Source organism: Sabethes cyaneus, chromosome 3, assembly GCF_943734655.1.
Source record: "Sabethes cyaneus chromosome 3, idSabCyanKW18_F2, whole genome shotgun sequence".
Taxonomy (NCBI): domain Eukaryota; kingdom Metazoa; phylum Arthropoda; class Insecta; order Diptera; family Culicidae; genus Sabethes; species Sabethes cyaneus.
The window spans coordinates 163,842,655-163,914,743 of NC_071355.1; the positions used below are offsets into that span (position 1 = coordinate 163,842,655).

Genomic DNA, 72,089 nt, shown 5'->3' on the forward strand with positions numbered 1-72,089 from the left:
TAGACAGCAATCATTTCTGACTTAATATAGAGAAAATATTTTTTGTATCTGCTTAAGGACACCCTAATAACCGGAGCATGTAGGATGTAGGGCGCTTTATCTCTACATATTTGCGTTGGTAAGAGGAAATGCTTATCAACTTAGGGACTATTTGCTTTAAGAAATGGTTTATTTGTTTCACTGTTCCTGGTTTTTGCTGTCAGGTATTGTGAGCCAATTAGCAATGTGATGATTATCTACATCTTCATAAAAATTGCCAAAAATTTAAAATTGTTGCGCAATGGACAATGTTATAAATTTAATTTTGCTCTAATCATTCATAAAGTACATTTCGTTAATGGTCCTGAGGCTAGATTCTGATTACTTTTTTTGACAACCAAATTTATCCAAAACCGTGACAATTACGCACATTTAAATTCGAATCCAGCAGGTTTAAATATTAGTTTGAATTGTAATTTACAATAATAATACAGATACGTTATTTGTATGATCTTTGTTACGAAACGATAAATTCCTGGAGCAGTGAAGTTTCTACGAACCATTACATTATTCGTAAACGAATTAGAAGGCGTGATTGATAACCACCACGATATCTTTATCTTAAATTTGCGAGAAAATATCAAATCAAATAAAAAAATTCGTGATAAATCGTCAAACTTATCTACAAGACAATATTTTTCGTCCATACAGTGGATTCGTGCGGGACTAGTTTATAATTTACTTACGGAAATAAATGTCCAAAGCATAAAATTTATATCCTCGAATTGAATTGAAGCTAAAATACGTCGCACGCGCTTTTTAAACGACAAACTGTAATAAAGCTTGTTCGCGACAAAATCTGGACACCTCAATTTTGCAATAAAACAAATTTGCTAGAAGTTTAATCCATGAAACTAATTTATATCATTTATTTGTGTATCGTTAATAATTATCAAACAAATTAACATTACTTATTTGGTTTGCAAGAAAAATTGGCGAGCTTTGTAGTTTACCTTTGCTACGAGGGTCAGTGCAGACTTGTTGGCAACCAATTTAGCTGCGTTTGTCCAAGATTTTCGAAATTTATCTATAGTTGTTGCTTGTTGTTTGTGCTAGGACAGCTCTCTCTTCATCAAAGCCCAATTCCGCTCGATGGGGCATAACTCTGGACAGTTAGGTGGATTCGCTTCCTTCGGTACAATATCGACTCCATTGGCATCATACCATTCCAAAACATCTTTGGCGTAGTGACAGGATGCCAAAACAGCGAGGGTACATCATGGCTGTGTAGGAATGGTAATAATCGTTTCTGCAGGCATTGTTCACGGTATATTTCCTTGTTAACCGTTCCCGTAGTGATGTAATTTTTGCTTGCTCGACCACAGCTGCATATGGCCTGCCACACTAAATATTTTTTGGGGAACTTGGCTTTCTTCTTTGTACTAAAATGCTCTACAACGCCATTACGTTTCATGCCAGTGTAAAAAGACATACCAGGAAGCTGTTTAAAGTCTTCTAGGACATACGTTTCATCGTCCATTATAGCGCATGGAAACTTCGTTAAATATTCGCGATAAAGATTAGGAGCGTGTCTTTTGGTCGTCGTGTTTTGCTTATCGTTACGGTTTGGCACAGTCCTCACATTGAAAGATTTCATGCCTTGTCGTTGCTTAGAAGTGTGCATGAATGTTGGCGACATCTTTAGTTTACGAGCTATGGTATGTACAGAAATATCTGGTCTCCTCCGTAATATTTGTTTTACCTTCGCATCCTAGTGGTGGTTCCTCAGATCCGTTTTTGTTCCACTTCCCTTCTTCCTAGCTGTTGTCAAGCGAGTATCGAACGATTTTAAAACACTGTGAACAGTGCTTGGAGGAAATCCTAGCTTTTTGGCAAGTTTTCTTAACGAGAGATCCGGATTTTCATTGTGACCGTACACAATTGCTTTTCGCACCTGCTCTTCTTTCGACGCCATTTTACGCTGAGCGCTTGTAATATAAACAAGTGTTATATTTTCAGAAAGGACAGACATACGTCTACCACTCTGTAAAATATTTCACTCATTGTTAATGTATTTCCGAAGCTGTGTGTGTTTAGGGCTGTCCAAATTTTGTCGCGAACAAGCCTTAGTGATCGCGGAAAGCTTTTGTAATGGCTGAAATATAATCGCTGCGCGCGCGTTGTTTCATTGGATCATATCATCTACCAAGATGAACCCTGATTTGTATTTTACCCTGTAGTGCTAACAGAAATTTTATCCTGTGATACTTGTGGAGATGCAGTGGTACCCGCGGTCTCTAGCAGCAACAAGTATCGGACTAATATTCCTTCCTTTTCCCATGTGGTATGTAGTCGTGGCCGGCGTCGTTATTGGTCAATTTTCAAAGTATTGAATCAGTAGAAGTGGCACATTGAGAATGTAATACTACTCCCAAGCATTTAATTGGTTCTTTGTGCAATCTTACTGGTTTGACCAACCACGGAGTGCAACTACGGGCAGTCTACCTAAGCAAAGCTAAGCTTAGGGACACTCTAGTTTCCTATGTGTTTTCATCACTTGAAAGTGCTTTTCAAATGAAGAAACTTTTCTGAAGCAACTATTATGCTATGTCTTAAGATATCGATGCTATCACTTATAGGGTCCGGGAGGGTATTTTCAGCATGCTTCTAAATACAGCCTATTTGCCTTTTTTCGCCAATAAAAATATTTTGCCGACATACAATTTTAATATGTTATAATTATTTTCTCAAGACTGTTAGTACCACCTGTTCTTCACTAGATCTAGGCTATATGCCGAACAAATAGATGCAATCGCTTAATGGGCTGAAAATACCCTCCCGTGCCCTATGTCTCACTTGTTTTGAATCTGTCCGGCTGCATACCGTGACGTTACAACGCGAGCTTCAATCAGTTGTTACTTAGGTTCTTCATTCTTTAGGCACCGTTTTAAAGGTATTTTGAGTACAAAGAGAATACGGGTTATTAGATTGTTCGAATTTGTACTTTTCTGCGAAAGCGAAAAAGTACACCTTTTTCGTGACGTAACTACGCAAAAAATGGCCGTATTTCATCCACTTGAAATACAAAATAACTACAAAACTACATCCAAACTATTTTTGGAATGGATTCAGCATATATTCCTTTGTTAGTCGAAAATAAGTGATATTATAAAATGATTTAGCGCACTGTAGTAGCATTTTTTAAATATCACGAAAAATCGTTTATTTCTTGTAAATTTCATTTATTTTCGATACACGTTTTATATACCTTCCGAAAATGCTAGAATACCAGTTATGACAGTTTTGAAAGGTACATTGCCCAATCATGGAAAAATAATCAACAATGCTAAAAGCAACTTTTATAAACTGTCTGGTTGGTATAGACTAATCTCAAGTTTTTAGTCTTGACCTTGAAATGCGGTCATACATATATATTAATATTTTTTGAAACGATGGTTCTACAATTGATGAAGGGACGGTAGGGGAAAGAAATGAAAATTTTTTTGGTGAAGGAGGGGAAGAGCGGAAAGGAAGGGGGGGGGGTATTGGTAGCTATGCTTGACAAGTAGTCATTTTGACTCCTACCTTTTGTCCAATGCTGGAAGGTGCATGAGTCGAACCAAGCTGTAATCTAAGATTATAACCGTAGTGGGTTCGAATCCGGTTATAATCTCAGATTACAGCTTGGTTCGACTCATGCACCTTCCAGCATTGGACAAAAGGTAGGAGTCAAAATGACTACTTGTCAAGCATAGCTACCAATACCCCCCCCCCCCTTCCGTTCCGCTGGTTGGTATACCGGCCCGCGGATTGTGTCAGAAATAGATCAACATGTGAGATGGCTCGTTCAGGTTAAAACCCACTGGCGACGGCAAGCAAATAATGTGAAGAAGACTACTTGAGATAGCACAACGGCACTCTGCTGAACAATAACAACAACATACATTCTACATTCGATTCAATTTTATTATGATATTTAGTTTTTACATTCTAGCTGCATATTTTCTATTTTAATTTACCTTTACTTTTTGCAGTGTCGCCTCAATTTTATAGCAACGAAGTATTAGTTCAGTTCAAATTCGGGCGTTTTTTAAATTTATTGCACAGATGTGGGTTAAAAGTTCCCAGAATTGCATAACATTTCATACACGGGATTACTTTATGGACTTCTCACCGAAAACAATATTTAAGAAGCACAAGTTTGCCTGTTTTCCTTTTCTCGGACGTCGGGTAAAAATTCATTACTCTTGAACCAAGTATCGTAGTACACAATGTAAATGTACCTACTTATAAAAGAGCCATGGGTTTTGCAGAAGAGCTGACCAAAAAAACTGTTTGGCTAGGCTAGGTAAAATGAATTTACCTATTTTTTTTAAATTTTAGTAGGAACAAAATCTTGGCAAGCGCGTTTATTTTGCTGAAAAACGTACATAAGCCAACGAATGAGTCTAGCCATTTTTAAATATGTTGGTATGTTTGAAAATCACCGATAGATCGAGATCAATGGATGCATTTAAAACGTGGATATCAAATTTTAAGCCAGATAAGTTTTACTACTTCTGTCTCAATGAGTTAAATAGATGATAAATAAAAAAAGATTCTCCGAGTTATGCTCAAGTTTCTCATGCCAACAATAATATTAGATTTAGATGAACCATTACAAAGCAGAAGACGAAAACCATGCAACGAACAGAAGCAGACTCAATCGGAAAATAATAACCAAGCAATGTCTTAAATGTTATGCGTTGACCACACACGTTCCATATGCGCAAAGGTAGAACCACTTTGCCTGTTGCACGTTTTAACCGCCCAACAACGCTGAGTTCTTTTGCGAAATTCTTGGTCTGCGCAGTTCGGCAGCGCAAACAACGGCGCAAAAAATAACAATAAACGAAAGAACCCTTTGGTACCTCTCTTCTTCCCGGTGAAATTAATTGCTACCATCGATCGTCCCCTCCTTCCTTAAATGCAACATTACCTCACCAAACGAGTTTTTTTTATATCCAGCATAAACGTGACTCCAGAAGGACTGCGCCGACGAATGGATACGCCATTCAGTCTGAAAAGACACCGCAGCCGGATCTCAGTAGTACACACAGGCCGCAGTATATAGCATGTTCTGCTGTCTACTCCGTACTGTCGGAATACCCACCTTCCTATTGAAGAGCCTTCCATGCCCGCAGCATCGCGTTACTAGCTCACCAGGACCTCTCCGCACTAAATACTTGTATCTTCATGGAGTTTATTACCGCACCAATCATCGGCTGCAGCACTGTGGTATGACTGAAAAAAATAATAATAATAAAAACTCTGTTTTTGGAATTACTCTTTTGCAATAAAAACAATGCCTCGACTTATATTTTATAATTATACTTACTGAGTTGGTATATTGGTTCTAGTAGGTGAAACAGCATAAACATAGACCTATTCGATGTAATGGAAACGGTGTTAATTAAACTCTTAAACTGAACTTCTTGCGAATAATTTTATTTATTTGATTTGTGTTTCGATTTCAATTGAAATTGTCAGAGGTTTTCTTTAACCCTTATTTAATTGAATGAAAATTCGGTGAATTTAGATCAACCCGGGTTACTCGGATCAAAATAATCGGTTTACATAAACGAGCAACAGAACCCTCCATTGATAGAGAGGCTTAAAGGAGTAATATAAAGGCGAATAAAACAAAAATAAGGCAGAATAAGAAAAAAATGAAGCAATAAAAATAAAAGAAAGAAATAGAAATAAGGAAAAAATAAAAAAGTAGTGAAAAGAAAATAAATGGAAAAAAATAAGAATGAAACAAGAAGAAGCAGGAAAAAAGAAAACAGAAAGAAAGAAAGAAAACATTACGAGGAAAGAAGAAAGAAAGAAAGAAGAATGAAAGAAGAAAGAAAGAAGAGAGAATGTAACAAGGAAAAAGTGTGCAATTAAACGAAAGAATGTAATAAGAAGAAAAAGAACAAACGAGAAAAAATAAGGAAAGGAAAAGGAAGAAAATAGGAGAAAGAAGAAAAGAGAGGGGAAAAAGAAGTAGGAAAAAAAAGCAGAAAGTAGAATAAAGAAAGCAACAATGGAGAATGGAGAACGAAGAACGAAGAACAAAACACAAAGATCGAAGAAAGAGCTATAAACTTAGTGCAAAGAATAAAGAATGGAAAAGAAAAAAAGAGAATTATCTAATAGGAGAAATGAAAAGCAAAAAAAAAGGTCAGAGAAAAAAACGAAATGATCTAAAAGATTGTAATTATTACACACAATAAAGAACAAGATGCAGGATCAATAGTGGGAAAAACATTAAAAAATGAAGGAAATTCAAGCAACAAAATAGAAAAAAGCTGCATGCATATTTTCCCAGTGCAGCCCTACTACCACGGAAAATGATGGAGACTTTTGTGTGGAATACCAACAGGCTTATATTGTCGTCGTAATTTGCTCTTCTTCCACGTTGTGATATCGGTGTGTGCAGTTCCCGCGCAGTTAACAACGTAATGATAAAGTAAAATAAAACGGCAAAAACCATCCAAACACGTTAATAAGATGATGTTATATGTACCTGTGTGTTTTGTTTCCGAGCTGGATCTAAACGTGGAACTCCAACTCGTTTGCCGCTGCCCGGTTGGCTGCGATGTTGTGGTGTCGTTGGTTCCGATAGCCCTCCGGACGGGCAGCATCATCATCACGGTTTTGTTGTTTCTTTTAATTTTGTAGCATAAATGTTTCGTGGCCGCTGGTCAAAATAATTCCCGAGAAAATTTTCGGGAGGTCCTACATAATGTCTGCGCATGGCTTTAATAGTCGCCTCTCCTGCTGACTCTGAAGATGATTCCATCCCGTCGTTTCGTCGCTTCTCGCGCCCAGTCCCAGAGCCAATTCACGGCCGCCGGAGGGACAGACCACCGGTTTCGGGTGGAAATTGAACACGAGGACTAAAACGCACGGTGTGTGTCCAAAATTATCCCCAAAGGGAAGCAAAACCTGGTGGCTTTCAGAGTTTCCGACGACCGCCAGCAAATCATCGCAACGAATGAGCGCCGTTTCCTTCTGCTTCTTTTGTCCCATCTTGATTTGAGGGCATTAATATTTAAATTACCTGGAAGGGTCCAACCGTAGATAGGATTGGAAAATTACCGTGTTATTGGTTTTATATGAGCAAATAAATTATGATGCATCAACGGGTACTCAGGATCGTAATATATACGGTCGGAAAAATCGCCCAGCACTCGGGAATAAATTTAACTACATGCCATAAATTAATGGGAACAAGATATGAAATTACCGAGGTTTATATATTCGACTACAACTGCAATAAGATAATTTAGACATTGAACGATTCACCGCAGGAGGTAGTACAACGCATGGCTTAGGGTGCATTCTACGCGAGAGAGAAAATGGATCTGAAGTTGCCAGTAATAGCCTGTAAATGGTGCCTTCGTTTGAGGAGTATCGCGTTAACCCATTTCTGACCGCGCCAAAAAAATCGGTTCGTGTTTCAGTACTTTTCTATGGAAAGATTATACGTGTAATAAAATATGTGCATGATTCTTAAACTCGTTTAGTGATGTGTCTTAATTAATGCTATCAGAGCCTCACATGAATTAAATTTTTCACTTACGAGCAAATCAGGAATTTACATTTGATTATCTAACAAATTTTTGTTTTTATACCGTATTCTGGTTTTTATATACCCCTATGGTAAAAATATACGAAGAAAAGCAATAAGCAGGGCACTAAATTGTGAGTAATAAGTTTCTATCGACCAGCGAATAGAAATTTTTACGTTTTACGCTTGAAATTATGAAAGTTAGCCCTTTGATCCCCCTCTCCTTTCAAATTCGTCGGCATTTTTAACTTCATACAAATCTTTTCGAGTACATTTTAAATCATTATCCTTTGGAAGCAAATGGGTTAATTGATTTTGTAACAATTTGAAATATGACCGCATTTCTTACTTAATATTTATGGATTACGGAAATTTTGATACGAATTGATGTTCGCTATTAAGAATGTTTCTGTGGGTTAGCACCTCATTGCATTGCATTGTAAATGGACATTTAACATTTTGGATATTTACGGCAAAATCAAATGGAAATGTACTGAATTCAACCTCTCATTGAGTTCCGAATACAATTCGTCTCAGTATATGCTCCAACTCTTCTTACATTTTTTATACTGTCCTCAAAATGTTGGCGCCATTGTCTGTGATGATCGCAAAAAATGTTGTCTCCGAAACTGTTGAGTACTTGCAAAATGTTTTTAGGAATACAGCTGTTTGTTTTTTCTTAACTTTAAGCATAGCTCAAAAAATTCATGAAAAATGAGTGTTGACTGCCCACTTACCAGGCGATTTCAGCACAATTCCGTTCCTTAACTCACATCTAACATTTATGATGTGCCTGTGGAAATATGATGCTGAATCAATTTTAATCAAAATAAGCCTGTTCAGCATCTCTTTTGACGTAGGACTATGGTATTCGGCAAGGTTTGGAATAGGGTGTCCAAGAAATCTAAAAATGCGCGCGTCACGAAAAAATGGAAGATTTTGAGTAGGGGAGTGACGTCGTGGTGGGGCCACGTTTTGGAATTCGCTCATAACTTACGTTTCAAAAGTAATTTTGGAAATCTAAATTCATCGTTGCAAAGATCTAAGAATGAGGTATATTTCCAGAAAGTTTCGAACTGAATGCTTGAAAAACAAAAAAGGTATAGGCATTTCCGTGAAGACAAAAAATGTTGTCATAGTCGGGCCATGTTGTACAGGTTGGGCCACCGCAGAAAATCTAAGACATACGTATTGAAATTCTATATAGAGACATGAAAAGAATGAATTCCGTGAACAACGGCTCATATAGGTACAAATACCCTATTTTTAATTGCATTTTTGCGAAATTTTGACAATCTTGTAAAATCAATATTGCTACAATAGCTTTTTCCAAAGTGTAAAACTACAATGAAAAAAACAACAAAAATCTAAGTTTTATCGTATTAATTGTGCTTTATTTCATCACATTTTACGTGACTGACGTTCTCTAGCGATTATTGCGCTTATGCGCCTGAAATTATGGTGGCCCAACCATGACTACTCAAGTGGCCCGACCTTTACAAATAGCGCTTTTCTAGTATTTCACCTTAGGCTTCCCAAACACCTTACTGGAGGGGGTTTTTCTATAATATTCGTGTGCAGCACAACACACTTCATACAAAAAAATAATTTGCAGGATATGAGTATTTTTATAAAATCAATTGTCCGTGGACTCTACAGGCTGAAAAACTCGAAAAATGAGTTTACGAGTTGAGTTAACGCTTCTAGCACGAAACAAAAATGTAAATTCGAACAATGGAATTTCCGAAAATCGTTCAAAAAAGTTTTCTTTCGTTTTTGTCTTTTTTTTGGTATATTTTTGCATGGAAAATAATAACGTATATATTCAAAGCAAGAATAGATTTGGTTTTCAGGTTTAAACTTTAAATAAAAATGCTTAAGGCGGAACCGAAAGTGGCTAACGTTATTGTGTTAGTGCGACAAACACTGTACTGTACATCTCGTGTGTTCGTTAAAAACCTAAACGTTTATTTGAATATTGCATTAGTATTGGTAATATATGTCAAATAGCGGAGCTTGCAAACATAAACAGCTGATCCGCAGCCAACCGCACTGACTACAAACATCCCGAAAAAGGGTTTGTTTTTTTATCAAGGCATTCCGATTCAATCAAAATTAACAGCAGCAACTGAATAATGCGTAGGATCACTAGGATGTTTAATTAATTCGCTTGCATCGGATTGCGTTTTTGATTCCTGCGTTTGCGTTTTGTTTGTTTATTTCACTCTAAGCTCATCGATGCGGCGAAAGTTGAAAGCTCTTTAAAAGCTCATTGATGTGACGAAAGTTTGATACTGTGTTGCTGCTTTTTCGGAAATCGCTAGTTCAACGAAATATGTGCGTAACCAAATATCTATTAACTAATTCCAAATTATACATTGGTCGCTTTTATGAGTACGTAATGATCGATATGTTCAGTTAAATTTATTTTCCATTAGCAATTATGTTTTGCAGAGCGTTTATTGATACACAGCAGATCGATAAATTGAATTACAAGTTTTAGGACATTATAACAGTGCTGGAAGCACTGATTACGTGGCGAAAGCGTGCTCTGCCAATACAGATGCATTTTTAAGGCGCAAAACAATACATGCTTCGAATGGTAGCCATTTATCCAGCCATCTTTGAGCCACTTTCGGTTTCCCCTTAAAACCCATTTTTTGCTCGATTAAAAAATTGATATCTGAAAGTAAGCCGAAAAAAATAACAGTAACACGAAGACAAAAATTATTGTAGCAGTAGGATACAAAATAAAGTAAAAACAATAGAATTTATTGTCAGAAAAGATAACCAAACCATCAAACTTATTGTAGCCCACCATAACTTTCATGGTCTTGAGGGATTTCAGCCATAAAAATGACGGGCTGTTAAGTATCTTAACAATAAAAAAAACTATTTTTTCGCAAACAAAAATTTTCATTTACAGTAAGAAATATCGTCCTTTTATGGTATTTTTTTTAAGCGAAAAAACCAAAACATAATTGGAAAGGCAACAAATTTGTGATGAAATATGGCCATCAATTCCATTGCAGAGGATGAGACACAAAAATATGAATCAAATTTGATTTTGAGGCACTTTTACAATCAATTTACGATAAGTTTCTGTGTCTGTGTCTGATGCCAGAAAAATAACAAAAGTTCCTTATCCAAATGGCAATTTTTTTACGGCGAGACGATTGACGAATTCGACAGAAACTTATGCGCTGACGGTGGTGGTCTTTGGAGCTATCCAAACGGTGTGAAAGTTGACAGTTTGCTTGAAGAATCGGAAAAAGTTAGCTTTTTTAATATTCTCAAGGTAGTAAAGAATGTAGGGGAATGCCGTTGTCGTTGGGCCGCCTTTTGGCATCCGCCCATAGCTTCCGCTTCAAAAGGAATTCCGGAAATATAAATAAATCATTGGGGAGGTTTAAGAATAAGCTATATTTCTGGAAAATCTTGAACTGATTGCTTGAAAAATAATAAAGTTCTAGGCATTTGTGTGAAGACAAAAAATGTTGTCATAATCGGGTCATGTTATACTGGTTGGGCCAACGCTGAAAATCTATGAAATAGGGTACGGGAGAGTATTCCCATCACGCTACTAATTTCGACATACATTACCTGTTTTGGCTACACTTCCCCAAATAAAAACTTTACCGCTATATAACAATACTGAAACGAATGTAGCACTCATAGGCTTTAATGTGTTATAACTATTTTCATAAAAATGTGATTTGCTTAATTTTATTCAATAAACGTCAAAACCACTGTTTTTCCACTAGCACGTAACCAGGCTGAAAAAACCAGCAGCAATAGCTTACGCGTATCCGCTCTTGATGATGGTTTGGAAAACACACAATTATGATCACGTTTACTTATTCTAGAAACTAAACAGCTGTGAATATGCTATCACAGAACAATTCTACTTCTTTTTATCACGGAAGAACACAAAAATTCCCCTTTGATATGAAAATATAAATCAATTTTCATTCGCTAGCCATTAGCAGCATTTTGTTTTTAATTTCAGCATATTGTGCGTTATTTACACTACTACCAATATATGTGCTGACATATCTGGTATTTGAGTGACAACTGGCGCTAATGTATATGAATGATTCAATGATACACTAGCGCCAGCAGCAAGCTGTTGTCACTGCAAAACTAATTATCTTCAATGAGCCCAGAATGTAGGCAATAGCGAGAAGTTATCCATCGGTCTCTCTTTTCTTGTCTCTTTTGATCTGTTTTTGAAGAGCATTTAATCGCTGTGCTGGCTATTTCGGCCTGTCGGATTTAAAAAACACAGTCACCACTATAGAAAATGGGCTCAATTTAGCCGCAGCGATTTCATCATTTCTCGCGAGTATAACTCAAATTCAGTAGCGTTTTATTAAGACCAAAATACAGGCCGATATTCTGTAAATATTATTCTATCAACTGGTATAAAAATCTTGTCTCGAATAAATATAGTTTTAACGTAGTTCCTGAATATTGTTCAGGCTACCGCTTAATGGGCTGGAAATACCCACCCCTCTGAACCACAACTGAATAACTATTTAGTGCAAAATAGTTTGCTGTGCCCTCTCCTGTCAGAATACCGTAAGCACTGCAGCAAAACCACAGCGCTCATCAAAATCGAAAATGATATTCGATGCGCGATGGATCGAAAGTTTGCTTCAGTTATGGTGCTCCTTGATTTTAGCAAAGCTTTTGACTCAATCAACCATGCCTTACTTTGTATAAAGTTAAAGCGTATATTTTCACTACAAGACTGTGCTATTAAAGTCCTTCATTCATATCTGTCCGGCCGATCACAATATGTTGAGCTCAACGGCATAAAATCAGACTTGGCTAGCGTAACAAGCGGAGTCCCGCAAGGATCAATTTTAGGGCCGCTTCTGTTCTCGATGTTTATTAACGATCTCCCTGAGCAATTGCTATACTGTAAATTTTATCTTTATGCTGACGATTTTCAATGAAAAAGTAATGAAATCGACATTCTCGTAAATAAAATTAATATGGACGTAAAGAAAATTATGGATTGGAGTAACTCAAATGGCATTCGATTAAATGCTGGGAAAACTCAAGCAATCATTTTCAGAACGAAGAGAATGGTTTATGATGAAGTTGCTCAAATTATGGTTGAAAACGAGATTATTCCCTATTCAGCGGTTGTCAAAAATTTGGGCATACTCATGGATAGCTATATGAAGTGGGATGTTCAAGTAGCAGCCTTGTGTAAGAAAGTTTATGGTTCTATGCAATCATTAGTTGCACTACGTCATTACACTCCACAACCTATACGTTTACAACTAGCTAGAACTCTTATTGTTCCTTTGTTCGAATATGATAGTGTCCTGTTTGCAAATGTATCTAACGAGAATTTCGAAAAACTCAAGTTGGCTTTTAATTCCGTCACTCGTTACGTCCATAACATACGCCGTTTTGATCATATTTCAAGCTTTCAAAACTCATTGGTTGGGTGTACATTTAAAAATTTTCTCGACTTTCGAAAATTGTTTGATGGGCCAACTTATTTTTCAAACTTTTACTCATTCTCCCAATCAAATAGAACAAACAATCTTTTGCTAACCATTTGTGTAACTGATGTTGGCAGGAAAGCCTTTCGTCATCGTAGTATCTGTCTCTGGAACCGTCTGCCGAGCGTGTGCAAAAGTGCTAGAAGCTACGCCGCCTTCAAAATATCTTGTAAAACATTCCTCTCAGCAGAAAACTGATTATTATTAGAACTGATTGATTATTAGCAGAAATCACTTTGTACGCAAACTTTGAAAACCCCTATAAGGTTATTTGTGTTACGTTGATATGTAGTTAAATAAATGAAAATAAATAATTATAAATTATAAAAATTCACGGGCTTAAGTGGTAAAAAACTTGTTTTTTTTTGTGAAATTAACATTCCATTAATATGCAAAAACCCGATTTAGGATAAATTACCCGATTTAGGATAAATTACCCGATTTTACAATAAATTTACCATAAGTTTCAATGTGCACAATAAAAACTGTAGATGCATTGTTTCTACTACAACATTTAATGTAATTTTTTTTCGGGTTGCTGTTTTCAATTAGTTAAGTCGCCACACCAACTTTTACAGCATTCTTCAAATTTATTCTCTTTTAATTCACTATTTTAAAAGTATTTCTCACAAAACCTGATGAAAATTTAGTAAAGTTTTCAATCGAAAACTATCGAAAAATTTAATTTACTGAAAATTATTTGTGAAATATACCAAATCTGACGTTTGTTTTCGTTTTTATCACCCTCGCAGTAGGAAGCGCCAGGGCGGCAGTTTTTACTCCAATTCAGCAATTAAACCTAGGCGAATTTGATATCTGTGTTGGTGCTACAGCTGTAGTGTTCGGTTATAATATGATTTTGTATGGATACGCAAGTTTGCCGTTTCATTGGAAGTGTAGTGAAAAGATGTAAAAGTAAAGCCACGGGTATAAACGTCATGTTGAGAACTTGACCCTTCTTTATCGACACACTTCGCAGCCGGCAATTAGAGTACAGTACAATTACGGGGTTAGTGAAATGATCCTACTGATTTTATAGCAGCACCTCCCAGCCGAGATTCGAACATACGACGACTGGCTTGTTAGACCAGCATCGTATATCGAAGTCGCGTTTTACCAGAAAGATGTTTTTCACCAGCACCTCCAGCCGCTCCTTCGGGGTGATTGCCTACTGCTCAAACACGGCCGGCCTCGGCTTTCGCTTCCGTAGCAAAATGTCCACTTTGGACAGATCCTTTTTCCGATTGCCGGTTGCTTCGACCTCTCAACCCAAGGCGCATAACGATAAAGCCATCTTGCTCTCAGCCTCTGCTGTATTTTACGGTCACGCTATCCCGTCGGACGGTGGAATCCAGGCTTCTGTTCGACGCTCTCGCTTTTCTTCAGGAGGGAGCGGATGTTGTAAATGCCGAGTCAGTGATATCAGGCGAGCACGAAGTGTTACACGATGTTTATTTAGCCTTTTCGCTCCAAGGCGTAGTTGGCAATACGAACAAAGCATCGAGCGTAGGTAGTCGCTTGACTATTTTCATCATCAAAGCAAAGCCATGGGTATAAACGTCCTTCAGAATTTGACCCTTCTTTACCGACAGACTTCGCAGTCGGTTATTAGAGTACAGGAAAATTACGGGGCTAGTGCAAAGATCCTATTAAGTCTGTAGCGGCACCGCCCAGTCGAGATTCGAACATACGACGACTGGCTTGCTAGGTCAGCATCGTACCCCGGAGCTAACTGGGCGGGCTATTTTCATTTTCATCATGGCTGCAGACAAAGGTCGGGTGATAACGCTGTCAATTTTTTTCTGTATTCAACAGGGTTGCTTCGATTGGATGAGTTTGAGATGAATTGATATTCAAATCAATTCCTCATGAAAGCCAAGTGAATGCCAAATAGAATGACATTGCATAAGAAAAGTCCTTTGATCAAACGTGTAAGACCAGTGAAATATTTATGGAAACTTACACCTGATTGCTACAGGATATGATCTAATGGTAAAACACGTTGATTTGTAGTGCAAAAGCATTGACTACCAGGTTGACTGCAAGTTTACTGGAAAACATGGTTCTTTAACGTGTTTTCCATATGAAATATTTCATTTCACGTTAAATCGAAGGGAAAAACTTTTTATACTCGAATGATTAGCATATGAAGCAGGATTATCAAGATTTGCACATTGAAATTCATATGTCAGTTCTTTTGGTAATGCCGTGTCTATTTTTATCGGTGTATGGGTTACCTAGATTACCATACAGCTAGACCAAATTAGAATGAGGGAATGGCCACGTTAATGCTGTTACAGTTGAAAACCGTAATAATCGACGTGCATTTCAGTTTCTTTGCACACAGGTGAATAAGCCACTATTCAACTAAAATGCTTGTTGCATTGTACCAAATGACTGACTGTACCAAATGTTTGTTGCAGGGGAGAAAAATGACTGACATTATGGTCTCACTGACACCTAGCGCTTTGCATAATAAAAATTATGCTTGCTTGAGAGCAATCTAGTGGACGCTTTCGGCATTCGTCGTTCCAACTTGAATTATTTCGCTATGACGGAGCTGTAGAAATTTTACTGGTTTTTGTATGAGAAAAAGAGGGAGAGAATAGAAATATTTTTGCTTATGTTTTCAGTCACACGTTGATCGTTCGGCATGGGATTTCATGTAAGAGTGACCAGGCCCTAAAATCTTTTTCGGCTCTGTACCACAGAGAACAGATTAACAGGCTCTAAGGAAGTAATCGGTTTTTTGTGTGTAAAATCTGTCGGTAGCGTCCTCCAGAAATAGTTTGTCAAACGCGTCAAAAAATATCCATGTACCTTTATCAAAATTGCTTTGTGCTGGAGTTACATCCCAAGTAACAATTTCACGCGGATCAAACGCTTTTATAGCTGATTTTATTCAACCTGTGGCTGATCTATGGTTTAGGTTTAGAAATGAAAACCTTCTTTCAGCTCTTAAACATCTAAATCTGGTGATTTTATCAAGCTTCAGGCTAATTAATAGCTGCTTTCGAAGCTGCAATGAAGCTTAATAGAAACTTTTTTGCACGTTTTAATAGCCAATTTGCGCAATGCTTTCAATTCTATTTTGAGATGTGCTTTCAATTATATTTTTAGAACGAGAAATAGTTTTGCAATCTGCTTTTCCAGTCGCTTAATCAACGCTTCGTCAACCTTTATGCAGCCAAAAAAAATTATTTTTAAATTTAAAAAATGGAACGCGGCCTTTTTCATTTTGCTGTGAACATGTTTCGAACGCGATATTTTCAATTTCGAATATTACTTTAATTCGAATAATTAGGGGCTAGCTAATTAAAAATGCATGTCTTTTTCCGGGAATTGAACCGCCATCTTTTGATCCATAAGCGCTCATTGTATGATCCGCCCCATTTGCATCTGCAGAAGAGACAGTGAGAATATCTTTACACCTGAAGCCTAGCCCGCATAGCGTGAAGCAGTCGATAATGTCGATAACTGGCAAACTTTTGCTGTCAGCCAAATTGCGAAATTCTATGATCTGACAGTATGTGTGCTGTGAGCCGAAAGAAAACTTCGTAGAAGTTTGTAAAACCACTTTAACACCTTTAAGAAGCCTTAAAGTAGTTTGAAAGCTGTAAGCCTAATGAAAGGTTCCACTCTACACTTTAACACCTTTAAGCAGCCGTAAAACGGTTTGATGTTTATGGCTGTTTATAAGCGGATTTTGTAGTAGAAAACACCGCTATTAAACCTGTTTATCAGCTTTTTGGAGAGAACTCGTTTGAAAAACTTAAAGTAGCTTAAGCATCGCTTATTTAAACACCATTTAAGTGCTTACTTTAAGCAGCTTTGATCGCCTTAAACCAACTCATAAACAACCATTGCTCTTGCAAATCAGCTAACGTTGTTACTTGGGATAGCAGCGATGGCAGCGACATCAAGATTTAGTTTGCCACTTACTGCTCGAGGGGTGCTCCATTGAAGGATTACTCGTAATTACTGTAATTACTGTTTACATAATTATGTTTTATAACAATAGTTGCTCCGATGATGAAGGCATAGTTCTTCGAAACGTCAGCTGAACGTAAAATAAAGTTTTCGAAAGAAGCCCGAGACCGAAAAGCCACATCTTTTAATAAAAATACAACGGACTATTATAATTATCGTACAAAATAAATGCCTAAAGATGATCCGGAACCCAGGCTTCATTTTCAGTTTTTTGCTCAGAGGATGCTCATTTGACTGCGGCCCCTCAACGAAACAGAATTCGAAAGTAGTGTAAAAGGCAATTGTAGAGTTAATTATTATCTACATTATTGTTGAAGAAAGTATAGTTCTATCTTTTGTATTTACGGCGCTATGGTAGCAAAAAGAGCGCTCATTTGGCACTGAACAATAAACCGAGAATAAAGCCTGCCTGAACCTACCTCCCTGGATGAGAACAAGCGAAGTGCATGAGCTAGCTGCCCTGGACACTCTGGAAACTAAGTTTGATGCATAGAAGCTAAAATACGAAGAGAGGTATGACCGCTCAGTACATGAAATAATTCAAGTCTTGAATTCATTAGGTTAAGGCGTTAATTAGTTTTAAGGTTGATAAGTAGATAGGATATATTTTGATAATTCTAACAAACAAAAATAGTAGAATCAATATATATAGAATGCCAGTGTCGCTGTTTTTCTACAGAACTCATTGTGGTAAACATGATGCTAACAATCTGTAGGGTAACCAACGTATTTTGGACCCCATCAGTAGCTGTACAGCAAAATCAAATGGAAGTGTCCAAATTATGTACAGCTGCTGATGGAGTCCAAAATAGATTGGACCCTATCCAATCCCTATCAAGTCTGTGAATCGGGAACTTCATTGTCAAAGTTGCTCATTGTTTTTTATCTGTTCTTTATCTGTGCGCTGGTTGGTGCTGTCATCAGTGCGCTCATCGCTGTGTTTTCATGCCAGTAAAATGTTTTTAAACGTTCTTTTTCTTTCCTACAACTGCGTCCTTTTGCACTGATTTTTCAGAAATTTGAAGCAAGCGAAGTTTCCAATCGCATTACTTGGCAGCCTTATTTGAAATTTTAAACTGGTTGTTAAGGTTTGACAATGAGATTCCTCTTTTGATGTATCTCAGGCACACACACATATGTACATATGGTGTAAATACATTATCTGAACATGTGCGATGTTTACCACGCGCACTGCAGCGACACTGGCATCCTATATATATTGATTATAGGTACTACAAAGATGTTTCGGCATTGAAAAATTTTAGGTCAATTACACAAACTAAGTCAACGTAAAAAGCAAGATGTGTAACAAAAATGAGAAGCAATATTTATAAGTTGAGTATAAGTTCGAATACACTTTGAAAATGTGTTTAAAAAATGAAAATACAAGATATTCCTTTCTGAGTCAATTTTTATTGAAGCAGTGTTTATTGAGAACCTTTACGACATATTTGGTGGAAGCACCCCCTTCCCCTTTCTGCTTTATGACGAGCTTGAGATGCTTCTCAAAAGAATAACATGCGGTACGCACCTGGTCCATGGGCATCTCGTCCCAGATCTTGGAAATGAGCTTCTTACATTGGTTCATAGTGGTCACATAGTGATCACTATGAACCATTCACATAGTGGTCATAGTGTGGGCCGGTGCGCCGTCCTGTTGAAAGACGTAATGATCTTTCCCGTAGAGGTCACGTAGTTCCGGGGACACAACCTTTTCCAGAACTTCGGACTTATAGTACGCAGCGTTGATTTTCACGTTTCTCTCGATAAATACCAGTGGAAGCTTCCCACGCTTCGATAAGGCCCCCCAAACCATCACCGACGCGGCGCTCTGGAACCGCGGGATGTTTATGTGGGAAGGGGGGATACTGGCCAACGTCGGCGCCCACAGCCGATCATTTTGGACATTGTGCGGCTGTTGCAAGATGAAGAGTTTCTCATCAGAGAACACGAACTCCTGACCAGCGTGCCGCGAAAGTATTAGTTTTGCTCTGTCCAGCCTCTTCTTGTTGTAGCCTTCGTTACCCCGTGAACCTTGTGTTTCTTGTACCCAGGTGATCCCGGGTCCTTCGCCATGATGGTGTGGGCAGTCCCGATCGACACATCCAGGTCAACAGCGGTCTTCCGGATCGTGCGGTTTATTTTTCGACGGACCCGCTCCCTCACCACCTTGATGGCCGAACGCGGCCGCCCGGATCTAGCACGGTCCTTGACCGAGCGTATCTCCCGGTACCGGCATGTTGCAAGAATGCCGGACAACTACCCTGCAAAGATGGTGTTCGCCTCAAATCCGGTAGGAACAAGACGACCAGGAGCGCAGCGAGCAAGATGGTTAGACCAGGTGGAGTGAGATCTGGCGGAGAGTACTCGGTGGGATCGAGGAATTGGAGAGCGGTAGCCCTCAACCGAGTTACATGGAGAAACTTTGTTCAACAGGCTTTGTCTCAGGACGGCAAGCCACCTAAACCAAACGACGATAACCGCTGGCGGCGACAAATCAGAAGCAGGAGATGAGTTCGTGTATTTGAGATCGCTGGTAACCGTGAACAACAATACCAGTCAGGATATCCGCATTCAAGTGAGAAATCGGGCTGTAAAACGATGCGATCAAGAAGCATATACCGCCGTACGAAACTAACAATTTACAAAATCCTTATTAGACCAGTAATTCTTTATGGATGTGAAACCGTGACGCTGCTCACGGAAGACATACGTACCCTTGTCGTGTCCGAGCGGAAGGTTCTGCGCACGATATCTGGCAGAGTACAAACTGAAAGTGGTGATTGGCGGAGACGTATGAATCACACTTGAAAAGATTCCCATCAGACATCTGGCGAAAGTCGGTAGGCTACGGTGGACCGGATAGGACGTAAGGATACCCGACGACAGTGCGACGAAAATAGTTCTCTCCAACAACTCCACCGGCACCAGCAACAGAGGGGCTCAACGTGCAAGATGGCTCGACCAGGTCGAAAGTAATTAGCGACTTCTGAGACGACTGGGAGTGAATCAAGATCGAGTTGAACGGAAATAACTGCTTGAAATAGTACGAGCCAGCCCGGCTTTATGTTGTTGCCCAGAGTGGTGTATCTACGTTCTTTAATAATCTAGCTTTGAAGTCTTGTTGCCATGACATCGTTACATGACAAGTCTATAGGATAAGGTAATAAATAGACACGGTTTACGGTACAGATTTTACAAAATTTTATTCCTCTCTCAATTTTTGACCATTTATTTAATAAATACTTTTTCTCAAATACAGGTACTATTATATTACACAAATTTACAGAAATAAAACAGTAATAAACAGTATAGGTTTGGATAGAAAACAGTACACTACTATGGTTGTGTGTTTGCCAAACACTCGTTACACTTCTGCTAAAAGGACTATATGGACTCTCTGACGCACACAACCCGATCCTGTCGATAAAATCTCCGAATGCTGCCCGCCCTATGTCTTACTGTACCAAAGTAAAAAAATAAATAATAAAACAATCTTCCAACAAATATTGTCTGTCTACACTATTAAACAATCGCCTAAATTTTTTTCTTAGAATGAAGCTTTCATTGTAGTAGTGGTATTCATTGTATAAAGTGATCGTTTGCGTTTTTGCGTTTTACGAAGTTTTACGGGGTTTAGTTGAATATATTAGCTAGCCTTTGAATTACGTGTATATTTACAGAACAGGTTTCGCTACGGTTTGCTCGTGTGTGGTTTTAGTGTAATGCAGTTTGTTTTTCCATATTAGGTTATACCAACAGCAGTATACAATATTAGCCATATTCGATCGCAGTTTCTGAAATACCATGGATAAATTTTTTGTACAAGTTTTTTACCAACACTGGGTTTTATTATATAAGTATACCTAAACGTAACAGTAAAATCGGTATCCCAAACTGCGCTCGGGATCCCGTTCTCAATCGCACACTAACACACATCTGTACAAATCACGCAGCCGTTCGATCTCGATCTCGTGTCTCTCTTAAGCGAAAAGTTTCCTAATCTCTTCTTATTTTTCTTCGTCTTCATCAACTACCCCTTCATCTGGCATAGGAATAAATTTACATGACATTCATCGAAAGGTAGAGTGCTACCACAAATATTCGTTCCTTCGTTTCATAGTACATTCTATAACCTACGACCCGGTCGATTTGCCGATATCTTCTTTAAGAGGATACCCGCTCAGCTCAGTATAATACAATTTCACGCAATTTACAAGCGGCTCTGTTTAACGACAACCACATCCGACTGCGGTCATATCCTGATAGTTCTTCAGGACCACTTTGTTCTGCTCGTTCAGATACAGCATCGAGATGGAGGACAGCTGAGTGGGGACGCAGCAGGCCTTCGGTGCCAGGCTGGGACTGATTGAGTTGACCAGCGTTTGAACGATCGCGTGATTCGTCGTGTTCAGATGATCGGCAATCGGGAACTGGCATTCACCTTCGCATACGAAGGCTTCATATCCCGGTGGAGCTACAATCCAGTCACTCCAGCCAACCTCACTGAAGTCTACGTAAAGTGGCCGCCGCTGACAGGCTTCGTTACCGTTCTTCCTTCGCCGATTGCGTCGGTAACGGTCTGCTTCCCGGATCGAACGCTGCTGTTTGTGGCGTCCGTCATCGGTGTACGTGAACAGCAGCGGCTGTTTCTTCGCCCATTTGTCGTGGCTTTCGTCGGTACTCCGCCGCAACCGGACATGCTCGTGCTGCGGTACAGCTTGAGGCTTCCGTTTGCTTTTGCTGATAACCTGAATGAAGAGTCCATGGTTTTGTTTCGGATGTCGCAGCCACCGGTCAACAGCTGGCAGCACATCCACACTGACGGGACCGGTTTCGTTGATTTTGACCGTTTTGCTGTCGATCAGCAAATAGGTGGGGGCCCGCTTGCCCTTGATGCCAGGCCGCACGATGTCGTACACCAGCACCTGATGCTGCACGCTCCGGTATCGCTGATCGTCGATGGCGTCTCGGTTCAGTGTGAGTTCCGCCGCCCGCAGCTTTTCACCCAGCGGGATGTCCGTCACGTTGAACACCAACCGGAAGCGGTGGTGATGCTTGAAACGATCGTCTATATGGCTTTCTGTAAGGAAACGGTAGAAGGAAAGAGAAAGCGATATTGTGATTAGTCGATTTAAGTTTTTTGGTTCACTAAGCAAACTTATAATGTTAAGAATAACTTATCCTCAGCCATAATTCAAAGTAAAACAAAGTATCGACGATTTTTTGTCGTTAGTTATTGGCTTTAAATCGCATTCGAAGCATCATTCGGAAGACGCGATTTATAAAAGCAAAATATGTCAAGTGGATTTGTTAGCGTGCGATTGTCATCAAATTGTCATCAAATTATTACTATTGTTATTTTTATAGACGAAGCGATAATCGGTGATTAAGCATATCGCGAGATTCTAGCCTGGGTATCAGCTCTCTGTGTTGGAGTCTTATTGCAGTTGCATTGTTACATGGATGGAAAGTCAATAAGGTAAGAAAATAAATAGAGACAATTTACGGTACAGATTTTACAAAATTTTATTCTCCTCTCAATATATGATATTTTATGTAATAAATACTTTTTCTCAAATACAGGTACTATTATATTACACAAATTTACAAATATAAAACAGTAATAAACAGTATAGGTGTGAATAGTATAAACAGTATAGATTACTACTATGGTTGTCTGTTTGCTAAAAACTCATTACACTTTCACTATGAACTATTCATACTGTCTGACCCACGCAATCTGATCCTGTTGAATAAATCTCCTAATACTTTTTGCCTTACGATACCGAAGTTAAAAAAAATAATGTTAAAACAACCTTCCAGCAAATATTGTATGTTTATGCTATTAAAGAATCGCCTAGTAATAATGATATTTATTTTGTTACGTGATCGTTTGTGTTTTTGCATTTTACAGAGATTTTTGGGATTTAGTAGAATATATTAGCTAGCCTTTCAATTATGCTTATATTTACAGAACAGGCTTCGCTATGGCTTGCGTTTGAGGTTTTAGTGTAATGTTTCTTAAATATTGAAGATAAAGTTTTTGTACAAGTTTTTGCCAGCACTGGGTTTTATTTTAGCTAAACGAAACAGCAAAACCGAGTTCCTATCATCGATCGCGCACTCACACTTATTTTTACAAATCACACAGCCATTCGAATTCGTACTCGTGTCTCTCACAAACGAAATTTTGTTTTCTTCTTCATATACTAGCCCTTCTTCTAATATAGGAATAAATTTACGTAACATTCATCGAAAGCTAGACCACAAACCTTCATTTTTTCGCTCTACAGTGCACTCTATAACCTACGACCTGGTCGATTCGCCGGTATCTTCTTTAAGAGGACACCCGCTCAGCTTAGTATAATACAATTTCACACAATTTACAAGCGGCTGTATTCAACGACAACCACATCCGACTACGGTCATGTCCTGATAGTTCTTCAGGACCACTTTGTTCTGCTCGTTCAGATAGAGCATCGAGATGGAGGACAGCTGTGTGGGCACGCAGCAGGCCTTCGGTGCCAGGCTGGGATTGATCGAGTTGACCAGCGTTTGAACGATCGCGTGATTCGTCGTGTTCAGATGATCGGCAATCGGGAACTGGCATTCTCCTTCGCAGAAGTAAGCGTCATATCCCGGTGGAGCCACAATCCAGTCACTCCAGCCAACATCACTGAAGTCTACGTAAAATGACCGCCGCTGACAGGCTTCGTTGCCGTTCTTTCTTCGTCGATTTCGTCGATTACGGTTTGCATCCCGTATAGATCGCTGCTGTTTGTGGCGTCCGTCATCGGTGTACGTGAACAGCAGCGGCTGTTTCTTCACCCATTTGTCGTGGCTTTCGTCGGTACTCCGCCGCAACCGGACATGCTCGTGCTGCGGTACAGCTTGAGGCTTCCGTTTGCTTTTGCCGATAACCTGAATGAAGAGTCCATGGTTTTGTTTCGGATGTCGCAGCCACCGGTCAACAGCTGGCAGCACATCCACACTGATCGGACCGGTTTCGTTAATTTTGACCGTTTTGCTGTCGACCAGCAAGTACGTAGGGGCCCGCTTGCCCTTGATACCAAGCCGCACGATGTCGTAAACCAGCACCTGATGTTGCACGGTTCGGTACCGCTGGTCTTCGATGGCGTCTCGGTTCAGTGTGAGTTCCGCTGATCGCAGCTTTTCACCCAGCGGGATGTCCGTCACGTTGAACATCAACCGGAAGCGGTGGTGATGCTTGAAGCGCTCGTCTATATGGCTTTCTGGAAAAAACGGTAGAAGGAAAAAGAAAGCAATATTGACGATTATTTATCGTAAGTTAATAGAAGCACCATTCGGAAGACGCAATTTCCAGATGCAAAATTTTCCAAGTAAATTTGCGTTGCTTCGCTTCCAGCAAATCTCGCGAGTCAGGAAAATTTGTGCAACGAATGGTGGCACGCGGCAAAAACAAATCGTACCCCTCCGCTTCGTCTCCCCATTTGCATACCCCGCGGCACAATGTCTAATAGCGAAAGCATCTTGCTAATCGGTCCCGAAATGTTTACCGATACTTCCCAGACGAAAATCATTCGCGGAATCATTCAACATCAAACAGGAATAAATTACGCTCTTTATTGCACCGCTCACCGGCAGGGGTCGTCTTTTTGCGCGGTCCCACAGTGAGAGCGGTCGAGCATCGTGATCCGGTGCGAACCGATCGGTGATGACGGGGCTGCGGTGGCCGCCGTCTGATCGATATTGATTATTTTTTAGAAAGAAGCACCCGCTAAAGCATGCAGCGCCGGTTTGTAGCGGTAGTGTAACACCCTCTGTTGGGCGGGGGTGGTAGCGCGGCACGGTGGCGGAATGCTATTAGTCGATGTTGATGTTGTGCGCGGCGGAATACAAGCGTAGATCAGTTCACACCTGAATCTCGCGAAACAAATAATCGTGTAAACAAGCGGTGCGCTGGAGGCTGCTGCAGAGCTGCGGGTTCGCTTTCCGTGTGTATGATAAACAAGCGAAATCAGTGCGTGGGGAGGGCAAAAGGGTTGCGAAAGAACGGAAGGGCGGGTGATAAGTCCGTGGATGATATTACGAACGAGTTTTCTGTTTCGAGTGGTCGTTTCCCGGCGGGGAGGAAGCACCGGGTGGACGTACGGGGACTGCGGCGGCCCCAAAGCCAGGAATAAATGATCGAACGAATTCGTGTGTTGGCTGCTAAAAGCAAATCAATTATCGAAGGTTAATAACATTTGTCGATGACATGTTTGCTGTAGGTTTTGCGCGGAACATAACGCTTGAACGGAGAGGAGCTATGCATGGCTATAATAAGCAATTTTAGAAGCTTGATCCGACGTGATGCGGCTAACTGTTTATTATATTGTTAGGCAAAGCGTTGCGTGTGGACCTTTTTTATTTTGAAAATAAAATAAAACTGAACATATACAATAAAGCTAAACACATGTATTAAGAATGATAAATACAAAAAATGAAAAAATGATAAATGATTCGCAAGCAAAACACTAGTTCCGACTATTCAAGAGTACCTATACACTTTTCTATAGACAATATTTTGATCATACTACCCGAAAAAAATAACCTTAACACGAAGATAAAAATTATGGTAACAGTAGGATACAAAATACAGTAAACCCAATAAAATTTATCGTCCGAAACGATAACCAAACTATCAAACTTATTGTTGTCCACCATAACTTTCATGGTTTCCCAGAGATTCTACCATAAAAACGACGGGTCGTTAAGTATTTTAACAATAAAAAAAATCTAGTTTTTCGCTAACAAAAATTTTCATTTACAGTAAAAGTTACCGTCCTTTCATGGTAATTTCTTTTAGGCGAGAAAACAAAATATACACTCAAGTCGCTTTTTACGCGAAGGATACGTCCCGCGTAAATCAAAACCGCGTAAATTCCGAAATTCGCGTAAAATAAACCGCGTAAATTCCGAGATACGCTTAAAAAAACCGCGTAAATTCCAAAATTCGCGTAAAAAACCAAAATTTCGCGTAAAAAAAACTTTGTGGATTTCAACACTACGCATAAAAATAGACGTCCGCGTAAATTCCGAAAATCGCGTAAAAAACCGCGTAAATTCCGAAATTCGCGTAAAAAACCGCGTAAATTCAGAAATTCGAGTAAAAAAACCACGTTAATTGCGAAATTCGCGTAAAAATAGTCGCATAAAAAACAAACCTCGTAGAAAAAACCGCGTAAAAAGCGACTTCAGTGTAATTAAAAAAGGCAGAAAATTTATGATGAAATATGGCCAATTTTATAGCTTAAAATAAGATACAAAAAAATGAATAAAATTTGAATTTGAGGCACTTCTACAATAATTTTAGCACAAGTTTCAATATTCACAATAAAAACTGTTGTAGATGCATTGTTTCTGCTTCAAAATTTAATGTAAATTTTTTTTCGGGTTGTTTCTTATTTTCCGCTACAGTATTGGCCATATATCATCATAAATTTACTGCCTTTTTTAATTATGTTTGTTTTTCTCGCCTAAAAAAATTACCATAAGAGGAAGATAACTATTACTGTAAATGTAAATTTTTGTTCGCGAAAAACTAGATTTTTTTATTGTTAAGATACTTAACAACCCGTCATTTTTATGGTAGAATCTCTGAAAACCATGAAAGTTATGGTCGACAACAATAAGTTTGATAGTTTGGTTATCTCTTCGGATGATAAATTTGATTGTTTTTACTATATTTTGTATCCTACTGTTGCCATAATTTTTATTGTCGTGCTATAGTTATTTTTTCCCGGGAAAAATATCAATAAAATTTGAATTTGAGGCACTTCTACAATTATTTTACCATAAGTTTCAATGTTCACAATAAAAACTACACTGTAGTTTCTTTTGTTAGAATTAAATCTCTAGTATTCTATTTGACTTGATATAAATAAACCGACTGAAAGCTACGCTTTTGTCCTTGCCAGAAATATCAATTTCATTGCAGTGTGAAAACTAGTTTTTATTAAGAATGTAGGGTACCGGAGGGTATTTTCAGCATGCTACTTAATTCAGCCTATATTCTTTCCGTTTCAATTAAAAACTTTGCCGCTATATAACAATACTGAAACGAATGATAGCACTCATAGGCTTTAAAATGTTATAGCTATGTTCATAAAAATGTAAGTGATATGCTAATTTTTATTCAATAAACATCAGAACCACTGTTTCTACACTAGCACGTAATAAAGCCGAAAAAATATAAGCAATCGTGTATGTAGTAGATTCAGGTTATCACGCATAAAGATAAATTTAAATTTACGAAGCGATATCCTTCAGTGTAAATTAATGATAAAACGCTATGTAATGAACGCATCCAAAAAGGCCTTTTCTTGTTAGGAACTCACAAATACCGGTAGATCTGGCACCTATGCGGTTGACAGAGAGCCGGCCATCGTCAGAGAAAGGTATAGAACGGGGGATTTCTTGATTTTCTAGATGGGTTAAGTGGGGTTCCTACATGTAGAGTGAATACATTGTCGAAATTGGAATGGTCACGCGCATAGTTTAGAAAGAGAAGAAAATATATGTTGTCCTAATTCAAGATGACACGTTGTCACTCTGTATACATGCACTCTAGGGCAATGTAAGGGAGCTGTAGAAAGGATCTCTCTCATAGTATCGATGGAGTATCGCGAGTTGCCGGTGTGGATCATTCTGTTGGTTATAGTTAACACGATTGGACGCCGTTTCGGTTGCCGCTTCAATCGCCATCAAAATATCTGGCCACGACAATGGCGCAGTCGGTAGAATACAGTGTATTCTCTCTCGATGCTGGTTTGGAAAACACACAATTATGTTCACGTTAACTTATTCTAGAAATTAAACAGCCGTCAATACAGTATCACAGAACCATTCTTCTTCTTTTTATCAAGGAGGGATATAAAAGTTTCCTAGTTTTTGAGTGACAACCATATGCTTTTGGCGCTAGTGTAAATGGACGATTTAATGTACACTAGCGTCAGAGCAAGCAAGTTGTCACTGCAAAACAAGTTATCAAGTTATCTTCAATGAGCCGGCTTGCAGGCAAAGCTTGAAAGCACCGACACATAAACCATCCCTTTTCCTTCTAGTCTGCTGTTAAAGTACAGCAATGGTGCTGTTTGCTCATTGAAATTTCTCAGGCTTTTTTGAATAGATATAGTTAGTTTTGGGAAGCGATATGTCTTTATAAGGCCCCAACACTATGCCAAAAATCAGCTTTATTGTTAATTGCGCAATTAAGAGTTATAGTCGCGAGAAATGATGCAGTCTCTGCGGCTAAATTGGGCCCATTCTCTATAGTGGTGTCTGTGTTTTTTAAATCCGATCGGCCGAGCTTTGCAGTGATAACAGCTTGCTGCTGGCGCTAGTGTATCATTGAATCGTACATATACATTAGCATCAAAAGCAATTGGTTGTCACTCAAATACTAGCTATGTCAACACGATAGAAGAGTTTCAGGAGCAACTGCATCACATCTTAGTAGTAGTGTAAATAAAGCACCATATGCTGAAATTAAAAGCAGAATGCTGCAGATTGCTAGTGAATGAAAATTGATTTATATTTTCATGTCAGAGGCAAATTTTTGTTTCGTCCGTGATGAAAAGCAGTAGAAGTGGGTTTAAAATATTCGAAAATAGGTTGCAAATGTTGCAAATTGATGCTTAAAGAAGCATAGCATTCAACGCTTACGTTACTCACGCAAGCATAAGACATACACCCGCCATTGTTGCAGGCAGACATTCTGCTACCTACGCACTCGCGAACGCACAGTCACATATCACCATAGGCCACTCGCGAGTCAAAGAAATTCATGAGCAACCAGCTGCCCGTGAGGACTAGTGGCGCACTGGGATACACACTTTGCATTACTTTTTCCTTTCTTCTTCATCTTCACCCTGCATTTCACTCACGGGCGAGAGTGCGAGTTGTCGCGAGTCAACGGTATCAGCAGGTCGGACTGCAATCCCAAGTGAGAGCGACAGCCGTAGTTGTTAGCTAAATACACGCTCGCAAAAACTCGTTGCAGTGCAGGTCGCAGGACCGCCACAACCAACAAAGTGATCGGATATATGCAGCACTTCATTCTGACATTTCTAGGGACAAACTGGTTGTTCAAATGTGCCAGAAATTTTACAAAGTGATCCCGGGTGTAGGGAGGGATCCAAAAATTTGAAGGTTCCATGGCTGATCATTAAACTTGGTGTTAAAATCAACACTAAATGTTACATCGATAATGTTTTGAAGAACGAGTTGCTTCTCATCGTCAAAAAACACTAAAAAAAGTCTTCTACTGCTTCCAACAAGATTCTACACCGTCTCACCAGGCAAAAATTTATACAGGTTTGGCGTGAGGACAATTTTCCGCCTGATTTGAATCCCCTCGACTTCAATGCATAGGGTTACATGCTAGGCACACTAGGGAAGAACAAAGGATTGACTGTGGATACTTTCAAGCAACGTTTGAAGTAGATTTGTGATGAAATGCCTCAGGATATCGTGCGTGCCAGCTGTGATGCTTTACAACCACAATTCAGACTGGTAATTAAAGCAAGGGGAGAAAGATATCAGTTAGACTAATTTAAGACAAATGTTATGGGTATACTTTATACGGAATACACTCGAAATTAAAATTTATGCAAGCGTCTAATTATTATGAGCATTTACTTTACTGACTGTTATTACTACTCACTCCGTACAGATCATGACAAAGTGTGTATCGCTTACAAGTAGTGATATCAATGAAATTGAGTCTATTCGCTCACATACAGACTCACAGACATAACACTCACTGTCCCATTCTTCGCTCGCTGTAACAGTAATTTCAAATTTTGTGTTTATTGGGACTGTTTCCATATTCGTCAGAGCGGCGCTTTTTAACGAAAGGAGAGAAGACTACTTATAAAATACTTGCGCGTCTGCGGGATAATCTTGTAGTAAGTTGCTATTTAGGAATGTCAAGCATAGATGGTGTTAGTATTTAGACAAAATGTGCGCGTTATTGTTTTCTGGAATTTTCTTCAAAGGGTTATGTCTCTTTACGTACGGTTCTCATGTTCTTGATTGCTAGAAACAATTTTTTACATCCCTGGGACAAAGTTTTTTTTCTATTTGGACGTCCATCCCTCCTTTCAGCTCTCAAAAGTAGATGTATCACCATGAAAAACTCTATTATTTATAGCAAATAGCCGTTCTACACGTAACATACACAAATGACTTAGAAGAATACCGTTATGAATAGGCCCAAATCCCGTGGAATACGTTAACGCTGCTATCAAAGGAAGTTTTTATCCTGTTGCCTTTTACAAATTAAGACGGGAAGAACTAGTACCTAATTAATTAATTAGCAAAAATTATTTTTAGGGTATTTTTTAACTTACTCGTAAAAGCGTTTAAACTTTTTTGGTCAGAATCTATTACGACGCAGTAGTTTAAATCTCAACCAACTTTTTCGAAATAATTCTCTTAAATACCAAAAAAAGTGTTAACAACTAACAGTAGGTCATGTCCTTACAAAGCGCAGGAATTTACCTCTTACGCGAAAAATTGGGATTTTCTTGCAATTATGCATTCCATAGAGCAGTCGATCTTGCAAAGCAAGCAAGAACATAAATTACGCTCACCGCAGCACAGTCACTTGATTTGTTTACCCCATCGGTAAAACGCTGCTGTTATTGCTGCTGTTGCTGCCGTTGCAGGTTCAAAAAAGTTGTTTTTGCCGTGGTCCCCCGCATAATGTAAAGTGTCAGAGCCGTCCGAACACCTCTGCCGGACCATTGTACATCGGGTACCGCATACCACGTTCCGTCAGTTGTCCCCACAGCTGGCCAGCAGCAGGCCTTCAACACTAGAGAAGGATAAAAAACAACAACAACAGCGCACAACACGCAGACCGTCACTTGTTCGTAATATTTCTTTTATCGCACATTTGCCTTGGCAAGGTCGTTCAAAACACCACCGTGGAGCCCCGACGTTCGGTACCCCGCTTGCTGCACACGTGTATGTTCGAAATCGAAACGTACACAATTTCATCGACGAGACGAAAGCGGAACGAGCAGGCGGAATGGGTACGCTCGCAAGCTGTTTTCAACTTATCCATGGCCCCCAGAGAGCTCGGCATAACTCGGCCGGATCTCGAGAGATTGTGGAATTTTTATTTTCACATTACGTTCAAGTACGAATTAAGGTCAGTTGAAAGGGACCCCGAGACGGCGATGACGACGGTAGTGACCGAGGCAGGCAGCGGGATAGAGAAAGGGAACAACTCCGGTTGGTACCAGTTCACCGGTCTGCGCTGTCTAGCTGTGCTGGACTCCGAAAGAAAGTGATTGTAAATGACTATTAAACGAGTCTCTTTTCGGGGAAGGTTTTCTCCGGAGGCATCCATCCGTTTGGTGCTGGTTTGGCGCTTTCATTGCTCCGAGATATGCCGCGCGAATACAATCCCTTAGAAACAGCACGCTCTGGTATACATATAAACCCGTCCCAGGAGAAATCCAATTACCAAGTACGAAGCCATTGCGGAAGATTTATAGTGAATTTATTCAAATTGAAGAATACCAGAAGCCGAAGGTTCTGCCCCCGGTACGCCTCGTAATGCCTAGTCGCTAATGAAATATCGATAATTTATAGCCTCGACTAAGTAGTGCATGTAGTGCCGTGACTCTATTTGGCCGGCTTGGGCGCACCTTCTCAATGCACTTAGGACCTAACGGCAGCCAGGATCTCTGCGCTCCGTAACCGGTCCGATCTCTGTAGACTGTTATTCATCGAACTTCATTGTTTATGTAATTAATTCTAGCCGCCTCTCGCAATCGTTCTCTTGCGGCTCGTTTCTAGCTACTCCGTTTGAACTAATCGTCAAAATTTATTCCCAATCTTGTTCTTCTCCAATGGCGAACTGCAATTTCTGTTTGCAACTGTCTTTAAAGTCGAGCCGAGAAATCTTCACCCGTTGCATAGCAATCGTACAACCATCCGATCTCGAGAGCTTTCGAAAAAAAGTGGTTTTGTAACAAACGGGTTCGAGCTTCGTAATGCGCCAGCAGCAGCCATCCTTCTCGATCTCGTATCGAGACAACGCGTTTTAGCTGTCCGTAGGGTGGCTGAAGCTGCCCTCAATGACAGTTAATGCATGACACAGATTGCAAACTAAGGAACATTAGATCATGTGCTAAAAATAAAGACAATCTTTGTCCAACCTGCCAGGTGTCAAAGAATGCAGCGGTGGACGTGATTATTCTTCGTTGGACACCCTATTTGGAATACGACAGCTATCAAAGGAACAACTCTAGACGACGAACGAAAAAAACACCTTGTCCGGCTGCTTAATTGTAACACCTGATACACACCTACGCATTTGCCTTGAACGCCACAGCCACAGCGGATGACGAAGGTATACAAAAGAAGTCAACAGATAAAACCAAAAGAGCACGGCCACCGCTTGCCAACAGCAATGATCTACAACAGCAGCAGCAGCAGCAGCATTATTTGATCAGAAACCAGCTGCTGAGCTGAGCTGAGCTGGTCCGGTCTTACGGAGGTCTTACAATTCGGACAGGCAATTAACTGCGGTGTTCGAAATCCGGCGAGGTTCGGTGTTACTTTTCCCGGCCTGCCGTCGTCGTCGTTTGTGTATTTATGCGGACTGCATTTGCTGCTGCTGCAGTCTTTCCGGGCTGTCAGTCCTTGCTCTGGAAAATATTAGAATATGCGTCGTGCGATGTGTGTCAACTGTAACGTGAATAACATGGGAGGAAAAATTAATTGGTTTGTTTTCACGGAAATATTGTTTACGCGCTACCGTTTTCGAGGACGAAAACTGGCTATTGGCATCATTCTAGAAAGTAAAATTGTAGACCTATAAAGATAAATTGTAAACCTAAGCTCTGAATTAATCCAAAGAATTTTAAACACGGCCGCTTAGTTGGTTTCGACGTACGATACTGGTCTAACAAGTCAGTCGTCATATGTTCGAATGTCGGCTTGGCGGTGCTGCTAGATAGAGTCAGTGGGATTTTTGCACAAGCACCGTAACTGTCTTGTACTCTAAAAGCCGGCTGCGAAGCCTGGCGATAAAAAAGGGTCAAGTCTTAGAAAGGACGTTTAATCCTACGGCTTTGCTTTGCAAATTGAAAAACGATATTGCAGTGTATTGTTTCTATACAATCCTCAATTCGTTTCAGTTTTAGCTCTTTAATTTTCAAATAGATCCAATCAGCAGTAAATTTTTCAAAAATGTATAACCTCCCACATGGCTCCGAGGTACGACGCTGGTCTAATAAGTAAACCAGCCGTCGTATGTTCAGAGAGATTCAAACATACTGGGAGAGGTTGATAAAGTCAATAAGATCGAAGCACTAGCCCAACTAATGTCTTGTAAATGTCTTCAGTGAAAATCCATTTAGCGGAGTAAACTATCCTGCGTAGTTTTATTAGTTTAGAGTTAGAGTAATCTATAAACTAATCCCTATAACAGAATTTGCAACGTGTTGCAAACATTTTATAGATGCTTCAAGGCGAGAAATCATATTTATCCAGGTTTGTTTGTTTTCCTAGGTCTACTGACCTCTAGTATTTCCCATCAGTTTGATTTAACCCTAAGACGAAACATGTCAACTCGTAGCAGATTTTCAGGCCATTTTAGAGCAGCCGGTAATTGGCCAACTGCTTTGCACGCATGAAAAACACTGCTAGGCAACGAGTGAAAAGTATTGAAAGTTTTCTGAAAAGAAGACAAAGAAGTCAGTTGTCACGTCTCGTCTAAGAAGCAACCGAACGATAGCGAGTAAGGATAGATCACACGTTTTATGTGAGTAGATCGAAAGCCATGGGCTTGATTAAATGGTTTACCGCGAAAATATAGTTTCCGAAAAAAGGTACTTTCTGCGTAATAGTTTACCACCAATTCGCGAAAAGGTTTTCCGTGACACAGTGTATTCCGCGTTATGGTCAACCGCGAATTAGATTTCCGCGCAATGTTATACCTATAATCATATTTGAGCGTATCCCATTAGGCATACGGACGATAGGCATATGGATGATAGACATAATGTCGTTAGGCATAATAGACTTTAGGCATAATGGACGATAAACATAATGCTCGATAGGCATAATGGACGATAGGGAATGAACGTGTGGAAGGCATAATATATGTTAGGCATAACGAACGTTAGGCCCCACGTAGCCAGAGGGGGGGGCGACACCTCAAATTACGCCAGAATTTAAAAACTAGACCAACCAATGTCAGATCAACTACCTAACACCACGTTTGTTATATTTGGACATGTTCCTGGGACTACCGGGAACACTCAGACAAGTGGCCAGTTTCGTTCATGAATAAAAACTTAACGTGTGACACCTTAAATAACACTAGGATTCAATAACTAGATCAATAGAAGTTAAATCTGCTACCTAGGGTCTGGTTTGGTCATATCTGGACATATTTGGGGGGACTCCGAAAACCATTAGGAAATGACCAGTTTCGAACATGAACAAAAACTCATCATACGACACCTTAAATCACACTAAAACTAGAACACCAATGGCCAATTCCGGACATGGTTTTACTATCAAACATATACCATATTGTGTTATTGACTTCCCTAAGAGTTCCCGGAGTCCCCCAAACATGTCCAGATATGACCAAACCTAACCCTAGATAGCAGGTTTGGCTTCCATTGATCTACTGAAGTTTCCATTGATCTAGTTTTCGAATTCTAGTGTGATTTAAGGCGTCGCACGATAAGTTTTTGTTCATGGACGAAACATGCCACTTGTCTGGGAATTCTCGGAAGTCCCAGAAACATGTCCAAGGGTAACCAACGTGGTGCTAGGTAGTTGATCTGTCTTCCATTGATCTTAATTTTAGGGTAATTTGAGGTATCGCATGGTAAGTTTTTGTTCATGTTCCATACTGGTAATTTCTCACAGCGTTAATTTAATCCGGAACATTCCCGGTTAGTCCCAATACAACGTAAAACTCCTAAAATGGTCGTCAATAGGCATATGTTGCATAAAAATCAAAGCTGTGATTTACGTTCATTTTGGAAGTGTCATTGAAGATTTTTATTTACTTTATATGAGCAATCTGCCCTTTCAAATTTCAAAAGGGCGTAACTCAAAAATTCGTCGAACGATTTTTTTAAAAATTGGCTCAGAGGTGTAGGATGGCAATATAAACCAACTGGCATTTGCCGTTTGAATGGGCCATTTTATTTTTTAATAACGGTATTCTGAACACCGTGATTTGCATATAGGGTGAGTCAGATTACATACGAATGGCCGAAAGTCAACTAAGTGAAATAACAAATACTGCTGTAGACCTAATGACCGAAACACAAATGGCCGAATGTCATAGAAAATATTTGCGGCCTTCGATCTGCTCAAATGTGGGATATGTACTGTCCTTACTTGCTACTGTTTGTGCTACAAATAATTATCAAAATAAAAAATAAGGTGCAGGGTGTGATAATGTCTTGTTGTTCTGAGTACCACCATTGAAATGATTTTTTACCTTCATTATTTGATATTTTACTAAAACGCATGAAAATATCGTTTAATTATATCTAAATAATAGCGTAACCAGCTTACCATTGACCTTAAAAACATTATTTTTATCAATACTGTTTTCGGCGAGATTCAGCTAAGCAGGAGCTTGACCTTCCGGACCTGACCGTCCGACCAAATAGGGGTTCGGCCTTTCATGATAAGGCAAAATACAATTGGAGTAATTCTCGCTGATACGGGGCTACTACTGACATCTTCAAATATTGAAACTTTTGCGCTTGATTGGTTGGAAATGGTTAAAAAATAAGAATTACATTTTTAATACCTCGAAATAGTGGACCCCTCGTTCGCCAAGGGCCCTAACAGTTTAAAAAAAAAAGTTGAATTTTGAGCAAACCTTGAGATCTATTTCATGTGATATTTCATAAATTTGCCGTGAAACAACTAACAAATGACTCGGTTCTGTAAAGAAGAAGAATAGGGCTTTCCAAGGGAGTGAAAAATTTTTTGGCGGCCATCTTGGATCTGGTCGCTATATTAGATTTTATCAAAAAGTCACCGTTTTCACCATGAGGTCCTCAACCGATCTTAATTTTAAGACCACCATTGGAAAGCTGAGAGAAAATGCTATAAGAAACATTTATAAAATTAGGAGTGCAATGGAATTAACTGAATAAAACAACCAGTTATTTGTAGCAAGGTTCACAATTTTCATACAATTATTATGATATTACCAAAATTTGCTATGAAACAAACTACAAACAACACGGTTTCGTAAAGAGGCAAGATAGGGCTTATAAACGAAGTGAAAAAAATTAGCGGCCATCTTGGATTTGGCCGCCATGTTGGATTTTATCAAAAAATCGCCGTTTTCGCCATGATCCCCCCAGTCGATCTTAATTTCAAGACCACCAAATCCAAGATGACCGCCAATTTTTTTTTCGCTTCGTTTATAAGCCCTATCTTTCCTTCTTTTTACAAAACCGTGTCGTTTGTAGTTTGTTTCATAGCAAATTTTGGTAATATCATAATAATTGTATGAAAATTGTGAACCTTGCTAGAAATAACTGGTTGATTTATTCAGTTAATGCCATTGCACATCTAATAAAATGAAAGTTTCTTTTTTTAACCATTTTCAACCAATTAAGCGCAAAAGTTCCAATATGTGAAGCCCTCGTGTCAGTAGTGGCCCCGTTTCAGCGAGAATTACTCATTGCGACCTTCAGTGATAGTTGTTGAAATTTGGCCATTTGGGTCTCAGTGTTTTGTTATTCGACCATTCGCTACCAATTCGGCAAGTCGATGTGAGGGTTAGGGAAAAATAATAAAAGTCGGTAGATCTACACGCAAAATAATCCACACGTCCTTTTCACGTGAAAAATCACATAAGTTTCTCTACTGGGAGTTACGTGACTTTCAGTTGAACATTATTGGAAAATACAATAACATCTAACTTGATCTCACGCAAATAGTACGAGAAAAGTTGGATGGAAAATATTCACATAACTTTTTCCGTGATTTGGACGTGAAAATTATTTTGAGTGTAGGAAAGCGTATCTAAACCTAGATAGACGTGATTTGCGGAAGGGCTGCCCCGCAGTGGCCGGTGCTTTCGACGGTGGGGGGCACTAAATCGGGATTACCAACAAATGGCCGAATCACAAATGACCAAAACACGAAATACTTACGACCTTCATTTTGCACAAATATTGGTACAGTGGACCCCCGTTCGTTTGAACGATTCCTCATGCAAACTAGCGGGGTTAATTTTTAATTTGAACAACTGGTAACCCTAAATATGCTGAAACGTGTATGTACTGGCCGCCCTGCTCTTTGTTATTGTTTTGGTGGGTTGATTCAGTTGGCAGTTGCAAGCAGCAAATGTTTCATTCTCCAATCGGATTTCTATCATAATCTTTGGGAAGACGGAATATGAAACAGATTTACCACGCTAGATCAGTACAAATAAATTGTGTTTATGTGCATTGTCTGCATAAACAAATGATGTCATGTTGAGTATGACGTTTAAACCATTTTTAATTTGCACGTCGTGCAAACCAGCGGAGTTCAAATTGAAAAGTGTTCAGATTAAAAACGGTCAAACGAACGGGGGTCCACGGTATATGCTCATTACATGTCATTACCGCTCGTTCGGACTGAACTAAAGGATAATCCCAGTAAAGTCAGTAAACGTAGGAAAATGCATGCACCTTAATAGAAGGGGTTTCCGTGGGGGGCTAAAGACTTCTTTAAGGGGACATGAACGACTAAAACTTTTGAAAATGCCATTGTTTTTTTTATTTCGGATTTTGTTTCTGCAGTCTTTTTCGCTTATTTTGATACCAATTTTGTAATGATCCGACCACAGGAAGTGGCCGAAAAACGATCATACGCATAAGCATTCCAGTGCGGCGTCGGAAAACCTCGACGGAATAAAACGCTGCTCCAGCATTGGACAAAAGGTAGGAGTCAAAATGACTACTTGTCAAGCATAGCTACCAATACCCCCCCCCCTTTCCTTTCCGCTCTTCCCCCTCCTCCTTCACCAAAAAATTTTCCATTTCTTTCCCCTACCGTCCCTTCATCAATTGTAGAACCATCGTTTCAAAAAAAAATAATAATATATGTATGACCTCATTCCAAGGTCAAGACTAAAAACTTGAGATTAGTCTAAAATTTTGTGCTAATGTGCATGCTGATAGTAGGGTGATTTATGTATTTTGGACAGGCGTTACGCGCGCGCTATTTTGGACATTTCTATTTGGCTTTGCCGAAAATGACCAAAATAGAGTACCTACGCGTAACGCCTGTCCAAAATACATAAATCACCTCACGGGGTAAATCACTTCCTGCATAAATATTCAATATGTGATAAATATATTTACTATTTAAATGTGTACACCTCATCATAACAACTCTTGCCATATACTGTTATGGAACATGACAGCTCATGATCGTATTGAAAAAGGTTGAAACTTTCGTAAAATATACATCAATAGAGTGGACCCCCGTTTGTTTGAACGATTCCGCATGCAAACTAACTTAATTTGAACAACTGGTAACCCTAAATATGCTGGAACTTGTGTGAACTGGCTGCCCAGCTCATTGTTATTGTTTTGGTGGTTTGATTCAGTTGGCAGTTGCAAGCAGCGAATATTTCATTCTCCGATCGGATTTCTACCATAATCGTTGGGAAAACGCAATGTGAAACAGATTAAATAAGCTAGATCAGCACAAACAAATCGTGTTCATGTGCATTGTCTGCATAAACAAATGATGTCATATTGAGAATCACGTTTGAACCATTTTTAATTTGCACGTCGTGCAAACCAACGGGGTTAAAAAGTGTTCAGATTAAAAACGGTTAAACGAACGGGGGTCCACGGTACGGGTAAATATATTTAGCACCCGGGTAAAAGTATGTAAATATGCATAAATATATTAAATATATTTAATAAATTTGAAGTGATTCGCCCCGTGAATCACCCTATCTTTGGTGTATACTTGTGTTATGGTGCGTCACAAAATAGCGAAATTGTTAGTTAACCTCATATCATTTCATTCTTTCATTAATAGCACGATACTGACGAAACAAAATGCAGTCACTCACACGAAACCCCGAGACCGGGCTTTAATAAAATGCATAGTAGGGTAAATTGACAATTTTTGCACAGTTAAGCACTTGTCTACAGCAATTTGGTTTTGAACAAATGAAAGCAAATTTTATTTGGCAAAACCGCTTAGTATGCCGGTAAACTAATATAAAATAGGTTCCCATAGCCATCTGTATTGAATTTCTCACAAAAATCGTGAAAAACGAGTTTTTTGTGTAGCAACTCTACACCCAATTATTGCACATCAAAATAACCTTCAAATAGTATTATTGTACATCTTACGCTTAATTGTTGCACAGCTTTTGTTTTGATTTATTTGTGGACAAAGTTACTAGACAAAGACATATACATACTTTAGGATGACCTTAGCATCCATTAAGACCTAGAAACTTCGCAATAAACGGTGAAAACGGAAAAAATCGCGATACGGAAAACTACATCTCCCACCGCTTGCGTTGATAAACAAAAAGCAACACCGCGAGAAGTGAACTGTCAAATCGGCGTTGCAGAAACACCGGGGTTATTACAAGCAAAACAGGTGTGCAACAAAATTGGAAAGAGAATCATATGATAGTTCCAATTATTGCACTTCCGAATTTATCGGCAATTTGTGTTAGAAAGATCCAATTTATTCATTTATTGAGTAAAGTAACTTTCTATCAATGCTACGAAACTCATAGAACATGTTTGTTTGCATCTAACGTTCAATGAAAGCTTATTTTGTAAATCAACTTTCTTAATAATTTTGACAAGAAAATCGTTTGATGAAAGCAAAATTGGGACACATGTAAGAAATTTTGATATAACGCTTAAAAACCACGTTGAAAGAAAACTAAGAAAACAGCAACATTCTGATGGAAAATGAATTTATCTAGCCGATGTTGTTGTCAAATTACATTTAACATAATTAAACGTCGTGAAAAGGTGCAAATACTACGCAGTGTGCAATAATTGGGTGGTGTGCAATAATTAGCAAATTACCCTAGATAGCATTGGGCTCCTTCTTAAAGGCTGGAATCTACTTTTTCTTGAGGAAGAGATAAACAATTACCTTCATGGGTGAAACTCCGCACGGTGTTGGCGTTGCGCGTGCTGAGGCCCCTCTTTGGCACGTGGACGGAATCGACCTGACCGACGCCCATGATCTCGGCGTACAGCTTCTTCATCGCTTCCGGTATCACCACCTTAGATCTATCGATTTTTGGTCTTCGTGTGGAAAAACCGAACATACTCGCGAAATGGACTAGTGTTGCAGGATCGAGTTTACGACGGCTAGGGCTAGTACTGCTATCACTACTACTGCTATCACTATTGCTAAGATCTAGGCTGTCACTATCACTACTGTGGGTTTGCACCTGTAGATGCAGTTCACTCGCGACCGGTTGGTGCACGGTGTTCTCTATTTCTTCGTCCTCTTCTCGATGTAGTTTTTCTATACTATCTTCGTCCACCTTTGGCTCACTTTGCGCCATACCACTGTCACTGAGCGCCTTCTCGGCGGTTGCTGCTGCCAGTGGCTGATGACCATCTGGGATACTGCTGGCACTGATACTGTTGCTGCTTCCGTTGCTGCCACTACTCCTGCTACTACTACTGCTGGCCGTCGTTGTGAAGAATGTGCTGATGGAGGTTGAGAGGGCAGGAGTGGTGAATTGACCGTCGGTGCTAGCGACTTGCGTTACACCCTGTAGAATCGCCAGCACCGCGAGGACAAAAAGCCACGCGTGCATGTTCGTGTTTGCTGCTCTGAAACGACCAGAAGGGAAGAAATCGAGTTAAAATTATTTAATTATATACAACAACATCGTATAGCAAGCAAGCAAGCAGCAGCAGCGGCAGCAGAAGCGAACCGCAGTGTTGGATCACACGAGCGAGCCCGGAATCCAGCATTCAACGTATGCGAGTGTTGTGGATTAAAATCACGCGTCCGATTTGCGCACGATCCGCGTTGCCAAGTGCAGCGCGCGGTCTCCGTTCGTTCGAGGGTGGTTGGACGGGAAAAGCGTGGCCAAAATGGCGGCCGCCAAACTGGCTGGACTGACTTTGCGATCTGTCTCCGCGGCTGGAGACTCATAAACTAATGAACGCTATTGCACTGTTGAAGCTACTAATTGAAGAAGCTGCACTGATATGTTTATCTTTTTACGCGCACTCTTGCAATTCACCGTGAGTCATTGCGGTTTCTCGCGTATGAAGTGCGATCGTGTCAATATTGCGCATTATACCGGATTATAGAATATCACGTTAGGTATTTTGTTATGTATTTCCCATCCACCTATTCGTGAATAAACTGCAATAAGTGCATTTTTACGCAGAAACTGACTTATGAAAGTTGTTTACTGCTATTTGTTTTCAAACATAAAAAGCCACTTTACTGTAACTGTCATTGCTCACAACAACGGATCCATTTTCTATTTCAGAGCTTCAATCCAGCCAAGTCAAAAACACAGTCAAGTCGCGTGTATCACATGTCATTCGTTTTAGATACAGAAGCAAATGCTTTTTTTTCTTCTGTCCTACTATTCAATCCGTAACGGTTTTGCTGTTCGACAGGCAGTGAAAATGGGTTCCCATTCTGGGCGAAAACAACAGACGGAGCTTAAAACCATCACGAACCCTATAATTTCCGACATTTCCGACCGAGTTCACCGAATTGGTTTGGGACCTCTCTAACGACACACGATCGCGCGGAGGGCGGTCCGCAGGCGAAGGAAATTCACGATCTACGATAGAAATTAACCTTCGAATTCCCATAGCCCAGAGCTAGAGTTCGCACTCACCAACACGGACGCATACGGACATAAATTAGAACTTTAATGAGAGCACACGCTGAGCCGCACGGGTATTATTTATTTGGACGAACGGCGGCTGGCGGCGATCGGATGACGGAAATAATTCAACACCGAATAAAAGACGCCGGGTCTGACCGGAGCACTACGGACCGGTGATTGACTGACTGACTGACTGGCTGGCTGGCTGGCTTGCTGGCTGAAAACAACGACGACGACGGCGGTGGCAGCCAGCGGTAAAAAAGAACGTTGCGCACAAACTACGCGACGGCTGGCAGCCATGCTCTGTAGCGGTTAAGTGCTCACACTTGAGCGAAACCGCGTAGACACCACGGCGCGCAAACGTACGCGTTTTTAGAGGTCTCTTTTTCGGCGGTCACTGACGGCGGATGGCAATGACGCATTCGTACCGTACCAGGAAGCGCGTTTCTGGTGGGCGTACAGCAGGATGGGACCTTGATTGAGTTGCTGAACTATGTTGCACTCATCGTCTGGGTTTGTAGAATTGATAAATCACTCAGTTGGAGCCACAGAGCCTTTGAAGCATTTTCACTTCCTGATCCATGTACCGATGTCATGTTAGACGAAACATGATATATTGAAACAGGCTTTTCAGTGTCCTTTGTATTCCACTTATTTGGTAGGATTTTTAGGTTTAGAAGTCAACTTGTTAGAGAAAAAAAACCGTCATCGTATAATCACCGTGTAAATCTGATGCATTTTTCTTTCTGGGCCATATTGATGAGCGAGGTTCGAGCTAAAAATACACCAGCCTTGCGCTTAAGATGCTGAATAAAGCAATTACCCATAAGCCATAAGTAGGCCAAAATACCGGCAAATCACATTCGTTCAGCTTGCGATTCGTTTTTTGACCGTTTCAAGGCCATAGTCAAAAGAAAAAGCAGTCATATTGAGCAACAGCAAATTGATTATGAATTTTGAAATATTTTCACACATTCTGTACACCAAAATATATAAAAACCATTATCCAAACCGTATTTATGGCCTACTGATTAGTTACACATGGGTTGCCGAAGGCTCAATTTCTACTATTTCGAACGGGTAGAAAAGAAAGCTATGGATTCTTGTGACAACAAAATACCTACTGTAACTCTTGACGCAATTCAGTGTAATTTCAAACAAATATTAGTCATAAAATAAATTAATGGCAGCATTCTTGGTGTGTCAGGATTTTCACTTTTCGTTTTACTTTATTAGTTGAATTTACTCAAGTATTCCTGTTGTTTTTTTCTATTTTTCAATTCAAAATTGACACCAGTTTTGTCAGCCCTGGCATCGACAATCGCCAACAAGTTCTCGATGAGGTTAGGGTCCGGGCTTTGCGGAGGTCATTCCAGCCAGCAGTATATTCCGTCAAGACCTAAAGAAAGTCTTAGCTTTCCAGGTAGTATGCTGCGGGTCGTTGTCTTGCTGAAATATGAACTTCTTCGCAAGGCCCGTCTAGATCAGCGAATCCTCCAGATTTTCTCGTAGCATATTGATGTAGCAATCTGCCATCATTATGCCACCGGTTTTCGCACGACTTCCCACTTTACCCCACGAAAAACACCCGCAGACCATCTCTTTCACTCCTTTGTGCTCCAACGTGCCTTGGACGTGGTGCTTCTGAAGCTCTTCACACGAACCCGCCGCTTTCGGTTAAACAGCTCGAATTTTGATTCGTCCGTCCAGAGAATCGTTTTGCAGAACTTTTGGGGCTTATCAGCAGGCTCCTAAGCAAATTTAAGCCATTTGGCTTTACTTGGCTTGCTGATAAATGGGAGTTTCTGGGTAACTTTGTTATTTAACCCCATGTACTACGAGACGGCGACGATCAGTTTGAACGAAAACTGATATCTGAAGCGTTTCGTGGATCTTGCGGACCGTTACCTTCGGGTTCTTCTTGACTTAGCGTATGATCTTGGTGTCCGTTCTTGCAACCGTATTGCGCTTCATGCCACAGCCAGGGTGATCCACCCCTGATCCGAATGATTTAAATTTGTTTTCTTATATCAAATGTATACGAATATTTACGAGCTTGTATTACAATACAGTAAATTAAAAATTTGCGTAACAAATATTTGTAAAATGTCAAGTTTTGTCGAATTGAACCTGCATTCGTAGTGCTACGTGAGTCCTTCGTTCGTGTCCCAGGGTACAGACATTCACACTTTTTATTTCAGATTACGATTCTACAGACTTTTCTGCTAATTTTGATATTAATTTTGTAATGATTCGTTCACAGGAAGTGGATGAAAAACGATCATACACACCATAAGTATTCCATTGTACAGTGCAGTGTGGCGCGGAACAACCTTGACGGAATAAAATACCGCTCTTGTAAAAACACGATTTTCAAACTTTATGTACGGTTGAATCGCCTCTTGTGGTAGGTACTGGAACCATTTGGCTAAAGTCGAAAACACCAGAACTCAAGACTGGGCATAGCAGAAGGTTCGCATGTATCACAGCAAAGGACGGTACTACAAACGCCATCTCTTATCCCAAGGGAGTTACTATTGATTACAAGTATTAGTGATCGCGACCATTGGAAAGAATGTATGCGTGTGATGTTGACGTATTACATTACTGATTGCAAGGAAAATTGTATTATCCAAAATGCGCAATCGCTCATAAAAGTGCTATTTTACATAACATCGTCTCGGTATCTTCGTTGCACTTTTTCGTTACATTCCACAGTGATCCAAACAGCGAAAAACGTGATTGTGTGATATTGCGCCGAAACGTGAAGTTTTTCGCATGTAGTATCTTTAAGAACATTTCTTGGTATAACTATCCCCTCCTTGTGAGAGAAATATTTGGGTGATTAATTCCCTTAAAAGTGAGATGCGAAATTTATTTTCTCGTATATTCGAGTGCAGGTTTGGTACTTTCGGCAAAGTTGTAGTAAATATCAATACAAACAAATTTGCCAACATCATACTTGTATCTTTTCATGGAAATTATCTATTCATGGACAAACCCTTCAAAACAGTTTTTAAACCCTGACTTATTCTGGTCAACTTTTACGTGTTCATAGTGTTCTAGAAAGTTGTTTATCTTGCTAAAATCAACGTTTTCGTAGAACATTATTATATATTATTTTCTAAAGTTTCGGAAATTTTGAGCTTTTTTGGTGAAAAATAGTACTTCTTTAAGCTTTACCCCTCAAATATTTTTTTATTAGTAGCTTATTCAACCGTTGTATAGCTAATTACCGGGTAACAAGCGCTTGATAAGCCGTTATTCAACCAAAATGTTTGTTGGGTAAGTTTTCTCAAGGTGACAAATGGTGGCTGATCAAACAACCCCTACTAAAAAGTGTCAATTGTCTGTATCTATTTGTATCCTCAAAAATTATATTTGTTTTAAGAATCCATCCCAGTCATGTGTACAGAACAATTAAAATGTAGTTCGGATGCACCATTTTATTTACGTTGACAATCGCTTTCTAACAAGTTTAGTTACCAGCAATTCTTTCGCCTATTTCCGATTCGAAAATGAATGTAAATTTAAAGTTATTTGACGCAATTAATAAGAGAAAAGCTTCCAAATTACTAACTTAAGTCTATTTTGTTCAATTCCTTCGATTGATGTCTTTTCGAAAGAACACACTCATAATGCATTGGTACCGAATGGTTGAAACGTATTGGATCACTGTGCATTCCAAGCAAAAAGTGTGCCGAAGAGACCGAAATGATTTAAGCTAAAATTGCACTTTTATAAGCGACTAGCTGACCCGACAAACTTCGTATTGCCACAAATTAACCTGTGTTGTACATAAATCATGAATCTCGGATGATCTTTGTCACAATCTCGAGTTTTGCAAGCCCCCAGTGGGCGGCCCTTCCGACGGCGGGTCACCGGCAACACTCGCGACCGTCTCGTCCTGAATGATCTAGTGTTACTATAGATAGTTTTTGTGGTCTTGTATTGACTAATGTTTTATGGAAGAGTCTCGAATTTCTCGAGTTCGATTAGTTTTTGAGTTTCGCAAAAATTTCTGTTTTATTTGTATGAGAGTCCATATCCCCCTACCACAGGGGTGAGAGGTCTCTAACTATCGTAAAATAAATTCAAGACTCCAAAATCTCCCACATGCCAAATTTGGTTCCATTTGCTTGATTAGTTCTCAAGTTATAAGGAAATTTGAATTTCATTTGTATGGGAGCTCCCCTCTTAAAAGGGGAAGGGGTCGTAATTCACCTTAGAAAAAATTTCTGCCATCTAAAACTCCCACATGCCAAATTTGGTTCCATTTGATTGATTAGTTCTCGAGATAAGAGGAAATTTGCATTTCATTTGTATGGAAGCCCACCCTCTTAAAGGTGAGATGGGCCATAACTCGCTTTCTAAAGAAGAGAGGGGTCTCAATTCACCATAGAAAAAAATCTTGCGTCCAAAACCACTTACATGTCAAATTTGGTTCCATTTGCTTGATTAGTTCTCGAGTTATGAGGAAATTTGTTTTTCATTTGTATAGGAGCCCCCACCCCTCTTAAAGTTGAGAAATCCATAGAAAATATTCTTGCCTACAAAAACACCCACATGATAAATTTGGTTCCATTTGCTTGATTAGTTCTAGAGTTATGAGGAAATTTGTATTTCGTTTGTATGAGAGCCCCCCCCTCTTAAAAAGGTAAGGGGTCCTAATTCATCATAAAAAAATGGTTGCCTCCAAAAACACCCACATGCCAAATATGGTTCCATTTGCTTGATTAGTTCTCGAATTATGAGAAAATTTGTATTTCATTTGTATAGAAGCACCCCCTCTTAAAGCTGGGAGGGGTCCTAATTCACCATAGAAAATATTTTTGCCTCCAGAAACCTCCACATGCCAAATTTGGTTCTATTTGCTTGATTAGTTCTCGAGTTATGAGGAAATTTGAATTTCATTTGTATAGGAGCCCCCCTCCTAAAGTGGGAAGGGGTCCCAATTCATCATAGAAAAAAATTTTGTCTCCAAAAACAGCCACGTGCCAAATTTGGTTCCATTTGCTTGATTAGTTCTCGAGTTATGAGGAAATTTGTATTTCGTTTGTATAGGAGCCCCTCCTCTTAAAGTTGGGAGGGGTCCTAATTCACCATAAAAATATTCTTGCCCTCGAAAACTTTCACATGCCAAATTTGGTTCCATTTGCTTGATTAGTTCTCGAGTTATGAGGAAATTTGTATGGAAGCCCCCCCCCCCTCTTTAAGGGGAGAAGAGTTATAATTCCCCTTTTAAAGAGGGGAGGGGTCTCAATTTACCATAGAATAAATTCTTGTCACCGAAAACACCCACATGCCAAATTTTGTTCTATTTGCTTGATTAGTTGTCGAGTTATGCAGAAATTTGTGTTTCATTTGTATGGGAGCCCCCCCTCTTAGTGGGGGGAGGGGTTTCTAACCATTACTAAAACCTTTCCTGGCCCCAAAAAACCTCTACATGCATATTTTCAGTAGTTTTCGATTCTATAAGGAACATACGGACAGACAGACAGAAATCCTTCTTTATAGGTATAGATTGCGCACTTATTGATTGGACAATTTTCCCTGCAATTGGCAATACAAAAATTTTACATTCCAACTAGGCGTGGCAACCCGAAACAAAATTTACATTAAATTGTGAACATTGAAACTTATGGTAAATTTTTTGGAAAAATGCCTCAAATTCAAATTTTATTCAAATTTTTGTTTCTTCTTTCATATTAAAGAGTAGGCCATATTTCTTCATAAATTTGCTGCCTTTTTTAATTATATTTTGTTTTTTTCGCCTAAAAAATTACCATAAAAGGACGCTAACTTTTACTGTGAATGAAAATTTTTGTTCGCGAAAAACTAGATTTTTTTATTGTTAAGATACTTAACAACCCGTTATTTTTATGGTAGAATCTCTGAAAACCATGAAAGTTATTGTGGACAACAATAAGTTTGATGGCTTGGTTCTCATTTCTGACGATAAATTTTATTGTTTTTACTGTATTTTGTATACTACTGTCACAATAATTTTTATCTTCGTGTTATGGTTATTTTTTTCCGGGAAAGTACAAGTAAGGGGCCACCGTAGGCGCAAGTTTATCGAGTCTGCTTTAAGAAGTGAATGTTCGTGGGTTCGAATCTTAGTAGAATCAAGCCATTCCTTGTCAAGTGACTTTAGCATGGGTGCATTCTCAGGCCCTTCCCCAGCTAGCACCAACTCGTATATCAATGTACGAAAACTATCGTAAATATCTCCTAACAAACTCGAAATCGTAACACAAGCTGGATAAAGTGGGATCAAGTTGATTTTCTGTCGTATATAATGATAATGACGGACATACATACGATTTTCACCACAAAATCGTAGAGTAGTACGGAGCGACTCGCGCTTAATCGAATATTATCGTATATAAATACTTATATAGTCGTAACGCTCAAAACTATTCATAATCACGTATATCGCCTCCAAAATAGTACGGATATGCCAATTTTGCGCATGAAATACGATTTATTTAGCATGTATATCTGTACGTAATGCTGATTTTTACCTTTTTTTATACATATGAAAATGCTAGCTGGGTCATTTACCCTTCCTTCATGCTGAATTCTATATTTACCCTCTGGAGCCTCTTGACAGTGCAAATGTCCCTCTGATAGTTAAGTGTACTGGTCAAAGGTACGAATGTGTCCTCGCCAGGGACGGTTATATATGGGATAGTACTGGCAGCGAGGAATAAGTGGGTAAAGTAGTTTAAGCTTTGAAGGAAGGGTAAACCCCAATACACACAAGCACGTATAAAATTTAATGAGCATATCGCTCATTCAATAGCGATTATAGCAAAAAGAAATGTAGTGCAGGTCATACAGAAAAAAACCCGGGCGATATCATAATAGATCAACTATACTGGTCCCAGTGATGAGTCCACACATGAAAAAAAAACCAGACAGGTACGAATGTATGCATTAGAGAATGCTTGAAGAAACGGATTTGGCATTCATTCGTAAAAATAAAGGTAAAGTTATATTCTGGCCTGATTTAGTTAGCATTCGCTAGCTTAAGTGGTACTCTAAAGAGATAAACCTTCCAAATTGTCTAAAATTTTGATGTATTGAAAAATTTTGGGCAATTGTTAAGCAACAACTTCGACCAAGCGAGGGGACCACCAACAGTGCTAAAGAAATGCATTCAAAATGAAAGAAACCTACTGATCTAGTCACATCTTCAACTGCACAGGAATAATGAATGCTAATGAACAAAGTTCGAGATTTTATCAGAACCAGAGAAATGCAATGATGTATTACTGTGAACCTAAAGCTTCAGATACAGACGTTTAAACGTGCATGCGCTACATCTGTAAACGCCCGCCATTTTGCTGCAAGTATCAAGCAATCAATTGTAGATGGCGCAATCACTGCTCTACAGCAGGAACTACTGAGCGTGGTGACGATCAAAAAGGATATCGGTAGTTATCGTCAACTGTCAGCAAATAACGACAATCACCGACAAACGTCTATAATCAAAAGATTAAAGACGAGTTCCTATAGGCGTGTTAATTACAGTCGCTGGCGGTCCATGCAGAAAAATAACTGTATTACCGATATGAAGTAAGTTATTATTACAATTATTGATGAATACGCAATACGTGGCAATACGTTCAATAGATGGCGGTAGTGAGCTATGATTTTTAAACAATACTATTTACACAAGTTTTCTTATACAAAGTCTTCTAGCTTTAACGTCTGTATCTGTGCTAAAGCTCAAAAAAATACTACAATCCAGTCCAGGGTTTCTACGCCACTCCAATCTAGAATTATAGGATGTTCTTTGCGTCCAGAATAACTTTTACCCAGGCTTTACTTTCAAGGCAAGTTTCATGTTTTTTGTGGCTTTCGACAGGAGCTAGCTTTGATTTTGTTTGCGGAGTGCCTTATGAAAATTCAGCAATTTCGCACACAAATTCGAAACGAAATGAAAATATATCAAAAAGTTCTGATTAGTTTTTTATGTACTACACAAACAATTCTTTCTCGATTTCCACATACCTCGCATTTATTTTTAGGAAAAAAAAATCACTTTAGTTTGAAGCGGTTAAACAGTTTAATTATAATTTAGTAATTTGGTGGCTGAAATTATTTGTTTGCCGGTCGTCTATTTGTCTGTGCATGTTTATCGAAGTTGATTCAACCGTTTTCTAAACCACTGAGGTTTATACAACCTTGCTACAATTTCGTTGACCTGTGATATGTTTTATGAATCCTTAAGATTGATCCAGGATTTATGATTAAACATTCAAAAATAATAAAGTAATTAAATATTTCAAATGTAGTTTGTACGTTATGTTCTTTTAAATTTTGGTTAATTCTTACGAGTATATTGAATGCTGGATTGATAACATAGGACATAGCAACTTGCTTTACATGGTAATGATATCGTACACTTTCTTTAAACAAATCATTTTCGCTTCTGGTTGATACGTTAAAATATATGAATAGCTAGTGCTAACTGTTCTTCTGGCTACGACTTTTGACCAACGAGGGATATTTTTACGAAATAAAACAACTCCTTTGGATTGGCAGTTACCTCCTTTCTAGCAACACTTCTACAGTATTTTAATTTTTAGCAGGTAAATACCGTTCTTGTACCTGTCCTGTTCGTTGCTTAAAAAACGACCCCGATCCTCAATGAACTCATTCATGCTTCCTCGATGCTTCCTACCCGAAATATCCGACGGTAGCAGTAAAACTAATCGTTAGGACATTTCCCTCTCGCTCACCGTCGCTCTCTTGGCGTCTGTCAGTGTGGCGACACTTGAAACCTGTCGCCAGACAGGTTGCCGAACATATCCGCCCACATGCAATGGTAAACATTGCGAGGAGCCTTTATGCACAATCATAACACTTCGGTTTCGTGGTGCGTAAGGTGTCCAATAAATCCGAACCGAACTCGACAAATCCCACCGGAACAGGCGACAACCGGTGTTCGGCTGAACGTGTTGGTTTAACGGTAATCATCTTCGCCAGCAATCGTACTGCAGTGCACAGCCTGCAAAGCAAAAAGCCGGCACGAAATTGATACCTGAATGTGTGATCCGTGGTACTGCCGCAAAGTTCGCTACGAATTCCGTCACTCCCGCTGATACAAGACGACGACGAGCGGAAGGACGCATTGATTTCGATCGATCGATCGATCGATTCATCCAACTAAAGCGACATATTGTAATGAATTTGAAATGAGACTAGATGACATTTTTTTCCGTGAAACCTGTGCCCTATAAATAGAACCGAAGCTTGGCCTGAATGTGATCCGCCCGGACAAACGGGTATGGAAATTGGCGCCAAGGCGATTTTGTTGAGATCTGGAGGTGTCTAATAATGCGAAGGGTTGGTAGATGAATTGGAGGAGAGTGCTGCCTCACACGCACAGGTCTAGAATGAACTGCCTCAGACCAGCCAGACTTACGTAAAGCGTCGTGAGTAACGAACGGTTGATAATAATTATTTGTTTATTTATGATTCTGTTGTTGGATATTGGTGCAATAGAAGTGCATTTGCATGCGATGCAAGGCGAAGGTTGAAAACGGCAAGGGTTCAGGTTTCAGTTTCTACGAAAAGTGCAGTGCACAAGTGCTAGGTAGTTGCGGGAATCGGGATTTGGTTGTCGTCAGGTATACATAGCAGAGAGTGGGTATTGAATCAATTCACCTAGGATTGTTGAGGAATGTTATTATTGCCAGCAAGGTTTTGCTCGGATTGCCCGAAAAGGATTTACGATTCTGGCGACAACCTGAGTGACGCCAGCCAGCAGCGGATTGGCAGTGTCAGTATTCGTAACAATTTGTTGCTCAAGTATTCCGTAGGATTCAGCCAGGTCAAAAAGGAAAAAAAAATCCGATAGTTCTCACAGACTCTTTCGACATCAGTCACGTGCAATCGCGCGTAAAAAGCGCCACCGATTGTAATCACTACGCCGACAAAAAAGGTCAACAGTCAACAGTTGTCATTTTAACATGATCACCCTCTCTCCGCAGTTCAAGATGTGCGTCATAATTCTCACGATCGTATCTGCGTCCGAATGAGGCGGAATGGATCTACCGCACACTGTTTCGGCAAGGGAGTTCGCGTTCAAATTCCCAGGAAATGGCGCTTCGCAAGAGCGGAGCCATGGATGCACATGCACATTGTGTTGGAAATTGTGCGGTCACTTAAGACAAAGACTGTGACTGTGGTAAAGAGAACCTCTTAAGGTGGACAAAGGATCAACAAGAAGAACAGCACTCGAGCGAGGAGGAAAAACAACAGGGTATAAGAAGGACGACAAAGATCTTAACTTGAGATAAGTGGTTCTTAATGGTTTTCCAGGCAAAACGAAGTGACCTGGACGCCAGAAGCAAACTACGACGCAAAAAATCGCACTGCAGAAGATCATCCCGGAGTTCTCATCCACGTAGATTTATGCGTATGATGTTTTTCATTTTTGTTTCACATTTAAAAGAAACACCGAAAAAAAGGTTGTTCGCTGTTGTTCTAGGAGTTCAGGACTCCCAGTGGCGCAGTGCACTGCGAGTGCACTGGAAGGAAAAGTTAAACCAATCATTTCTTAGCTCACCTTTGCGTTCAATCGCCGCCCGTTCGATAATTGCTTCCTGTTTCGAGAATGCGCTGCCCGATGAACGTCAGTAGATATTCCGAAATGACCACAATGACGGGTGAAAGCTATAAAATCAACAACCTTCGCCCTAAACCTTGCTGCCGTTGCTGGCTAGGCTCGTTTCCGCCGAAAATGAGTCCGATTGAAGTTTCCAAGTTTATAACACTGTAATTGTCTTCTCTTGATTCTGCTCTTCTGCACTACGATCTGGTTGTTTGAGGTTCGGGTTAACTTCCGCATCTAACCGTTGATTCAAAGTGAGACCATGTAAAGTTGCGCGATTTGCACAGAACTGTTGCATGCTCATGCGATTTGCCACTGTTAAACTTCTCACATTCACGGTTTGGCCCCACAGCTGCGATTACCACTTGAATCAGATTTGTTTCATTTTATTCTCAAATCACTTCTGCCGAGATTCACCACACCTCGATCACTGAAGTGACCTAATTCGACTATGCAAACAGCATTCATCCCTTTATTTTGCTTCGACGGGGAAAACCCCTGCTCACCGGATTTCGACTTCCAGGTTTTAACAACACTTGAATTGAGCAATCCTGGCTCGCTCGCGAAACGCAAAAATGCTCGCAGCCACAATTAACACCTTCCACTGGAGAAGACCACTCTCGCACCAACGCGAACGGTTGTTGAATATTCACAATGGTTGGAACGAGCTAGCGAAACTGATTTTACGAACGATCACCGCAGAATCAGACAAACAACTGAAAAGTGTCTACCTTGGCGGATCAGACTTAACTGGCAGCCAAGTAGGACTCTGCGCGAGTTTCCATGATCTTAGGGGTAAGATCATGTTGAGTTCCTTCTCTCTATCAGTTTACCTCTCTTTCCAGTTTCACCCAGTTCGCAATGCGTACGAGTCACTTTACTGCCCTCGCGATGCTGAAGGGTGGTTTTCTCTCTTTCATGGGCATTGCTCAGGTGAGAGTTCGGAACTCAACATAAGCTTTTATGTGCGCGCTCATTCTCTTTATTTCTTCGTTTATGTTGAGTGCCGTGATCTTTGTATGCTAGAGTTGTCTCATTCATACCAATGAGACAGTGATGCCGCTTTCATTCATTCTGTGCGTGGCTGTCAGCGCTTTCTTCTTCGTTCGCTCGTACTAGTGAGCACTGCTTGATCAGGCTGTGGCCGATCGACGGATTAAGAACAACCATTCGAGCAAAGAATCTTTTGTTCGCGCTCAGCTACGGCAGAACGACGTCAGAAAAGAAAGAAATCGTGTAGCCTGACCCCTCCCGCTGATTTCGTTTTTCTGTCTTCGTTGCGCATTCTCGCGGTCAGGTTAGGTGGTCTTGGACCTATGCGCTCGGAACGGGCGGCGGTGGGTGAGTGTTCCACGAGGCAGGTGATGACTTGTGGGTGCTCCAGAACCAATCAGAATCTTTTTGGTTCTACATGCACGCAAGGAGACTCCGACGCGGCTCGGTTTAAAAGTGCGCTCTCTCCCTCTCTATCGGACATTGCACAGCGCAGCCGATGGGCTACATTGCAGGTTATAGAGTGTACATACAATGAAAACGGTACCGCTACCGGCTACTGATGTGAAACCCCGTCGGGTACAGCGGCACCGGGGTGGTCAACGGGCGCGCGTTGCTTATGCTTGCTTCGCGAAGATCGTTGACCGTCGAACCGCCAGCGAGCAGGCGTACGTGTGAGCGAGAGGGCGCACAAGTAAATATTTATGATCTATTGAGGTCAACTCGAGTGCCCTTTTCCTTCTTTCGTTCGGCCGAAGTAGCGGGAAATTTATGTCCTGATTCGTCACCAAAGGCGGTAGTTCGATTGGGCTGCGCGAGGGGGAAATTAACGAGGGAAATCGAGAAAATCCGACGGACCATCCCACAACCCACAGTGCAGGCGGATCGGTCTATTGTCTATTGTTTGATTGTGTTGATTGAGATGTGTGAAAAAAGAATGATCTGGTTTTGATGCGGTTAGACAAAAGGACTAGTAAGGATTCATACAGAGCCGATTTTGGATATATTGTTGCCGAGCAATTAAAATGCTTTACCGATAATTGATTTTCTTTTAACTGGAATACAGTAGGATTTCGAATTTGACAACAAATGCGTATCGCCTATGTTGCCAAAATCGACACCGTGCCAAAATCGAGACGCTTTTTCGATATGAAAAAACTTAATGTAAATGCTTTAGAAATTGACTAAATATCATTAATCAACGATTGCAATCATTTTATGTTTAAAAAGTCCGCCAAGAGCTACCCGTCCGGTGCAAATAAGTTATTCACTCCCTGCGGTAAGACGTAGTCCTACGGCAATAAAAATATTATTATTCGAAACCACATAACTTTTTCTTACGAACATACTGAGGGCATCATTTCCTCGTCATTTAAAGCATGTATGCAGCAACTGATTGATATTTAAGCACATTTTTGGAAGTAATATATCTTGTGTTGCCAAAAACGAATACCTTTGTTGCCAAAATCGAGGCATGCCAAAATCGAACCATGCCAAAATCGAACCATACCAAAATCGAAATCCAACTGTATTAGGTAAATGATCAATAAACGAAACTTTCGCTGAACATCAATCGCTAGATGTAAAACTACTTCTCTTGTCAATTAATAACATGTATGCATGACAATGATTTTATTTATTTTTGTGTTAGATCCATTCAGTAAGTTTTACCCACATGACGGATTTCGCACCAACTCGGTCAGCACCGCATTTCAAGGTCAAGACTAAAAACACGAGGTTTGGTCTAAAATATATCTCCCACACTGAGCTCCGTGGTGGTGCTGGCAGTATTAATAAATTTTCGAGCGTAGTTGCCGGCGGGGTAGAATGGCCCAATTGTTTAAAAACGCGGAAATTATTTTGTAAAATTATGAATGCGCATTTTATTTTGGTGCAAAACAAGGTAATTCATAATTGTGTAGCATGTGAAAGCATCAAACATAGCCACATCCAATAAAATAAAGCGATTATCCGCGATATCATTCCACATGTAAGAAATCACGGTTTTGCCTTTCTACTATATGAAAATATAGTATAAAGGTATAAGAATCACTCGAAAAACCGAAAATCGAAAGAAAGCCTAGCGGGACGAATGTCATATACCATTCGACTCGAAAACAGAGCATTTTCTGTATGTGTGTGTGTGTGTGTGTGTGTGTGTGTGTGTGTGTGTGTGTGTGTGTGTGTGTGTGTGTGTGTGTGTGTGTGTGTGTGTGTGTGTGTGTGTGTGTGTGTGTGTGTGTGTGTGTGTGTGTGTGTGTGTGTGTGTGTGTGTGTGTGTGTGTGTGTGTGTGTGTGTGTGTGTGTGTGTGTGTGTGTGTGTGTGTGTGTGTGTGTGTGTGTGTGTGTGTGTGTGTGTGTGTGTGTGTGTGTGTGTGTGTGTGTGTGTGTGTGTGTGTGTGTGTGTGTGTGTGTGTGTGTGTGTGTGTGTGTGTGTGTGTGTGTGTGTGTGTGTGTGTGTGTGTGTGTGTGTGTGTGTGTGTGTGTGTGTGTGTGTGTGTGTGTGTGTGTGTGTGTGTGTGTGTGCGTGTGTGTGTGTGTGTGTGTGTGTGTGTGTGTGTGTGTGTGTTTGTGTGTGTGCTTTTGATTGAACCAACGTTTCTCGGAGATGGCTGGACCTATTTTAATGATCCTAGTGTCAAATGAAAGGTCTGGGTGTCCCATTGTTTGCTATTTAATTTCATACTGATCGGACTTTTAGTTCAAAAGTTATGTATAAAAATACGAAAAATATGGGATTTCATTATCTCATAGGTCCCTTAACCGATTTGACCAAAATTGATTGCATATGAAAGGGAAGTCTTTCAAAACCGTAACTTCAAGATTTCATGACGATTGGGCTTGTGGTTTGAAAGTTACATAAAGAAATGTGAAAAAAATGTATTTAAAACTGCTTTTTGTTGCATATAAGCATTAATTCAATAGGAAACATCCTACAATTTATTATCATTTGAAAGTTACTGTTGAGATCTATAAAACGAAACCAAGTTACTGAAAATCGGACGATTGATTCAAAAGTTATTCAAACTTTAACACTTAAGTGCCGTATATTAAACCGTTAAAATGTATAAAATAGAAATAAATTAATCAAGGGTCGATTGTATTCAATGTATGTGTTATGTATGTGTACGTATGCATGCATGCGTCTATGTATGTATGTATGTATAGATGTATGCGTGTATGTGTGTATGTATGTATATGCGATTTACAATTTTAAAATTTGCATAGAAATACAAGAAGAGTGAGAAACATTTTAATTGTCATTTTCTTCACTTGCAATCGGACGAGCAAGACAAAAAGCGAAGAAAAGTACCGTCATCCGGGGATACTTGCAACACCGGGGTTACTTGCAACACTTTGGCGCATGGCGCTTTTGACAGGTCTAACGCATTTGTTTGTTAACATAACCATTTGTACCTAATGCCATTTTAAAGAAGGGACGTTTACCTATTGTTTAGTTAAGTTTAATCCATTACATCATTGTTTTGCTTGTTTTTATACGATTGGAAAGTAATTTCACTTTCAGAGTAGGAAAAATGGATGTGCAAAGTTGCGTCAGTTCATTAACATGGAATTATTTTTTATTGTTTGGTTCCTGTACATAATAAGTGCATCATATAAGCTAACAAATAGCAACTTTGAGCTTTGTTAATATTTTGAACTTGGAGTAGAAACGATGAATTCGTGTTGTTACTTCCAATATGGCGCGGCTTGCAGCACTTGTAAAAATGAAAATTATGCTAATAGACGGTATGTACAAAGTAAGTTTACATCTGTACGATGTTATTTTGTCTACCACCATCTCCAGAAAAATTAAAATTGTGAAAAATTCCACGTACCTTGAAACGGCAATTTGGAGTTCGCTGACATGCTACATTTTCACCGAATATCTTTAAATAAGCGATAGACGAAATTGGGAAACAAAAAACGCCTCCAGTATCTTTTGTTTTACTACAAATACATTCAAAATATCTCCAAATAGTAATTCGCGGTTTGAAATCAGATATAAAATCATAAGAAACGCAAAATCAGAAAAGTGTTGCAAGTAACCCCGTTTACTGGGTAACTTGCAACATCCCTATTTTCGGTTCATTCTGCAGATTCATTTAGTTTATATTTTTCTCATAATCATAAATCAAAAGTACTCACCACTATACAAGTTTTGGCTACTTACATTTGGACCTAAACGGTATACTTCGAAAGTTATACTAAGTCAAAGTTCAAAAGTGTTGCAAGTATCCCCGGATGACGGTATTTCATTTAATCATATAGGTATAGTGGTGTATAGTATTAAAAATACCAATGAGATGATTTTCCCAAATGAATTTATACCAATTGCAAACAAATTTTGCGCATCAATAGATGCTTTTCCAATCAATAGATGCTAGAGCTTAGAAATTTTATAAAAAGAGGAAGAAAGGTTAATAATAATCCTGTACGATTTACGAATACGAATAAATATGGGTCCACTTATACCAGCAAAAATAACAAGCGTCGAAAATTCTATCGATCATATTTTCCATCCTCAAGCATGTTTATGGCGCTGATTTTGTTTCTTTGATCTCATCGTTTCCTAAAACATCTAACGGGCAATATCGTATTAACGATACGATCAAGCTAATGACTATTTTTTCATTAAAGTTTATTCAAAAGAAGCTCAAGTTGTGATTTTCTTGCAAAAATAATTAACTGAAAGAGCGCCAACTAAGAAAAAGTCCAATTTCTCTTTTTCATTTTTCATATCTAATGCTCTACTCAGTTATTTGTTCAAATTCAGATACATATTATCTTTTTTGGATATGGATCTTGAAAAATAAGGAACGGATATTTAAAAATATAGTCAAGTTAATTATAGATGTTCCTGAGAAATTAAAATATAATTATTGCGCCAGTAGAAAGGCTAGGTCACACCGCTAGGTGGATTAATTCGGGTTTCTCTTAAGCTTTTACCACTAGTCGATATGAAAATTTCATAATAAATACAGTCTATCTAAATGATATACTGTCATACTCGATGATTCATCACAAAACGGCATTAAATTGGCATATTTTTACATACCTAAATTGCAAAAAACTTCAAAATACACAACAGGTGTAGAATGCACAGCGGGATCGAACAGTTATAATATGTTTTTAATTTGCAGTACATCTTTTGTTTCAGATTGTTTATTAAAAATGTAGCAATATTATGTATTGTATAGGACATTGTATAGAATTTGCCTTAAACCTAATTGTACTCTGTTTAACTTACAATATTTCATCACAAATTCGTTGGAGAAAAATAAATGAATAAATTTTATTGCCAATTATGTTGAGATATGAACGCATTATATCCCAGCAAATAAACGTATGGACAAACGCTATAACAAACGCTTCCGCCATTTTGGAAACCTAGTTTTAGGAGTTTATACAACACGTGATTAGGCCATTACAAATATTTTACAAAGTTTGGAGTTACCTGGAGGGTGTTGTGGGTTCGAATCCGGTTATAATCTCAGATTACAGCTTGGTTCGACTCATGCACCTTCCAGCATTGGACAAAAGGTAGGAGTCAAAATGACTACTTGTCAAGCATAGCTACCAATACCCCCCCCCTTCCTTTCCGCTCTTCTTCCCCCTCCTTCACCAAAAATTTTCATTTCTTTCCCTACCGTCCCTTCATCAATTGTAGAACCATCGTTTCAAAAAAATATTAATATATGTATGACCTCATTCCAAGGTCAAGACTAAAATCTTGAGATTAGTCTAAAAAAAATATGGATTTTAGGCATTTTTATTTTAAGTTCAAACGTGAAAACCAAATCTATTCTTGCTTTTAATGTATACGTTGTTAATTTCCATGCGAAAATCTACGAAAAAAAGACAAAAACGAGAGATAATTTTTTTGGCCGATTTTCGGAAATTCCGCTGTTTGAATTTCCATTTCCATTTCTATTTCATGCTAGAAGCGTTAACTCAACTCGTACATTCATTTTTCAAGTTTTTCAGGCTGTAGAGCCCACAGACAATTGATTTTATAAAAAAAATCAACTCATATCCTACAAATTATTTTTTTGCCCCCCGTTTTTTCAACCAATTTCCAAGGGGGGGGGGGGGGGATGACAAAAACTTTTAAAATGATTTGCAATGGCCTTATATGTAAATTTGCTGGTTGCGTTTAACGTCTGGCTGGGCAAACTTGGTGCGTTTTGCACACGGGTTTTGGTGTTTTGCCCCACATAATGAAAAATATCTTGCTAAAAATCGTCAAAAATAACAAAAAATACCGGTTTTTGTTAGGAAATTGGAGTAAGTGTAAAAAAGATCCCAAAGTTCTGGAGGTTGAAAAACGTGGAACAAATACACCGTTGCTCTGCAAAATGATATTTTGGTTAAGCGATGTCTGCACCACTTTACTCTACTTGCTGCTCGGATAGGCTGGTCTTGACTGACGCTTCGGCATAAAAATGACCATTTTGGTCAGGAAGTATCCTTACCATTTGGCCAGTTGATTCTACTTTCCGGTCTAAGGCGTGGAGTGATGAGGCCTCTTTACTCTCGATTTTCCTCTTCGGCTTCCGTCCTTTACGGGCGCGCTGCGGCCGGAATCAGGCTCTTTTTTGACGCCCTCGCCTTTCTCCAGGCAGAAAAAACCATATGAAGAGTTGTTTAGTATCTTAACAATAAAAAAAACTGACACTGTTGACACTTTTGCAATAATTATACAGTGGACTCTCGGAAAAGTTAACTCTCTGAGAAGTTAATTATTTAGAAAAGTTAAGCGAATAGTAACTCTAAAAAGTAAATTGTTACCTTAACTTTTCTAGGCCAGTTATAGGAATTTATTTCTTGTCTAATAGCGAATTTGTTTATTCAATTTGAGTTGGAACTGGATGAATTTTATCTGTTAGATAGGAGCAAGTGAACACTAAAAATTCATCCAGTTCCAACCCGAATTGAATGAACAAATTCGTTATTAGTGCTCGTTCAAACACGTGTATTTTACTTATCAGTCCATAATCATGGGTCACATACAATTGTGGGTCATTTTAGCTTTAGCTGCTAATTTCCGTTTAAATATCACCTAATGATTCATCAAATTATTAGTGCTACCTATGAGTAACAATTTTATCGATCAATTAGTACTCATTAATCGGCAGATAAAACTAAAATGACCCACAATTGTGTGTGATCCATGACTGTGGACTGACTATATACTTATTTTATATTTTTTCGGTTTATTGTTGCCTTTCCACACTTTCTCACAGAGTCGCATTATATCAGTGATTAAATTAAATTCTTGCACCGGACAGTTGCAACTATAGTTTGATACGGGCACATAGTTACTTCAAAATTTTTGACAACATGCTGAAAAAAGGTAAACTAAGATTGAATTTTAAGTGCAAAAGAAGGAATAGCAGGGAACAAAAAATAAGCGCAAACATTATCAAAACGTAGACTGCGAAAAAACAGAAACACACTAGTAGAGGCGAATGCAAAACAGTGTAAAACCTCTCAAATAAAATAACAACAACAACAATAGAAATAAACTAGTATAACAGACTGTTTTAAACTTACTGAAAGGAACTATCGTGACCGCACCTAATTCTGCGCAGCTCCTAATTATGCGCATTTTTCTTTATATAAGTATTTTTTAGCATTGTGCATAACTATGATCATTGCGTTATTTTTTTATAAATGTCTGTTGAATATTACGCCATTATTCACAAACGAGCCATAATATTTGAGAGCGAAATAATTTAACGTGAAACATAAAGTATTTTTTATGGCAGAAAACATCGTCGATAGCAGCAACGCTAAGATTATCCTTCTAGAAAATTAACAAATTTATAATCGAAATTCTTTGCAATGATCAAATTAGCCAGCATAATTAGAAAAAATAATTAGTTTTAGTCATGTTTTAGACAAAAAGAGTGATTGCAAGCATTGCTTTCCTTAGAAAATGCGATGCAATAATGCGCAGATTTAGGCACAGATTTTTTATTCATGTGCCAAATTCTGCGCAGTAATGTATCCTACAAAGAAATTACGAAAGAATACGCAACCGCACCCAAATGGCTGAGGTATAGAGGCATGAAAATTCAAGTAGAATCTTTAACCGTTATGTGTTCGGCTGGGTACCCGGGTACCTTTTGAGACTTTATAGCCTCGAAAAACAAGGTTTACGACAACTCAGCCAGCTAAAACTCGTAGAATGCTCCTAACTAGTGGGAATAAACCATTTGTCATCAACAGTGTGCCTGTAGCAGCAGGGGGGGTCGAAGGGGGGGCCTTCGAATTTTTTTACCCCATAAGTGTTCGGATGGGTACCCGGGTACCCACCGAAATGAAATGCTTCTAACTTTATCAATTCTTGACCGATTTTGGATCTTGAACCGTCAAAAGATTGGAAAATTTGTCTATTTTTAGAGCATGAGACTTACCAAGCCTGGGACCACGTCTGGTTCCCGTAAATCCGGATCTCCGAGACCATGTTCCGGATCCAAAACAAATGTGTACAATTGTCAATAAAACCACACAATATTGGTATCAAAATTCATGAAATCACTCCAGGAGTTGATGTTTATCCATTTTGAGTCCATTTAACGAGTTGTCTTCGGAATGGCCATTCCGGAGCAGATTCCTGTGGGGCCTTACGGGACCGCTAACATATTTGGATAGAAAACCCTAGCAATATGTATATCAAAATTCACGAAATCACTCCAGGAGTTGAGTTTTATCCATTTTAAGTTCATTTGATAAGCTGTCCCTGGAATGGCCACTCCGGAGCAGGTTCCTGTGGGGCTCTATGAGACCAGCAACATGTTTGAATGAAACCCTAGCAATATGTATATCAAAATTCGTGAAATCACTCCAGGAATTGAAATTTATCTTTTTTAGGTTCAGTTGATGACATGTCCTTGGAATGGCCATTCCGCGGCAGGTTCCTGTGGAGCCTTTTGAAACCATTAACATGTTTGGATAAAAACCCCAGCAATATGTATGTCAAGCTTCATGAAATCACTCCAGGAGTTGATTTTTATCCACTTTGAGTCCATTTGATGAGTTGTCTCCAGAATGGCCATTCCGGAGCAGATTCCCGTGGGGTCCTATGAGGCCACTAGCATGTTTGGATAGAAACCCTAGCAATATGTATGTCAAAATTCATGAAATCACGCCAGGAGTTCATTTTTATCCATTTTGAGTCCATCTGACAAGTTGTCCCCGGAGTGGCCATTCCGAGGACAACTCGTCAAATCGACTTAAATGGACAAAAATCAATTCCTGGAGGGATTTCATGAATTTTGACATACATATTGCTAGGGTTTCTACCCAAACATGTTAGTGGCCTCAGGGCCCCATGGGAATCTGTTACGAAGTGGCCATTCCGGGAACCACTCATCAAATGGACTCAAAGTGAATAAAAATCAACTCCTGGAGTGATTTCATGAATTTTGACATACATATTGCTGGGGGTTCTAACCAAACATGTTACTGGTCTCATAAGGCTCCACAGGAACCTGTTGCGGAATGGCCATTCCGAGGACATGTCATCAACTGAACTCAAAAAGTATAAATTTCAATTCCTGGAGTGATTTCACGAATTTTGATATACATATTGCTAGGGTTTCCATCCAAACATGTTACTGGTCTCATAGAGCCCCACAGGAAGCTCTGGAGTGGCCATTCCGGGGACAAATCATCAGATGGACTCAGAATGGATAAAACTCAACTCCTAGAGTGATTTCGTGAATTTTGATATACATATTGCTAGGGTTTCAGTCCAAACAGGTTAATGGTCTCATAAGGCCCCACAGGAATCTGCTCCGGAATGGCCATTCCGAAGACAACTCGTTAAATGGACTCAAAATGGATAAACATCAACTCCTGGAGTGATTTCATGAATTTTGATACCAATATTGTGTGGTTTTATTGACAATTGTACACATTTGGTTTGGATCCGGAACATGGTCCTGGAGAACCGGATTTACGGGAACCAGACGTGGTCCCAGGCTTGGTAAGTCTCATGCTCTAAAAATAGACAAATTTTCCAATCTTTTGACGGTTCAAGATCCAAAATCGGTCAAGAATTGATAAAGTTAGAAGCATTTCATTTCGGTGGGTACCCGGGTACCCATCCGAACACTTATGGGTGTTAAATTTCCCGTACACATAACGGTTAACTTGCATTGATTGGAATCCTGTGCTGTGTCTCGGGGTCCGAACCTACGAGCGCCAGTTCATGCAACTATGTCTTCTATTTTTTTTAATGTCCAACCTCATGGGGCTGTCAGAGAGTGGAGAAGTGGTTTCTATATGTAAACACAATTTTTAGTATTAATCTAAAGTGTAATGTTAACTATGCAGAAAACCCGAATCAATTCGCCCTTAACATTATCGAGAATAAAATATTTAAAATGAGGCAATCAAAATGATAACAATATTCCTTTGCTACCCGGACAGCACAAGAAGGCCGGATCATGGATTTATTTATGGTAATAGCTAATGCCGGATTTTTTGGTGTGATTTCAGCGTATAAAGACATAAACAGTATGGCAGGAGTATTTATTTTCACTTTTTGGGTGCGCAGAATTGGGAGCAAACATGCGCAGAATTAGGAACATGGACAAGAAAGTGCGCAGAATTAGGCACCGTGGATAAGTTTACAAAACGAAAAATATACTCAATTGTTAGTCGACTTATAATTCCTATATTTTTTACCAGTTATTACAGATCGTAGCACTACACGTTGCTGCTATCTACGTTGTTAATTTAAATCTAGAATACTTAGAATAGCGGAAGAATCATAACAATGTCTTAACTGCGCAGAATATGGTACGTTCACGGTAGTATTATTTTATAAAGATTTTGCTACATATTTCATATTTCATATATGTACATATTACATTCCATTGCAACTTCCACATGCATTAAAACGTGTATCCTGTATCCGAGAATCTATATTTCAATTTTGTATTTAACATTTTCAATGGCTTTTAGTACTAGGCAGAAAAGTTATTATTTCGGAAAGTTAATCGACCTAATCTCCAATCTATTAACTTTTCCGAGAGTTCACTGTACCATAAATTTCAATAAAAATTATTGAACAGGCATTGCTTTTACTGCATTGCAAAATTTAATGTAAATTTTTATTCGGGTTGGTCATGACCTTTCGCCGGCTCAACTGTAATACGAGTTGGCCATGGGCTTTTTCCGGTTCAAGCTTAATATAGGGGGAAGTCCCCCAGTACCGGACACCTCAGGATTTGGACATATATAAAATCAACACTTAGCATTACTTCAGTTTTTATTAACTGGAAGAGTAATTTAGAAACCTATTTTCCAATAAAAATAGGTTACTCTTACTTGCATCACCAATGAACTATTTAGAAGCCAAATGAGAAATCGTTAAAAATCATTACTTAAAAATTGTGTCTCCCAGTACCCAGTAGGAAATCATAAAATAATCCAATTCAGGGCATATATTCTGAAAAAACATGTCAAAATGTTTAAAATCTCATATTGCTTGCATACTTGGTGACTAAAGATGTTTGAATAATTGCTTTGCATAAAAATCAATAGATTTTTACGCACTACGTCGAAGCCCTTCTATTTTCTTCGAAAAATTGATCATCGACTGGTTTCCTTGTCTTTTTTTCATATTTAAGAAAGCCAGAAACGAAATTTTTTATGGGACCGAATAATACTGTAATGCTGATCCGAAAACGAGTCGAAGCATAACAATTCGATCGGCGGTAGGTAAAAACAAACCAATCTCTGTTTTCATGAATGACTCTGACCTAGAAAATCACACACATTTTTTGTCCTTTTTACTGATTTTATCATATTTGCGGCTAAGGTGCACCATTTGAACTGTGAAAGTCAGAAGTGTCCGATACTGGAAGCTGTCCGGCGCTGAGGGACTTCCTCCTACGTTCAAATCTACGTAATAATATTTTCCACTAACCCCAAACGAAGCCCTGCCAGTTTCGTTTATCGCTGCAAATGCAATTATCTGCCCCTTGCAAAACGTTCGAAGCTCGAAGAATACAACACTATTCTGCCCAGGAATAATGCTGCCTCTAAATGTTCAAATAAGCCCTTTTCAAAAAACTTATAGCGTGAACAACTGTAGAAAATGAATGCTAGCGGAAGCAAATCCGCACTTGTATTTAAAATTCCACCCGAATGGTCAATATGTTGCGCTACAAAATAAATTCCATTTTTCTCACCACATATTTTACCTCTAAATATACCCCAAAGGTTCGATTTGGCAATAGATCGCCAATGTGATATCTTATACAAAATCAGCTTATACGCTTATATACAGTTGGATTTCAAATTTGGCAACAAAGGCGTGTCGCCTATGTTGCCAAAATCGAGACCATTTTTTGGTATGAAAAAACTGAATGTAAATGCGTTAGAAATTGAATAAATATTATTAATCAACGATTGCAATCATTTTATGCTTGAAAAGTCCGCCAAGAGCTATTCCGGTGCAAGTAAGTTTTTGGCAACTTGCGGTAAGACGTAGTCCTACGGCAACAAAAATATTATTGTTCGAAACATTCTATAACAGCAAACTTTTTTCCATGAACACATTGAGGGCATCATTTTTACGTCATTTAAAGCATGTATGCGAAAACTAACTAATATTTAAGCATATTTTTGTATGCGAAATATTTTGTGCTGCCAAAAACCGATACTTTTGTTGCCAAAATCGAGGCATGCCAAAATCAAACAATGCTAAATTCGAAATCCTACTGTACCACCTTATTTTGAAGGCGATATAGGCAATTAGATCGTAGCAACTGGCCCTGCAATTGTCCTGTACTCTAACAGCCGCTGCGAAGTCTGTCGTATAAAAAATCAGAGAGGTTGTGCACAAGCCACGACCGCAACGGTGACGTAGGACAACGTAAGTCTCTTTGCAGCGATAGCAGCATGTATCCATACTCATGAGTTGTATGTGATTTCATCAAAGTAGTAACATTGTATTCGTTTAATCCTCAATAGATTTCAGTTATGTCAATGAATTGATTGGATCTATTTCGTAAGTGAATAGCGATAGTAGCGACCTTGTAGGGTTGAGGCACTAGTTCTTGAGTCTGTTTCTATTTTATACCTATCTTAATTGCTATCACTTGTTCAGGCAGACGATTTTTCAATGTGGTGATTATTGAAGTTGAAATAACTGCGGCACCGCTCGTTTTGCCGTTTTTGCGTTTTGATAAGGAATTATCAAGGCAATTAGCAATCAATGAGAAAGGGTAGGATTTCATTTAATTTTTTTGAATCTTTATTAAGTAAGTTGAAATATAGCACAACACAAGAATTTAATTCACAATTTTTTACAAAAAATAAGATTTTGCTTCGTGTAATACATATTTTTAGCCTGCGGAAAAATTCCATTCCGTCGTCAACTGCATGAAACTCAAAGGATTAATCTGTCTAAAATAGAAATAACAGCAATAACCACATCTGTGTTGTTGCTCGGCTTCCTGTTAGGTGACTATTAACCATAGCACGGGGAATTCCAGCGATCAACTTTCGTTCAAAAAAACTTCTGGAATTTCCGCGTCGGTTTGTGAATCGGCTTTTGGCACCCGAGATTCTACCTGGGCACCTGATGATCCTGATGATGTAGGCAGTCCGTCCGTGTAAGAATAAGAAGGAACCTTCCAAGAGCAGAGCTGTTAATCGCTCCTGAACAATGCATTTATAGCACGAGCAACACATGGTGCGTTGTTTAACTTTCCTATCCTTCTACCTTTGATCATCTTCAGTGTATGTGTATATGTGCTGGGCCTATTTGCTCGTTAGGCTTTTACGAGCGGATACCGAATTCGTGGGTCTGCGATGCCGAAAAAAGGACGAGCTGGAGGCGTGTCGTAGCTTCAGAAATGTTGTAAAGCTGTACTCATGGTGGCCATCGATCGTTTCCCTAACAAACGTGTTATTAATTTCCTTCCTTGGGCAGCTCAAGTTCCAGCAGATGGATATCAAGATCGAGTCACACCAATTGCAGATCTCCGTTATCTAAGCGTGATTGTGTAATCAACCGTGCAGGATTCCGAAGAATTTCGTTCTCCTCTCCGGTCAATATAATTCCAACCGGTCAATATAATCTCCATGCCGTATTTATGGTTTTCTACTTTCGCCAGCTTGCTCTGGCTTCGTTTACGAGCTAATTTGATCCTCATTTCGAAAGTCACACTCATTTCCGGGACCCTTGGGCCGAGCATCGACGAAGAGTAGAAAGCAAAGGTAGACATCAGCAGGCAGCAGAAGAATAAAAGCTGTGGAAAGAATTATTATCAGTCCTTCTTGTGTTTATACATTAGGTCTCTAGTAGCTGCAGCTTGAAATGGCACGGAGCCCACACAATGCGACCCCCTGGTGGGATCTCAAGTGCTTCTCGCTGTAAAAGCGGCAGGAAAGAATGGAAAGTGAAGTGCCCGGATGGTTGTAATCCGCAATTTGGGGATTTTTGGCCTGCTTACTCTATTGCGGATACTTGACAGCATCGGGCCCGGCCGGTCTTCTTCGCACTGTTCCGATACTGCTCAATTCGTTTCGGACGATCTTCTGCTCGATTTCGAATGGAATGCTTGTTGAGTGCATTCCATAACCAAGCTCCATAGACAATTGGACCAAGTACTGCATATGTTTTAGGAAATTTTAATTATGTTTCTATTGCAAATATCGACTATTTCATATGTATTTTATTTTTTCAATACAGGAGATCTTTAAGTATAATTATTTTCAACGAAAATTTAGTAAAATGGGTTTACAAAATGGGTAAACAATGAATATAAAATTACAAGAAACTCAAAAAGTTAGGTCACATATTAATCAAAATTTCATTTTCGCAGGTTTTCCAGCTTTACTGATTTAACAAAATAATAAAATTTGAAAAATCATTCCCGAAACGTTTCATTAATGAAAGAATGAATCTATTTTGTGGCCAATCTGCAAATGATTGGTCATGAGATAATATTTCTAAACAGTCGTTGTATTTATGTAGTCCTAAGTAGGTATATGTTTGAAATTATATGTTCCACTTGAAATACATAGGAGATAGAACGCCGTAATCTGTTATCTGAATTGCAGGTTTTAAGGTCTGTGGAAACGTTTCGAATCCAAATCAACTGCATTGCACCAAGTCACTGCAGCAGAGTCACCCTTTGATGGTCCTACGCATGGTTAGCTACGTCACTGCTCAGTCAAATTTCAACAGAAATCATTCATCAGAAAATTCATCGCTCTGCTCGTCCAAGCATCCCAATTTGCTACATTTGCATTAATTTGTAATGCTCTTCAGAATTCAAGAGATAGGGAAAATAGCCAAAATGTTTTCAATCGAGTGGCTCAATGAGGCATTTCTTAACTGAACCTGCACTGCAGGGAAACACAACAATTCATAAACGCTTGAAGATATGAAGATAAAACAGGTACAGCAGAAAAACAATCTCCATCACTCTCGAGGGCTCTTGCAAACAAGTTTCAAGTTGCCACATGCTGCCCACCGCTGCATCATACCGTTTCTTCCGTCACTATCCTACACACGATTAGGTGTACAGATTGATCATGAGGATCCAACAGGGAAGCCCGCTCTCGGATCACACACTGACGGAATAGTGTATAGCAACGACTTTGGTCGAACGAGATTGATCACTACTGCCTCAGGAGGAGTACGGTTGGTTTTATTGGCCGTAATGCGGCTGCTGCTGTTGAAGATCTCGTTTTTTGTGCCGTTGTGGATGCTATGGATAGTTTGCGATCTGTCTACGGTACCGTACCCTCTTGCGCCATACAGTGCCTGTCTGTGTGTGTGTTTGTTCGCGCTGGCATGTGAATGGCACCCATCGGCAACAGGCAAGCTTCGAGCAAGCTGGTTGGGGCTCATAACCTTCTGAAATATTATGACGGACTCGAAGGTCGCTAAGTACAGCTCTAGACATGTCGACTCCAAACTGTTTCGCTTCGGAGAGTAGTACAGTCGAGCTGCTGATGTAGGCTCTGAAACCCTCGATTCCAAGCGTTTGTTTTGCCTTAAAGGATGCTTGAGCAGCTGGCAAGTGGCTCTATTTCGAGTTTTATGTACGAAGAAGAGCGATGCCGAGTGTTTGGCGACTCGAGATTAGCTTTAGCAGTTTGTGAATGAGAACACCGAGTCGAGATGCTAGCTAGCAGATTGGAGTTTCCGGAATCTGGATGAAATAACAGACAAGCTGGATGGTTGCAGGTTAAAAATGATGATAAGAGTTTGATGAATACTGTTACGACACATTTTTGGCATTATTTGCATGGAATTAATGCAAAGTTTGAAAAAGAACTTCATTACTGTGTAGATTTCGTGCAGAATAACCAATTATTGTTCTTTATTGTTACGATAAATATTGCTCACTAAACAACTAAAAAATCGACTCAAAATCAAATGCCCTTCATCCTCATTTTCTCCAACTGAACAGTTCTAGAAATGAAAAATACAACTCCAACGCATATTATATTTGGAATTCCAAACACCAAAAGTGAACTTTAAATTTGAGCGTTATTGTTAATTTGCGGTAATGCTTTAAAATATAACTGAAAAGGACCTAAAAAAAGAAGTCCATTAACATGGTTTATGAAAGAGCAAACAGTTTGGTCACGTTCTGGGGACATTTAAATGATGTTAATTGTATTTGGGAAAGCAAAGTTGATATAATTAAGCTAATCTTCAATTGGAAGTGAAACAAAAAAGTGTATGGTTGTTATAGCGTAACTATTGCTTATAGTAGTTTCACTAGTAGTTCTATCATATTGGGTAAAGTATAACAAAAAGAAAACTTATCCAATTTATTTCTACCGTGTATATTTCTTCGTGAACAGAGTTCGAAAACAAACACTGATGAAGCCTTCAAGTCGTAGGAAAATACGCATCTGTCATGATTCACGAAGAAATATATATAGTAAAATCAAATTGTATAAGTTTTCTTTTTATTGAATTCCAGATTTCGTATTCTACTAAGACGCTCCAAAATCTTCAGTAAAGAATGACAAACAAATCATAATTGTAGTTTCCAGCAACTAAGGAATGGTTTATCACATGAGGGCTCTGTAGCCGCAAGGTTAACGGGTGACAATTAAAATTTTGGATTTTTTTTCTCAACCTGTCAAAAAAACAAAGGTTCATGAAGAAGATCTGATTAACCGAAATTAAAGATACATTATCCATTGTTGAAAAAAAAATTACTGTACATTTGAAAACGGTCCGTAATCGGCTGTTCGGCGAAGCTTTCGTTTGACGTTGAAACAGGAGCGTTGTACGACCGGCATGTCAACTTTGCGAATGCATCTCTTGATTTTACCGAATCAACTGTTTGCAATTCGTGGCTCTCCAGTTATTTTTATACACCAAGGAACTCACAAGCCCGAAGAAATCTTCGATTGGGCGCACTGAGACAGATTTTTCAGGTCGAGGTTTTTGGGTACAAATGGGATCGAATGGGTATTCAGGAACGATTGTGTTTTTTTGGCGTAATGCGATGATTCTCTATCCGGCCAAAACACGTATTCTACATCTGCATGTTTTTGTAGAAACGGGATCAAAATTTTCTTCGGGGACATTCGTCTGGTGCATCTTAATTGATAGGCAAACCAGAGGGCTTGTTTTTGACGAAACGAGAAAGAGAACGATGTACTTCTGCGTCCATAATTTTGGCTGGTCTTCCAATTTCGATTAGTTGTTGGCCATCTTAAGATATGATAAATAGTCCAAGCCGCAACATATTTGCTTTTTAAATGTTGTACCGTATACTTTTTGCCGAGATTTCTGTTGCAGTTCGTTGAAGTGTACATCGCGCTCCCGAAATGCTTCTTGTTTCAACGCCATTTTTAGCAAAACTGGGCAAGCATAAACAAAACAAAAAATATTAACAAAAAGAGGAGAGAGAGAGAGAGAGAGAGAGAGAGAGAGAGAGAGAGAGAGAGAGAGAGAGAGAGAGAGAGAGAGAGAGCTAACACACATATACTCTCATTTCTCTCTGAGCTCGTTTGTTGTTGAGCATAAGGGTCACGAAAAAATTCCAAAATTTTAGTTGTCACCCGTTACCGAGCCTGCTTTGACAAGTGAATGGTTGTGAGTCTCAAAACACTTGTTATCAATATTATCTCGGAATAAAGCTACGTATTCGACTACATTGCGTTACTTTATTGCATTACGGCGTATTTGCTCGCGATTGTAGCAAAAAGAAATGCAGTGCGGATGCGGGTTGCAGTGATGAAACCACACACGGAAAATAAATTAATGTACACAATTTATTTCTATTATTTTATGGTTTTTAATCAATCTTGAATATAGGAATTCTATCGCCCTAGTTTTGAAAATTCTTCATGTAAATCAATACTCCTTTCTTGTAATTGAGCCTTCGAAGTGACACCACTGAAGAGTTTCGGTGCCGCAAGAATTTTAAAATAATCATAGGTGTAGAGTACACAGTCGAATTAACCTTAACTATG

The 72,089-nt window shown here is 39.3% G+C and overlaps 2 protein-coding genes across 2 annotated transcripts; both read right to left on the reverse strand.

The window, feature by feature from the left end:
• Window positions 1-20,359: 20,359 nt before the first annotated feature.
• Window positions 20,360-23,001, reverse strand: LOC128740354 (protein decapentaplegic-like). Its single transcript, XM_053835892.1, has 2 exons — window positions 22,980-23,001; window positions 20,360-22,174 (listed from the first exon to the last, which is right to left on the reverse strand). The coding sequence occupies exons 1-2, from the start codon at window positions 22,999-23,001 to the stop codon at window positions 21,321-21,323; spliced, it is 876 nt and encodes a 291-aa protein (XP_053691867.1). The 3' UTR covers window positions 20,360-21,320.
• LOC128741592 (protein decapentaplegic-like) lies at window positions 22,647-53,291 on the reverse strand. Its single transcript, XM_053837525.1, has 3 exons — window positions 52,569-53,291; window positions 40,264-40,958; window positions 22,647-24,347 (listed from the first exon to the last, which is right to left on the reverse strand). Exons 2-3 carry the CDS (start codon window positions 40,940-40,942, stop codon window positions 23,494-23,496), a joined length of 1,533 nt encoding a protein of 510 aa, XP_053693500.1. The 5' UTR covers window positions 40,943-40,958; window positions 52,569-53,291; the 3' UTR covers window positions 22,647-23,493.
• Between the last annotated feature and the right edge of the window lie 18,798 nt (window positions 53,292-72,089).

What these genes read in the sequence shown, in the direction of transcription:
- LOC128740354 (XM_053835892.1), bottom strand. Translation starts at nt 23,001, where the DNA reads ATGCAAAAACACAAACGATCAC. An exon ending in GCAAAAACACAAACGATCAC is followed by an intron (nt 22,175 to 22,979) that starts GTAACAAAATAA and finishes GTTTCCTTACAG; the next exon opens with AAAGCCATATAGACGATCGT.
- LOC128741592 (XM_053837525.1), bottom strand. Translation starts at nt 40,942, where the DNA reads ATGCACGCGTGGCTTTTTGTCCTCGCGGTGCTGGCGATTCTACAGGGT. An exon ending in GCGGAGTTTCACCCATGAAG is followed by an intron (nt 24,348 to 40,263) that starts GTAATTGTTTAT and finishes CGTTTTTTCCAG; the next exon opens with AAAGCCATATAGACGAGCGC.